The 72089-nt window shown below is 36.5% G+C and overlaps 2 protein-coding genes and 1 pseudogene across 2 annotated transcripts; 1 reads left to right on the top strand and 2 right to left on the bottom strand.

Annotated features, from left to right (window-relative positions):
- Nucleotides 1–29983: 29983 nt before the first annotated feature.
- Nucleotides 29984–35768, top strand: LOC120012475 (annotated as a pseudogene).
- Nucleotides 35769–49246: 13478 nt separating this feature from the next.
- On the bottom strand, nt 49247–51362 carry LOC120012387 (pectinesterase-like). Its single transcript, XM_038863799.1, has 2 exons — nt 50443–51362; nt 49247–50023 (listed from the first exon to the last, which is right to left on the bottom strand). The coding sequence occupies exons 1-2, from the start codon at nt 51338–51340 to the stop codon at nt 49332–49334; spliced, it is 1590 nt and encodes a 529-aa protein (XP_038719727.1). The 5' UTR covers nt 51341–51362; the 3' UTR covers nt 49247–49331.
- An 8536-nt stretch (nt 51363–59898) lies between these two features.
- LOC120013588 (phosphoglucomutase, cytoplasmic) lies at nt 59899–71657 on the bottom strand. The gene is made up of 19 exons (XM_038865441.1): nt 71550–71657; nt 71384–71467; nt 70250–70331; nt 69232–69287; nt 67798–67911; nt 67539–67601; nt 66576–66695; nt 66369–66469; nt 63163–63222; nt 62966–63065; nt 62650–62807; nt 62477–62572; nt 62169–62232; nt 61999–62080; nt 61719–61894; nt 61559–61635; nt 60835–60967; nt 60292–60408; nt 59899–60203 (listed from the first exon to the last, which is right to left on the bottom strand). Exons 2-19 carry the CDS (start codon nt 71462–71464, stop codon nt 60132–60134), a joined length of 1752 nt encoding a protein of 583 aa, XP_038721369.1. The 5' UTR covers nt 71465–71467; nt 71550–71657; the 3' UTR covers nt 59899–60131.
- Between the last annotated feature and the right edge of the window lie 432 nt (nt 71658–72089).

Raw genomic sequence — 72089 nt, 5'->3', positions numbered from 1 at the left:
TTCTTATGCCTTAATTTCTCAAATAGAACCTAGAAACATTGATGATGCTTTGCTTGATGATAAATGGATTATTGCTATGCAAGATGAGTTGAATCAATTCACTAGGAATGAAGTTTGGCATTTAGTTCCAAGACCTAAAGACCAAACCATAATTGGAACTAAATGGGTGTTTAAGAACAAAATGAATGAAAATGGTGAAGTTATTAGAAACAAGGCTAGGTTGGTTGCACAAGGGTACAACCAAGAAGAAGGGATTGACTATGAAGAAACATTTGCCCCCGTAGCTAGGTTAGAAGCTATTAGGTTGCTTATGGCATTTGCATGTTTCAAAGGTTTTAAACTTTATCAAATGGATGTCAAAAGTGCATTTTTGAATGGTTTTATCAATGAGAATGTGTATGTAAAGCAACCACCCGGATTTGAAGATCCTAACTTTCCAAACCATGTTTATAAATTGACAAAAGCCTTGTATGGTTTGAAACAAGCACCTAGGGCATGGTATGATAGACTTTCCTCATTCTTAATTCAAAATGGTTTTAAAAGAGGAAGAATTGATAGCACTTTGTTCTTAAAGGAAAAAGGTCATGACATGCTTATTGTTCAAATATATGTAGATGACATTATATTTGGTGCTACTAATGAGGCTATGTGCAAAGAATTTGAGTTGTGCATGAAAAGTGAATTTGAGATGTCTATGATGGGTGAACTTACCTTCTTTTTAGGACTACAAGTTAAACAAACTAAGGGAGGTATACATATTAGTCAAACTAAATATATTCATGATATGCTTAGAAAGTTTGGTTTTGATTCCTTGAACCCTTCTCCTACTCCTATGAGTGTGTCAACTAAACTTGAAAAAGATGAAGATGGACAACCTTATGATTCTAAAATGTATAGGTCCATGATTGGTTCACTTTTGTATTTGACCTCTAGTAGACCCGACATTATGTTTAGTGTATGCATGTGTGCTAGATTTCAAAGTCAGCCTATGCATTCTCATTTCCTAGCGGTTAAGAGAATATTTAGGTATCTTAGGCATACATCAACTATTGGCTTATGGTATGACAAAAATTCATTGTTTGATTTACATGCATATAGTGATGCCGACTTTGCTGGATGTAAGATAAATAGGAAGAGTACTTCGGGTACATGCCAATTCCTAGGGAGTATGCTTATCTCTTGGTTCTCCAAGAAACAACCTTGTGTTGCCCTATCTACCACCGAAGCCGAATATATGGCTATAGGGAGTTGTTGTGCTCAACTCTTATGGATTAGACAACAACTAAATGATTTTGGACTTAAATTAAAAGATATCCCTATATATTGTGATAATACTAGTGCCATTAGCCTTTCTAAAAATCCGGTGCATCATTCTAAGGCTAAACATATTGAAATTAGGCATCATTTTATTAGAGATCATGTGACTCAAGGGACAATTAAATTAGAGTATGTGGACACAATGAACCAACTTGCGGACATACTAACTAAACCTCTAAACCAAGAGAGATTTGAATTTTTAAGAGGTAATCTAGGCATGAGAATGAGTCCTTGATATGTGTATGAATGTTTATGCATTGCTTATATTGAGCACCTTTTGGATGCATTTACAAAATAAAGGGGGAGAAATATACTTTGAACTTTAAAGTTTGGTATGCATAGGTTAAGGGGGAGGAACTTGAATGTCATATTGTATAGACCTTGCCTATTGATACTTTACTTGTCTTGAATTGCAATTCCCTTGTGTTTATTGAAACATATGCTTATAGGAAGTTTATTTGTGTGAAGCATAATGTGAGGGGGAGAGTTTCTCATGTGAATTAAAGAAAATAGCTCAAAGTTACATAAGTTATTTTGTAATCATCAAAAGGGGGAGAATGTTGAATATATGTTTGAGTGATTACAACGGCATGTTTTGATTGAACTTTAATCTATTGACTGTATTGAGAAACCTAAGTGCATATGCCTACTTGATTAGTTTAGGAATTCAAGACTTATATTAAACTAGTTCAATTGTGCTTATTTGATGATTTGATTATTGAACTAACGTGGACTAATTGCAAGAAACCCTAAAAGGGTTTACATAGCATGTTTTGAGTATGATTTGTGTGTAGGGTGACCAAAACGTAAATTGGTCCTAATGTCATCCTTGACCAACATTAGTGAAGGCTTAATCAGTGTCAAACATGATTAAGAAAGTAAATTTCGTGGTCAACATAAGTCAAGTGTTGCCAAAGATGTCTTGGAGCTTAATTGGGATCAATTGAAGTAAAATTAACTTCCTAGTCAAAGTCAGAATCGACGGACGTGACGTGGCAGCTGACATGGCATTGTTGACATGGCATTGATGACATGGCAAAGAAGACAAGTTAACCATAGTTACATCTTAACTAGAAGACTTGGAGCCAAAAGAGAAGAGAAGGAAAAGTTAATTTGAAAGAAGGAGACAAGAGGTACAACAAGTCTTATGACAAGTTTTTCTCTTCACATGTGTGGGAAGCTTTATTTCAAAACCATTTCTCTTTCCCACCAAGACACTCCACATCCAATGGATCATATTCTCTCTACATCAAAATCACATTTTAATCCAATGGCCAAAGATTCAAGCTTTATTCTTATCTCTCCTACTTTACATCCTATGGCCAAAATTGAATCTTCACTTGATCCAAAGGCCATGATTTACTCCACCTAAGAGACAAACTTTTCTCAAGTCAATGGTTGTATCTTTCAAGATGCCTCTAAAGTCTATATCCATTCAAAAGCCATGATTTACTCCACCTAAAAGACAAACTTTTCTCAAGTCAATTGTTGTATCTTTCAAGGTGGCCTCCAAAGTCTATATCCATCCAAAAGCCATTATTTCTTCCTACCAAAAAAGACTTGTTGTAATCATTTTCACACTTCTCTAAGCCTTCTAACGTCTATAATGATCCAAGGGTCCATATCTTTCATATCAATCCAATGGCCCTCATTTCATGAGCTTACACTCCACAATTTTCTATATAAACTAACTCTTTGTCTATGGTGCATATACTTGGCCGAAAATTACACTCTCTCTCTCTAGTGTTCTTCATCTTCTAAGCTTTCATTCTTTCACTCATTCATTCCTTGATTACATACTTGATTTTGAAGAGAGATCATACACACTAGCCAAGTAAAGCTTTATTGTTACTCTTGAGCCTTTCTTACCAGATTCTTATCATTTCCTCAAGAGCCATTCTACTTGCTTGAGCAATCTGATTTCCAGCACCTATAAGGCTTCATTCTATATCTCCATTTCACCATTCAAGCCTTATCACAACTGATTTTCGTTGGTTGATACACTACTCAAAATTTCACATACCCTAACAACCAAAAAAATCTCAAATCTGAGTTTTGTGCTTACCATTCCCATTCCAGCTTTTCAAGAGCTTCATTTGAGCCTTAGACACTTACAAATCCAGCTACTAAAGAGCCAGCCTTTGAGCCTAAACTTATCTCATACCCGGCTATTCTTAGAGCCATTTTTGAGCTTGTATTTTGTTGATTAAGTTAGTGTGGTGAGCTACAAACCACACGGTGTGTAGAGTTTGGTGTGGTGAGCTATAAACCACACGGTGTGTAAAGTTTGGTGTTTGAGCTACAAAAACACTGGTTGTATGAGTTCCGCTTGACTCGGTTGAACAAGCTATAGTGGAGTGTTTGAAATTCCCAAGTGGGACTTGGGGAGTGGAGTAGGCTTGGGTTAAGCCGAACCACTATAAATCTCTTTGCCCTCTTTACTTTACAACAATTTCATTTTAGCATATCATATTTGCATTGCATACTTGAAATTGGACATCTAGGGTGATAGAATCAAGCTTGTGCATACATTTGTTGAATCTGATTTTGTGCTTCATTACAACTTGTTTTGATTTATGTGATTATCTTTGCATACATTTATATTCAACTTATTTAAATTGCTTCCGCTTAGGGTGAAACTCAATTGAAACAAAAAAGAGGTGACTTAGTCTAAATTTGATTAAGATCACAATTCACCCCCCTCTTGTGGTGCCATCCGATCCAACAAGTGGTATCGGAGCTTGTGTTCCCTTGCATATAGAAGTAATTTTCTTGTGCATTATTAGTGATTTATATGATGGCATCTACTAGTGGTAGACATGATCATGTGTTAGAGGGTCAATCTAGTGGTAGACCTCCATTCTTTAATGGAGAAGACTATGACCATTGGAAGATGAGAATGAAACTTTATTTCATGTCTCTTGATATTGATTTGTGGTATGTCATAGAGGATGGACCTTATGAGCCTACCATCACCACCAAGATCGGTGATGTCGAAAAAGAGATTTCAAAACCTAGGGATAAATGGGATGATAATGATAAGAAAAAGATTTCTTTGAATGCTAAAGCTATGTCTATTTTATTTAATGCATTGAATTCAATTGAAGCTAAACATATTTCTACATGCATTTCGGCTCAAGATATGTGGACTAGGTTAGAGATGAAGCATGAGGGAACTAATCAAGTAAAGGAGTCTAAGATTAACATGCTCATGCATTCATATGAATTGTTCACTATGTTTCCACATGAGTCTATTACCGATATGGATATTAGACTAACCAAAATTCTGAATTCTCTTGAATCTTTAGGGAAGACATTCTCCAATCAAGAAAAGGTGCAAAAGTACTTGAGAAGTCTTCCGGAAGCATGGGATGCCAAAGTGACTGCCATCCAAGAAGCTAAAGATCTCAAAATTTTGAAGTTGGATGAGCTTGTAGGATCACTTCTAGTATATGAGACAAACTTGAAGGCAAGAGAAGCTCAAAAAGAGGACACCAAAAAGAAGAGCATTGCCTTTGCCTCCAAGGTTGATAGTGGAGATGATTTGAGTGATGAGGAAGTAGCCTTAATGACAAGGAGGTTCAAGAGATACTTGATAAACAAGAAGAAGCAAGGTGGTAGACCTTTTGGCCACTCAAAGAGGGACAACTTCAAATCTGGCCGTGGGGATCAAAGCGACTCCAAAGGGAACCATGAAGAGCAAGACAAAGATTTGAGGTGCTTTGAGTGTGGCAAGAAGGGGCACATGAAGTATGAGTGTCCAAAGAAGAAAGATAAGAGCAAGGAGCAATCCAAGAGAGCCTTCAAAGCTACTTGGAGTGATTCGGACTCCGAAAGCTCTTCAAGTGAGGATGAGTTTGCTAGATTTTGCTTGATGACCAAAGGAAACTCATCCGATCCGGATGAGGAGGTAAATTCTTTTGATCATGATGATGATGATGTGTCTATTGATGATTTGCTTTCCTTACTTAATGACATGAATGCTAAGAATAGGAAAATGCATAAGGAAAAGAAACAATTGAAAAATGAGATTGATTGTTTAAATGCTAAGGTAGAAGAGCATGAAAAGACCATTGATGATCTAAATGCTAAATGTGATGAAAAGTGCGATATGCTTGCTGCCATGTGTGCTAATAACATGTCTAAGTGTGATCATGAACCCTTGATTGAAGATTTGCAATTTAAACTTAGTACCTTGCAAGAAGAGTATGATGATTTGAAATTGATTGCTATTGTGCCTAATGAGAACCAAGAGTCACATGATGACTCTATTGTTCAAAATGAATTAGATGCTTTGAAATTAAGATATGAGGATCTAGAGAAATCTTTCTCGAAGTTTAGTGTGGGATCTTCTAGACTTGATTCACTATTATCATGCCTTAGACAATCTTTGGACAAATCGGGTTTAGGTTATGTTGGTGATGATGTAAAATTGAAGAAATGTGATATGCATGATATTTCTACATCTTTTGTATCACGTGGCTATTTGCATTCCTTGAATGACATGAAGGAGGATTGTTTTCCTAAGAAAATGATTTTTTCACCTCCTAACTACAATGCTTTGAATGATATGCATGCTAGTACTTCAAAATCACATCCTGAGCATGTATCATTTGTCCAACCCATGGGACATAGGCCTATTCCCATTAGGGGTGTGCCAAATCAGCCTTGGAAGAAGGATATCAAATCTGGTCCCAAGAGACCCGTAGGGTTTCCTAAGAAATTAGGGCAACCCATAAGGTATTCTAGGGCTCCTAGAGTTCCACAAGGCTCTATGTATGCTAGCACTTCATTTCATTCCTCAAATGATGCATATATGCATAACTTGAATGCCAAAGTTTTTCCAAAGTTTCAATATGTGTTTGGCAAGAAAGTTAAGCAAATGTGGGTTCCAAAGGGAACCAAGATTCTTGATGCTAACCTCCTAGGACCCAAAAGAAATTGGGTACCTAAAGCGAATTGAACTAATGTAGGTGTTCTTGAAAATCAAAAGTTCTAAGGCTTCCAAATGGTACTTGGATAGTGGTTGCTCAAGACACATGACCGGGAACTCAAGTTCTTTTTCTTCTCTCAAGAAGTTCTCTAATGGTGGTCATGTGACTTTTGGTGACAACAAGAAGGGTAGGATCCTTGGTCAAGGATCCATAGGTGATGTATCATCTTTCTCTATCTCTAATGTGCAATTAGTTGATGGATTATCTTTTAACCTTCTTAGTATTTCTCAATTGTGTGATGGTGGCTTGCGCATATGTTTTGATGATTCAAAGTGTGAGTTTTTAAATGCCATGAATGAATGTGTGCTTGTAGGAAAAAGAGATGGTAATGTGTATTCTATTAATTTGAAAGACTTGAATGATTGCAAACTTAAATGCTTGATTTCCAATGTTAGTGATGTGAATATATGGCATAAAAGATTAGGATATATAGGAATTTCTACAATTGAAAAATTGGTTAGAAATAATCTTGTTAGAGGTATACCTTCTTTGAACTTTGACATGTATGATGCTTGTGAGCCATGCATTAGAGGAAAACACACTAGGGAGTCTTTCAAGTCTAAAAACTAGATTTCAACTACTAAGGTTTTAGAACTTTTGCATCTTGATTTGTTTGGTCCAAGTAGAGTTAAAAGTGTAGGTGGTAGATCCTATGCCTTTGTAATTGTTGATGATTATTCTAGATATACTTGGGTGATTTTCCTTGCACATAAACATGAGACCATTCATGAGTTTTCAAAACTAATCAAGAGGCTTCAAAATGAAAAGAACATAAGCATTAGCAAGATTAGGAGTGATCATGGAGGAGAATTTGATAATCATGCATTTATTGATCTATGTGATGAATATGGCATTAGACATGATTTCTCTTCACCTAGGACACCCCAACAAAATGGGGTGGTAGAAAGGAAAAATAGAACTTTACAAGAAATTGCTAGGACTATGCTTTGTGAACATGATTTGCCTAAGTTCTTGTGGGCCGAGGCCATTAATTGTGCATGCTATGTTACAAATAGGTTATCTATTAGAAAGAAGATAAATAAGACACCTTATGAGATTTGGAATGATAGAAAACCTAAGGTTGACTACTTTAGAGTTTTTGGTTGCAAATGTTATGTACTAAACACTAAGGATGACTTAGATAAATTTGATGCAAAATCTACTCCTTGTGTATTTGTTGGCTATGCTTTAAATTCTAGAGCTTATAGAGTTTACAATCCAAAGTCTAGGAGAATAGAAGAGTCCATTCATGTTAAATTTATTGAAACTCTTGCATTTGACCCTTTGCTTGAGAATGATGACATTGAGTTAGGTTTGGAGAAGTTGAGCTTAAAAGATGATAAAGATGACTCTCCTACACCTAAAGATGATGGACCAAGCAAAGAGGGAGGAAATGAGCACGAGGAGACACAAAATAGTGATGCACCCGTGGGCTTGGAAGAAAGTGAGGTTGCACCCGTGGCCTCCAATAGTGAAACTATAGCTCCTACATCATGGCTGCAAGTGAAGGACAAACACAAGCATCCCAAACAACTCATAATTGGCGATTTGCATCAAGGGGTAAGGACTCGTAGATCTCACTTAGCTCCTAATGATAATGATATGCATGCTAATGTGGTAGATAATGTGACTGCAAATTTAATGAATACTGCTTTAATTGTTGATGTGCATGGTTCTTATGCCTTAATTTCTCAAATAGAACCTAGAAACATTGATGATGCTTTGCTTGATGATAAATGGATTATTGCTATGCAAGATGAGTTGAATCAATTCACTAGGAATGAAGTTTGGCATTTAGTTCCAAGACCTAAAGACCAAACCATAATTGGAACTAAATGGGTGTTTAAGAACAAAATGAATGAAAATGGTGAAGTTATTAGAAACAAGGCTAGGTTGGTTGCACAAGGGTACAACCAAGAAGAAGGGATTGACTATGAAGAAACATTTGCCCCCGTAGCTAGGTTAGAAGCTATTAGGTTGCTTATGGCATTTGCATGTTTCAAAGGTTTTAAACTTTATCAAATGGATGTCAAAAGTGCATTTTTGAATGGTTTTATCAATGAGAATGTGTATGTAAAGCAACCACCCGGATTTGAAGATCCTAACTTTCCAAACCATGTTTATAAATTGACAAAAGCCTTGTATGGTTTGAAACAAGCACCTAGGGCATGGTATGATAGACTTTCCTCATTCTTAATTCAAAATGGTTTTAAAAGAGGAAGAATTGATAGCACTTTGTTCTTAAAGGAAAAAGGTCATGACATGCTTATTGTTCAAATATATGTAGATGACATTATATTTGGTGCTACTAATGAGGCTATGTGCAAAGAATTTGAGTTGTGCATGAAAAGTGAATTTGAGATGTCTATGATGGGTGAACTTACCTTCTTTTTAGGACTACAAGTTAAACAAACTAAGGGAGGTATACATATTAGTCAAACTAAATATATTCATGATATGCTTAGAAAGTTTGGTTTTGATTCCTTGAACCCTTCTCCTACTCCTATGAGTGTGTCAACTAAACTTGAAAAAGATGAAGATGGACAACCTTATGATTCTAAAATGTATAGGTCCATGATTGGTTCACTTTTGTATTTGACCTCTAGTAGACCCGACATTATGTTTAGTGTATGCATGTGTGCTAGATTTCAAAGTCAGCCTATGCATTCTCATTTCCTAGCGGTTAAGAGAATATTTAGGTATCTTAGGCATACATCAACTATTGGCTTATGGTATGACAAAAATTCATTGTTTGATTTACATGCATATAGTGATGCCGACTTTGCTGGATGTAAGATAAATAGGAAGAGTACTTCGGGTACATGCCAATTCCTAGGGAGTATGCTTATCTCTTGGTTCTCCAAGAAACAACCTTGTGTTGCCCTATCTACCACCGAAGCCGAATATATGGCTATAGGGAGTTGTTGTGCTCAACTCTTATGGATTAGACAACAACTAAATGATTTTGGACTTAAATTAAAAGATATCCCTATATATTGTGATAATACTAGTGCCATTAGCCTTTCTAAAAATCCGGTGCATCATTCTAAGGCTAAACATATTGAAATTAGGCATCATTTTATTAGAGATCATGTGACTCAAGGGACAATTAAATTAGAGTATGTGGACACAATGAACCAACTTGCGGACATACTAACTAAACCTCTAAACCAAGAGAGATTTGAATTTTTAAGAGGTAATCTAGGCATGAGAATGAGTCCTTGATATGTGTATGAATGTTTATGCATTGCTTATATTGAGCACCTTTTGGATGCATTTACAAAATAAAGGGGGAGAAATATACTTTGAACTTTAAAGTTTGGTATGCATAGGTTAAGGGGGAGGAACTTGAATGTCATATTGTATAGACCTTGCCTATTGATACTTTACTTGTCTTGAATTGCAATTCCCTTGTGTTTATTGAAACATATGCTTATAGGAAGTTTATTTGTGTGAAGCATAATGTGAGGGGGAGAGTTTCTCATGTGAATTAAAGAAAATAGCTCAAAGTTACATAAGTTATTTTGTAATCATCAAAAGGGGGAGAATGTTGAATATATGTTTGAGTGATTACAACGGCATGTTTTGATTGAACTTTAATCTATTGACTGTATTGAGAAACCTAAGTGCATATGCCTACTTGATTAGTTTAGGAATTCAAGACTTATATTAAACTAGTTCAATTGTGCTTATTTGATGATTTGATTATTGAACTAACGTGGACTAATTGCAAGAAACCCTAAAAGGGTTTACATAGCATGTTTTGAGTATGATTTGTGTGTAGGGTGACCAAAACGTAAATTGGTCCTAATGTCATCCTTGACCAACATTAGTGAAGGCTTAATCAGTGTCAAACATGATTAAGAAAGTAAATTTCGTGGTCAACATAAGTCAAGTGTTGCCAAAGATGTCTTGGAGCTTAATTGGGATCAATTGAAGTAAAATTAACTTCCTAGTCAAAGTCAGAATCGACGGACGTGACGTGGCAGCTGACATGGCATTGTTGACATGGCATTGATGACATGGCAAAGAAGACAAGTTAACCATAGTTACATCTTAACTAGAAGACTTGGAGCCAAAAGAGAAGAGAAGGAAAAGTTAATTTGAAAGAAGGAGACAAGAGGTACAACAAGTCTTATGACAAGTTTTTCTCTTCACATGTGTGGGAAGCTTTATTTCAAAACCATTTCTCTTTCCCACCAAGACACTCCACATCCAATGGATCATATTCTCTCTACATCAAAATCACATTTTAATCCAATGGCCAAAGATTCAAGCTTTATTCTTATCTCTCCTACTTTACATCCTATGGCCAAAATTGAATCTTCACTTGATCCAAAGGCCATGATTTACTCCACCTAAGAGACAAACTTTTCTCAAGTCAATGGTTGTATCTTTCAAGATGCCTCTAAAGTCTATATCCATTCAAAAGCCATGATTTACTCCACCTAAAAGACAAACTTTTCTCAAGTCAATTGTTGTATCTTTCAAGGTGGCCTCCAAAGTCTATATCCATCCAAAAGCCATTATTTCTTCCTACCAAAAAAGACTTGTTGTAATCATTTTCACACTTCTCTAAGCCTTCTAACGTCTATAATGATCCAAGGGTCCATATCTTTCATATCAATCCAATGGCCCTCATTTCATGAGCTTACACTCCACAATTTTCTATATAAACTAACTCTTTGTCTATGGTGCATATACTTGGCCGAAAATTACACTCTCTCTCTCTAGTGTTCTTCATCTTCTAAGCTTTCATTCTTTCACTCATTCATTCCTTGATTACATACTTGATTTTGAAGAGAGATCATACACACTAGCCAAGTAAAGCTTTATTGTTACTCTTGAGCCTTTCTTACCAGATTCTTATCATTTCCTCAAGAGCCATTCTACTTGCTTGAGCAATCTGATTTCCAGCACCTATAAGGCTTCATTCTATATCTCCATTTCACCATTCAAGCCTTATCACAACTGATTTTCGTTGGTTGATACACTACTCAAAATTTCACATACCCTAACAACCAAAAAAATCTCAAATCTGAGTTTTGTGCTTACCATTCCCATTCCAGCTTTTCAAGAGCTTCATTTGAGCCTTAGACACTTACAAATCCAGCTACTAAAGAGCCAGCCTTTGAGCCTAAACTTATCTCATACCCGGCTATTCTTAGAGCCATTTTTGAGCTTGTATTTTGTTGATTAAGTTAGTGTGGTGAGCTACAAACCACACGGTGTGTAGAGTTTGGTGTGGTGAGCTATAAACCACACGGTGTGTAAAGTTTGGTGTTTGAGCTACAAAAACACTGGTTGTATGAGTTCCGCTTGACTCGGTTGAACAAGCTATAGTGGAGTGTTTGAAATTCCCAAGTGGGACTTGGGGAGTGGAGTAGGCTTGGGTTAAGCCGAACCACTATAAATCTCTTTGCCCTCTTTACTTTACAACAATTTCATTTTAGCATATCATATTTGCATTGCATACTTGAAATTGGACATCTAGGGTGATAGAATCAAGCTTGTGCATACATTTGTTGAATCTGATTTTGTGCTTCATTACAACTTGTTTTGATTTATGTGATTATCTTTGCATACATTTATATTCAACTTATTTAAATTGCTTCCGCTTAGGGTGAAACTCAATTGAAACAAAAAAGAGGTGACTTAGTCTAAATTTGATTAAGATCACAATTCACCCCCCCTCTTGTGGTGCCATCCGATCCAACAAGTGGTATCGGAGCTTGTGTTCCCTTGCATATAGAAGTAATTTTCTTGTGCATTATTAGTGATTTATATGATGGCATCTACTAGTGGTAGACATGATCATGTGTTAGAGGGTCAATCTAGTGGTAGACCTCCATTCTTTAATGGAGAAGACTATGACCATTGGAAGATGAGAATGAAACTTTATTTCATGTCTCTTGATATTGATTTGTGGTATGTCATAGAGGATGGACCTTATGAGCCTACCATCACCACCAAGATCGGTGATGTCGAAAAAGAGATTTCAAAACCTAGGGATAAATGGGATGATAATGATAAGAAAAAGATTTCTTTGAATGCTAAAGCTATGTCTATTTTATTTAATGCATTGAATTCAATTGAAGCTAAACATATTTCTACATGCATTTCGGCTCAAGATATGTGGACTAGGTTAGAGATGAAGCATGAGGGAACTAATCAAGTAAAGGAGTCTAAGATTAACATGCTCATGCATTAACATGCCCCCATGACCTTCAAGAAAGGCTACAAACACAAGTTTTAATCCACCAAGAGCTTCAACAAGATCTTCATGGTAACCAATAGCTTCAACAATATCCAAGCTTGCAGGACCACCAAGCAGTGGGGCATCTACCACCAGCTCCATCAATCTTCAAGCAGTAACAACATCTTTTTATTGTTTAGACAGAGCAATATTAGTTGCCTTGCATAGTGCTTATCACTTTTTGGTACAATATTTTGTTTTATATTAGATGATGTTCGCCCGTAAGGTGACATACTCTTTTGTGTCACATGCTTTGTTTTGGAACCTGTTATGATGCTCTGTTTTGGGACCTCTATTTATAATGATATTTTGTCTTATTCTATTTAACAAGGTGTTGATTCTATTGCCTTTTTATTTTTTTCTCTTCCACAGGGCAAAACGATGTCGTTTTGCCCTTTTTTTAAAAAAAAAATTCTAAACGACACCGTTTTAGTGTCCATTAGTCTTAATAGTCAAATGGATGGAAGGGCCCAGGATGACACGAAATGAAATTACAGGTGGGTGGACTTTAGTGAAAAGATCAATTGTTTGAGCAGTAGAACTAACAGACAACTGTCGGAGAGTGGCACGAGCGAGATGCTGACATATGAAGTGATAGTCATTATTTATGTGTTTTGTACGCTCATCGAAGACGTCAAAATAAATAACTATGGCAGTCGAATGAAACAAACCCATATTAGAAAAAATTCAGCGAAGTTAGAGTAACTAATATATAGTATCAGCTAGAGCCCGATACTCAGATTTGGTGCTCGAATGAGGCACAATAGACTGCTTCTTGCTACTCCAAGAGATGGGAGAGTCTCCAAGAAAGAAACAATAGGCAGTAATGGAATGATGATCAATAGGATCCCACATCTAGTCAGCATTAGAATAGGAAGACAATGTCAAAGAAGACTGAGTAGAGTAATAAAGGTCATGAAATAGAGTACCCTTGACATAGTGAAGATATGGAGCACAACAGCAAAGTGAGTAGACTGAGGAGCAGACATGAACTGTCTAACATAATGAATAGTATAAGCAATATCAGGACGTGTGATAGTAAGATATATAAGGGCTAACAAACTATTGATAATGGAGTCACTGAGTAGAGTCTCATCTATCAGAGTAAGACGAGTATGTGTTTCAAGCGGAGTGGCAGTGATTTTGTTATCTATTAGGTTGGAAGCATACTTTGCTTAAGAAAATAATAATAGCCATTAGGAGCAACAATGATCTCAAGTCCCAAAAAATAATTGAGGGCACCGAGATTTTTCATCTCAAAGTGTGCATGAAGAGACCTCTTTACTGACTCGATACCTGCAATATCATCATTCCTAAAAATCATATCATATTATCATCGACATAAAGCAGCAGAAAGATAACTCTATTAGAAAAATGACAAATGAATAGGGTAGAGTCATAGGAATTGCCACTAAGCCAAGTTGTTGGATAGTGTGAAAAAACTTCTCAAACCAGGTATAAGAGGCTTGTTTGAAACCATAGAGAGCTCGCCTGAGACGACAAACCTGACCAGAAGTATGAGAGTATCCAGAAGGTAGCTGCATATACACTTCCTCTTGAAGATCACCATGGAGGAAGACATTCTTGATATCCATCTGAAAGGGAGTCCATTTATGGACAACAACAATAGTAATGAGACTACAGAGTATGCATAATTGGGTAACTGGGACAAAGGTTTCCTTATAATCAACACCATATTCTTGAGTGAAGCCTTTTGCAAAAAGAAGTATTTTATAGCGCTCAACCGAGCCATCAGAGTGAGTTTTGAGTAAATCCATTTGCAGCTAATAGTATACTTACTCGACAGGAGGTCAACCAGATCCTAATTCCGAGTCTTTGCTGAAGTCTCAAGTTCTTCTGACGTAGCTTGCTACGAAAGGGGTCAAACCATGCCTCAGGTAGGATTGGGGTTCGTGAAGAGAAAAAATAATAGAAAACAATGAAAATCATATAGGTGAGAAGGAATAGTACCAGAGTGGAACGATGTATAGGATCATCATCAGAAGAGAGAAGGGAAAACTCAATGGTAGGATCTGTAGTAGGAGCAGGACTGAGAGACATAGACATGTCAAGCGTAGGTGCGAGGTCGGACAGTAGGGCAGAGTCGTGTGAGTCAGAGGCAGGTGGGAGGTCTGATAGTGAAGTAGAGGTTGATGGCTCAGGGATAGATGAGGGAGAATGGAGGGACCAGAGTTTGTATCAGATGTGAAAAGATCACATGACGGATTTGTAAGCAGAAGAGGGGGTGGATGAGGTCATATGAAACTTGGAAACGGAGGCAAACATTGTATATTCCCAAAAAATGTCGAGAAACACAAAGATGGTGGGAAATTGGATCCCAACAACGATAATCAAGCACGAGGTTCAAGTTTAGTGTATTCATGGGGTTGGAGTAGAACAAAAGATGCACAAACGAAAACTTTGAAGGAGGAGTAATTGGGAGGAGTACCATAAAAGGTGAAAGTGAGGGTTTCATTTTCAATAACAGGAGATGGAACTTGATTTATGGTGAAGATGGCAATGAGTGTTTCTTCAACCCAAAGAGATTATGAACAGAAGGAAGTAAGAAGCAAGAAGCACGGATCTTGTAGAATTCAAAATATGTTGATATTTGCGTTATGCCCTAGTATTCTATAAGGAGGAGCCATGACAAGAACGCTGAATATTATACCATCATAATGAAATATGTCATATAGGTCAGAATTATGATATTCCATGACATTGTTTGATCGAAAAATTTAATGGTTTTTGAGAATTGAGTTTGAATCATTTTGGCAAAGGTGTGATAAATGGAGGTTAGCTCAAAGCGATTACGAAATGGATAAAACCAAATATATCATGAATAGTCATCAATAAATATGACGACGTATTTAGACCCACCAATTGTAACAGTATGAGATGGACTCCAAATATCAGAGTGAATTAAATAAAAAAGAGTAGTAGCGGTTGAAATGTGAGAACTTTTGTGAAAGGCTAATGCTAGTTGTTTGGCTAGTTGCCATGGAATACAATGGAAATTAGATGGCTTAACTGATTCTACGTTACCCCTACTGAATAAAGGACTAAGAGCAATAACAGAGGCATGCCCTAACCTATGATGCCATAATTATGATGAACAGACGATATGAACAATTGTTGTAGCTGAGGATCTGAGAAATTGGGTAGGAAGATGAAGAGACACAAGTTCGAACATCCAACCACACTTACGACCTATCCCAATTGTATGGCCTGTCTCCGGATCTTGCACAACAACCAAAAGAAGAAAAACTATAAGTCAAAACTCAGATCACACAACTAGCCAACAAAGATAAGATTGAGAGTCAAATTCGGGATTTAATATGTATGGGGAAGGGTGAGGGAAGAGGTAGAGACATGACCAATGTTGCTGACATGTAAATTAGAGCTATCATCAAGTTTAATAACTGTTGACGTGGAAATGGAGCTTAGAGAGGAAAGATCAAATGAATTAGAAGTCATATGATTATGGCAACCCGAATCAAATAAGCAAGTCGATGTAACTGAAGTAGCAAAAAAAATACTAAGAATTATTATCATATATAAGCTGGGAAAGTAGATTACGAAAGTTAGCCAGATACCATAAGGCAGTTGGTGGCCCATCCATGGCATCGACAACCAAAGAAGCATGAGGTCGGTAAGACGGAACATAACACAATCCTACGACGATAAAGACCTTGGTGCTGGCAGTGGTGGCAAAGATCAACGGTGAACGATGACAACAACAAAGTAGAGATGCGATAACTAGAGACAATAGCAGAGACGTTTGCAAAAAATAGCAGTGACGGTCGTAATGTGCAACGACAGCGTGGGTGACCCAAAATAACACCTTCCAATGTATGTTTATGTTTCCCTTATTATTTTATTTTATTTGATTAATTGGAAGTGATATTTACTCACTTTCTCCGAAAAATTGATAAATCACTAATCATCGAAGCCAAATTTAGATCCAACTCGAGAATTATATATAATCTACTTTTAAATTATATACATTCATGAAACATGTTTGTATTATTACTCTCATGCAATCTATTATGCATAGGATGGAAACTTTTGGAGTGTGATTTGTTATGAATTTTGATCTTTAGGCTAGGTTTGAGAGGCGAATTTAAGTGCTTGGGAGCAGGGACGGAGCCAGGATTTCAAATAAAGGGGGAAAATCATGCAATGGATCAGGGTAACGCCCTCAAAAATTTTTGTAGGACTAAGTGTTGTTTTAACAAACTCACAACTCACCCGTAATGGACGAAGGCCGTCACCATCATTTGTAAAGAATTATTTGGATTCAACCATCATTGTTTCGAGTTGCCCACTTGAATTGTATATTTTGTTTGTCACTTTGTTGTATTTGAGATTTGAGTGTTGAGAGTCAAGAGATAGAGAAAGGTATAGAGCAATGGAGCAAAGTTAAGTGGGTTGCGCTTTTGGTTTTTGTGAATTTTACGGAGAGGTCAAAGTGGGTTCTAAGAATAAGTTGAATGGAGCTAATTGTAGAAAAGTTGATTTTTTGGTCACAGTCAAAGTCAACGTTCTGACATGGCGGATGACATGGCACATGAGGTGGATACATGACATGGATTAGTGGAGCCAATAAAAGCTACAAGTCAATAATGGATATCTAAAGTCAAAAAGTAAGATGAGACATGCAATAAATGCCTCACATTTTGAAGACCTCTTTCGCTACAAAAGAGACATAGTTTGCTGGAAAAACACTTTGGAAAGAGACAAAAGAAGATAACTTATTTTGAATGGTCTTTCTCATCCAATGGTCCATATTCCTTCCCTCCAAATATCTTTTTGATCCATTGGTCCAAGTCTAAACCTTTTCACTACAATATTCATCCAATTGCTATTCTTAAACCTTCATCATCTAATGGCCATTAAACTTCCTGCAAAGAGATCGAGCCTTGTTGCAATCATGTTCTCACCTCTTTAAGACCTCTCTAACAACTATATTGATCTAAGGTTTCACATCTAATTGAATGGCTCTCATTTCATGAGCTTACACTCTACAATTTCTATAAAAATAAACTCTTATGGTGCATAGACCTGGTCAAAATTTACATTCTTTCTCTCAAGTGTTCTTTAACTTCTAAGCTTTAATTCTTTATTCATTCATTCTCTGAGTTCATACTTAATCCTTGCGAGCTTTCTTCAATCAAATCAAGCCAAGCTTAATTGTTAACTTGAGTTATACTCTATTCTTTTAATTCTTATCACTCAAGAGTTTATATATCTTAAATTTGTCTAAGAAATTCATACCCGACTATTCAAGAGCCTTATTTGAGCTTATCTACTTACAAATCTAGCTACTTAAAGAGCCATACCTTGAGCCAAAACCTCATCTCATACCCAACTAGTAGAGAGCCAAATCTGAATTGTATTGTTAATTTAAAGTTCTCGGTGAGACCGAGTCGTATTGGTGGTTGAGTTTGTGTGGTATGCTAGAAATCACACCGGTTGTAAAGTTTCAGTGTTGAACTTCAAAACATTGGTTTGTTAATAGTTTTGCTTGACTCGGTTAAACAAGCATAGTGGAGTATTTCAAAATCCCAAGGGTGACTTCTATGGGGAGTGGATGTAGGCTTGAGTTTAACCGCGCTACTATAAATTTCTTTGCCTTTTTTTGCTTTCCAGCAATTTCAATTAGCATATCATATACATATTGAAATTGATCATATAGGATGCTAGAATCAAGCTTGTGCATAGGTTCTTCAAATCTGATTCCTAAGGATTTTACGATCTGTTTTGGTGTGAGATATTCGTACTCGATCATTTGACTTAATGCTTGACATTAAGGTTGCTTTATATGATTTACTTGACTACATTGACATTCAATTTGTTATAAGTTGCTTCCGTTTATGGTGAAACTTTATTGAGACAGAAAAAGTGATGACTTAGTCTAAATTTGATTTAGTCCACAATTCACCTTGAATTTTGCTCTCAAAGCTCACGCTTACACTCTTGTATAGGTGTAAGTATGCAGACAAGAGATATCTAAAAAATAACTTCTTTTATTTCGTTCATTATCAAATAACTTGAAATTCAATTCCATGGATTAATTTTCGACTTGCACATCAACCCATACTAGGTTAATGGGAATTTAGTTAGGTCACTGGGGAAAGGAGTATGTTTGCCTCTAAACCACCCAAATGTTATGTTTGGTTGCTCCATTCTGGCCGGAACTGGAACGGTCAATTTCAGAGACAATGGGAATTCCGTTGTTTGGTATGATTTTTATACGAAAGAACGAAATCATATTCCCTTCCTCTCCGGAACTTATCATTCTTATCTCTACCTAAGGAATTCACAGTTCCGGCTTGAACGGAAACTTGCTAGCAAATGTAATGACAACTTTATCCCTGACTCTACCTAAGCATTTCTTGGCTTTTCTTCTTTCATCAATAATCACACCATAAGCAACATAGATCTTTGCAATTCTTTTGATTTTTCCATATGGATTTGCTTAAATCATGTTGGAGAAATAAGCTATAAGGTTGGTTTGTTCTTGATAGTTGTTGTTGTTATTATATGGCTCTCATTGCACATCAAACAAGACAAAGAAAAGCCAGGTTAGAAAGTTCCCAATTTCAGCTATGGAGGAACCGACTTAACAAGGGTCTTGGAGGAGGAAAGGGAGTAGTATGTTAGACACGTGTGTAGTTAGGGATAAGGACAATAGGTAAACATTATCTTTAATCATGGGAAATTAACAATCTAATAATGAAATATTAAAACTGTTTCAAAACAATAATCAAATATTAAAACAGAACAGGGATAATATAGTCTTTTCTTAAGTAAGGTATACAGTCTTCCTGTTCAAAGCCTTAACCAACCAAATATCGGAATCTATAGAATTCCCATTCATATTCCCATTCCCGTTCCCATTCCCACAACCAATCAAACATATATGCATGGACTAGTTAAACCTCAATTAGTCACTAAAAGGATTTTGCTTCTTTTTTTTTCAAACAATTCTTAAAATCTTTGGAATTTTTTCGTTTGACATTCAACTCGAATGAAAGGAAAAGATAAATTGAATACCGAAAATTATTGTCATCTGAGTTCTATCTTTTCATACATAACCAAAGAATGGAAAGATTCTTCAAGGTTCCCAGAAGTACATTATAAATACCGTCAGTGGCGACATGAGGACGTAAAAAAGAAAAGAGAAGGATGGAGTTTCTCTCAATTTTGGCATCGCGAGCCCTGGCGGGAGGCCCATACGAAGAATATTAGCTCAGTGGTAGAGCGCGCCCCTAATATTTGTGTCATTGTGCCTGAGCTGTGAGGGCTCTCAGCCACATGGATAGTTCTAAGGTTGTTATAGTAACGGTATTTACTAACATACCATACCGTTATCAAACCTTTGTTTACTGAACAAGATATTGCGGGGGTATACCGTTACCAATTCTTCAGTATGATATTTTATGACTATCGAAATATATATATATATATATATATATATATATATATATATAACTTAATATTAGTTTTGTTTAATGATGACTGTTGGATTTATTGATGAATAAATCTACACCATTGATTTTTTTAGGGTTATTGGTCACTCATTCCTCATTCTCATTCTCTCTCTAGTCTCTCATTTTTGCAGTCACTTTTGGGGTGTAAAGAGAACGAGTTGGAAGAGATTGCAAGAGAAAAAAAAACCAAGACACTGAAGATGATATGGACTAACACTCTCTTCTCTTCATACTTTTTTTAGAGCCTCCAGTTGAGGAACGAAAGACCCGCCCATCCAAGAAGACACAGGGAACCCATTGCCACTAACCCCTCAAAGATCGTCGAACCCCACCCCATCAACTCTTTGTCGATTCACCATTTCAAATGGCAATGTTCATTGTGTGGAAGCCAATGTTGAATACACATTATTACATATTTATCATCAATTAGATATGTCAATTCCTTAAAATCGACCAAGTAAAGGAAATGACAATCAACAAACAACCCTTATAATTTGCCAAGTATGGGGTGTCAATCTATGTATAGAAGAGAACTTAATGCTCTCTAATTGGTCTCTTTCATGCCAATACAACCCTTCTTTTTTTAGATCTTGATGACGTGTAAATCTGGCTTGTTTTGCAAACGTCTCAGCTTGATCCAAAGTAGATGGATTCTGGGGTTGCCAATGACGATTCTAGACTAAAAGATGTACAAATGTAAGCTACAGAGTCTCCCCAAGGTGTTTTTCTTGAGAAAGACACTATGATACTTACGTTAATAAGCAAGAAGAGAAAAAGTAATAACTCTAGAGATCATAACTCTTAAGAAAAGTACAAAAATTACGAATTAATATTTTTGGAGATCATTACTCTTAAGAAAAGTACAAAAATTATGAATTAATCTTTTTACCTGACTGGAGTCCCTTTCTATAATACCTGAGAGTTCTAATTCTATTTGGAGTCAGTGATATGTTTCTTGTTCTTATTAGAAGACTTCTGTCCCTACTGTTCTAGTTAATCTAGAAGTATACTTCTTAGGAATTCTCAATATACTTTGGAGATGGTTTTGTCCCAAGCTTACTGAGATGTACTCCTTGGTACCAAGATGGTATCTCAAAACCGAGATACACTTAAAGCTATGGGAATCTTTCCCTTTTATGATCATCAAGTTCCATGCCGAGATGTACCTCAGAACATCTATTCTAAAGACGTCACGTGTAGGTTTTCGATTGGTGGTGAATTTTATATCATTAGATCTAATTGTACAATTGGTGAGATCTCAAATGAAATGGAAAATTTACCAATTTATGGTCAACTATTACCGTCTGATTGGTTTATCGACCAATGGTTTATCGATGCAACCGATAATAGTAATAATTACATTTCTTGAGTTACCGAAGAGATCAATATGGTAATAATTTGCCATTTATGAAAACAGTAACCGTTGCCATAACAGCCCTAGATAGTAAATAGTTCAATGTGCTCATCAACGCCCAACCCTGAGATGTGGATCATCCATATTTTAAAAGATCATATGATTTATAGTAAGGATTATTAACAGGTTTGTAATACCAGGAAATGGTTTTTCAATTAAGTTAAACAACTTATTGATTGGAGGAAACTCCTACAATTACTCTGATAGAGTTATACACACAGTGAATCTCTTCCACTATAAAAGGAGATAAATTGTTACGTATTTTTTCCTTAAGCTCTAATTGTGATTTTATTAGCTGGATTATCTTGAAAGCTAACTTGAGCGTCGGAGTGCCTATGGTCAAACAATGACCGTCGGCCCCACTGACAATTTTTGTTTTCAAGATTCAGGCGACCATATTACAGAGGAGCATTTGTTGAACGTGGTGATCATATTTTATTCATTACATTTTGGCGACCACAGTGGGAGACGATTTGTTTTCCACGGAGACCGAAAGCAATATGGTGACCGTAGAATCTAAGTTAGGTGACGGGGGAAGAGGGTCCCAATCACGAAATAGCCATGAGGAGCCTAGAGATGACGCCCACCAGAATCTTGGCATTGACCCGATTCAAGCTGATCAGGTTGCAAAGGGAACGCTTCCAACTGAGGATCAAGGGCTCGCTGAGGTCAAGCGCAAAGGTAAGCACCCCCATGAGAGTCCACCTAGAGAAGCAGACGAGAAGGCACCCGAGGGAAGAGCTGACTCCCGTTCTAGGCGAGGGCACTCACCACCCCAACATTCATAAACCAAGAGGGAATACGAAAGATGAAGCCCCGAAAAAGTGTCTAAAAGGAGGGAAGAGTACCGGGATGATCGACACTCTCATCATGCTGATAATAGACCCCGTGAGATCAAGCATCAAGATGAAAAGCCATTCAAGTACAGTGACGAGCCAGATGCGATGACGGCTGACCTCATCTATAGTGCCCAGCAGAAAGCAATGAAGGCTCTCGATGAAATGACAACTTCCCCTTTTACAAGGGAGATTAGAAAAAGAGAGGTCCCTAAAAGGCTCGTAATGCCGACGTTTGAACAGTTCAATGGTCGAACAAATCCAGTTGCCCACTTGGACCAATGTACGCGGAAAATGATCTTATGGTAAGGAGATGAGCCAATTTTATGTAAGGTATTCCCATCTTCTTTGGGAACGATGGCATCACGGTGGTTTCACCAATTACCTCCAAACTCGATTTCATCGTGGCGTGAGATGGCCAAACTGTTCATTAACCGTTTTATTGTTGGAAGTCGAGAACCAAAGACCATTAGTACCTTACTTACCATGAAGCCGAACACCGGGGAGGAGATCTCCGACTACTTGTTTAGGTACTTAGAGGTGTGTGCGGAGGTAGAAGGATGTGATGAGCGGATTAGGCTACCAGATGCTTGTAAGCTCAAGGATTCGTTGACCTTATATGAGCCCAACACCATAGCTACCCTACAGGATAGGGTCAGGAGATACGCAAAAGTGGAAGTTCCAAATGCTAAATGGATGTCCTCTCCAAGAAGGGAGGAAAAGGGTTCTAGAAATAGTTGATCTGTGCAAGATGACAAAAAATCCTCGAGCCGAGCCGAACACAGTCGGTTGGGAAAGAGTTCAGCCAACGCAGTTGAATTCAACATGCCAATCCATAAGTTATTCTACGAGATCAGGGATTAACCATTTATAGTCCGTCCTCCAAAAATGTCAGGGGATCCAGATCGAAGGGATAAAAAGAGGTATTGTCCATTCCCTAGGGATGTTGGGCACATGACAGGAGAGTGTAACAATTTACGTGAACACCTAGAGGAGCTAGCCAGACAAGGGAAGCTAGCAAAGTATTTGAAGAACAAGGCAAAAGATAACAATAAGACTCAGGATAATGTAGGGAGATCTGCTACAGGCAGGGGGTAAGATGATAATGATGAACCAAAGAGCACAGCCAATGTGATTACATTGGAAAGGCAGGGACACGTGGTCTCTGTGAATAACACGATTGCTCAAACGAAGATGGCCGAGGGCCAAGAGGCAAAGAAAATAAGAAGAACCAGAGTAGACAGTACCTTCTCAGACAGGAACGTAGCTGGGTTGAACCTAGCGCATAATGATTCTCTTAAGATCACGATAAGGGTATGTGGTTATGATGTTAAGTGAGTTCTTATTGATCAAGGAAGTGATGTCAATATCATGTACTACCCGATGTGAAAAGTTGGGACTGAGTCAGGGCGATCTCGTTCCAGAAACGGCATGCTTGGTTGGATTTAATGGTAGCCAAGTTTATCCTTTGGGAAGAATTCGAACAAGGGTTCGTTTGGGACCAAAGACTTTGGACACGGAGTTCTTGGTGGTACAGGGGAGAATGGCTAATAATGCCATTCTAAGAAGACCTTGGCTTCATGCCATGGAAGCCGTGCCATCAACTTATCACCAAACTCTCTGGTTTCATTATAATGGTGATATGTATGATGTGAAGGGAGATCGGCCAGAGTGAAATAATGAAGCAGCTAGTCCTCGAGTAGTAAATGAGACTCATCAGATAGACACCCTTGTGGAAGAGACATTAGTCGAGACTGAGCCATGAATGGATCCAGAAAAGAAGTCTACTGAGCAACTTGAAAAATTCCAGATTGACGGGTCCAATATTGACAAGTATTTTCTCATTGGCAAGGATTTACCAACAGTAGAAAGAGAGTCCCTTCTCGGATTGTTAATGAGAAATATCAGAGTCTTTGCTTGGACTCCTCAGGAAATGCTGGGAGTCTATCGAAAGGTTGCGAGCCACAGATTGAACATCCGACCAGACTCGAAGCCGATCATCCAGAAGGCAAGGAGATCGGCCTTGGCCCATGCCGAAGCTGTGGTAAAGGAAGTGGAGAAATTGACTGAAGCAGGAGCCATACGGGAAGTGGATTACCTAGAGTGGTTGTCGAATACAGTCGTGGCTAAGAAAAAGAATGGAACATGGCGAGTTTGTGTAGACTTCACGGATCTTAACAAGTCTTGTCCAAAAGATCTGTTTCTATTACCCAAAATTGATCAGTTGGTGGACTTGGTGTCAAGAAGTCAAAGGATGAGTTTTCTTGATGCCTATAGAGGTTACCATCAAATTCCCATGAATGAAGAAGATGAAGAGAAGATTGCGTTTATTACTCTGAGAGGCACTTACTGCTATAAGGTAATGTCGTTCGGACTAAAAAACGTGGGGGCAACTTATCAACGTTTAGTTACGAAGATGTTTGGAGGAATGATTGGGCACACAGTCGAAGTTTACATTGATGACATGGTTGTCAAATCAGCTAGAGAGGACGACCATCTCTTAGATCTCCAATCTATATTCGATGTCCTGGAAGTATACAAACTTAAGCGTAATGCTTCAGAGTGTGCTTTTGGTGTTAGTTTCGGAAAGTTTCTTGGACACCTAGTGACGCGAAGGGGAATCGAAGCCGATCCAGACCAAATCAAGGCCATCAGAAACTTAAGGAGGCCAAGCTCAGTCAAAGAAGTGCAAAAGTTAACCGGAATGGCAGCTGCCCTTAATAGATTCATTAGCAAGTCTTCTGACAGATGCCATCATTTTTTCAGAAGTCTTCGGGGTGCAAAGAAGTTTGAATGGGATACGGAGTGTGAAATGGCACTGGCCGAACTGAAGGATAACTTATAGTCGGTCCCGCTTCTGGCCACTCCTGTTTTGGGAGAGAAGCTAAGGTTGTATTTGGCGGTGTCAGAAATTGCTGTGAGCGTCATTCTTTTAAGAGTAGAAGGGAAGATTGAGCAGCCAATTTATTATGTTACCAAAACACTTCTAGACGCTGAGACGAGGTATACACCATTGGAGAAGTTGTTGTACTGTTTGGTGATAGCTTCTAGGAAACTCAATCATTATTTCCATTATCACTCCATTGAAGTTGCTACTGCCTACCCTCTAAGAATCGTATTGAGTCGGGCCGACCTCTCTGGAAGAATTGCTAAATGGGCAGTAGAGCTCGGCCAACATGATATACACTTTGTCCCTAGAACGGCTATCAAGGGCCAAGTCATAGCTGACTTCATAGCAGAATTTTCCAGTCCGCTAGAACAGCCAGTTAAGGAGGTTTGGACGTTGGAGATTAATCCTGGAAGTACTTGGAAACTTATGGTTGATGGCTCATCAACCAGAAAGGGGAGCAGAGTTGGGGTAGTTCTAACCTCCCCAGAAGGCCTCACCATTGAGCAAGCTATCAGGCTGGGGTTCGACGCAACCAATAATGAGTCTGAGTATGAAGCACTATTATGTGGCTTACGTAGTGCACTCAAGTTGGAAGCAAAGAGAGTAAAGATTTCTTCAGACTCACAGTTGATAGTCAGTCATCTCACTAGAGAATATGCAGCAAAGACTAAGGTGATGATTGCCTACCTGATAGAAGCAAAGAAACTGACTGAGAAGCTAGAAGACTTTGAAAATCAGCAGGTCCTAAGAGGGCAAAATAGTCACGCAGACGCCTTGGCAACCTTAGCCTCAGCCGATCAGGAGAAAGTAAGAAGAATTATCATAATTGATATACAGGAGAAACCAAGTGTACCGGCCGAGCAGGTCGAGGTGTCTCAAGCTGAGCTCCGCCCAAGTTGGATGGATCCCCTTGTTTTTTTTTTGAAAGATGGTTCCCTTCCGAAAGACAAAAAAGAAGCTAAGAAGGTCACCATGAAGTCATCATATTTTTTGCTGTCTCTTGAATATAAATTATACAGGAGGTTGTTTACTGGCCCGCATTTGCTCTATGTCCATCCATAGAAGAAAGATCAGTTAAAGCATATGCCCGAAGCTGTGAGAAGTGTCAGAAGTTCTCAAACATACCTCGACAGCCAACAACAGAGCTAAGCCCCCTGACGAGTCCATAACCGTTCTCCCAATGGGGACTCGACTTAGTAGCCCCCTACCCAGAGCAATTGGGGATAGAAGATGGCTTATAACGGCTACAGATTATGTTACCAAGTGGATAGAGGCCAAGCCACTTGCCAAAATCACAGATTTTGAGACAAAGAAGTTTGTATGGGAGTCAATTATCACAAGGTTTGGTATTCCCTATGTTCTGGTGTCAGATAATGGTACTCAGTTTGATAGCAAAGCTTTCAGAGACTTTTGTAATGGTTACGGTATTTGAAACAAGTATTCAACCCTGACGTACCCACAGAGAAATGGACAGGCTGAGGCATCAAATAAGAGAGTTCTTGATGGATTGAAAAAGCGTCTAGATTCGGCCAAAGGTAGGTGGGTGGAAGAACTCCCAAGTGTATTGTGGACACAACGAACTACCCCTCGGAGGTCGACTGGGCAAACTCCTTTCTCCTTCACTTATGGGACGGAAGTTGTCATTCTCTTAGAGATCGGCCTACCGACCATCAGGACATTGGCACTTGAGCGAGGTAAGAATGGCAATGCCTTGGTTGTCGACTTGGATCTCCTAGAAGAAAAAAGAGAGCAAGCGGCGTTGAAATTGGCTTCATACCAACATGAGTTGGCAAAGGTACATGATAGAAAGGTGAAGGCAAGAAATTTTCATCCGGAAGATCTTGTCCTCAGGAAAGTGTTGGGCAACACCAACAATCCCCAGGATGGAAAATTGGGGGCAAATTGGGAAGGCTTGTACAAGATAGTTTCCATTAATGGACCTGGAGCATACAAGATTGAAGATTTTGCAGGCAAGACAATCCAGAGGCCTTGGAATGCTGCAAACCTTAGGAAATTTTATGCGTAGAGTTTTTCAATTCTTGCTGTAATAAATAGAGGTGCCCATTCGACATATCTATCCTCTTTTAATTAGACTATCATGAGTATAAAAGCAAAAGTTTAGATCCATAATTGTGTAATCAGAATGGCCAACAGTAAAAAAAAAGTCCATGAGACTTCCCAAGTAACTTGGGTTTGATAAAAAACCCAAGGGGTTCCTTACCGAGGTTTGAACAGAATGGCCAAGGCCACCAGTCCAAAAAAGTCCATGGGACTTCCCAAGTAACTTGGGTTTGATAAAAAATCCAAGGGGTTCCTCACCAAGGTTTGGACAGAACGGCCAAGTCCAACAGTCCAAAAAAGTCCATGGGACTTCCCAAGTAACTTGGGTTTGATAAAAAACCCACGGGGTTCCTCACCGAGGTTTGGACAGAACGACCAAGGCCAACAGTCCAAAAAAGTCCATAGGACGATCCACAGTCTCGCCGAGCCTCAGGAGTCGGTCTAGTGAAAAGTGAAGTCAAAGGCCTGGGCATGTCTTCTAATGGCACCGGAGGAAAATCTGTCAAGAGGAAAAAAGTAAGAATTAGCCTAAAGGCGAATATTAAAGAGTACAACGCTTTATCAAACAGCTGAAGAACATACTATCGTAATTCAAAGTAAAATCATAATCAGGAAGACTGACATTGCCAGACTCAACATCCAGATTATCTAAGTCCAAGATAGAACTCCCCAGTCCAATTGAACCAAGTGACTGGTCTGGTTCGTTTGAGGAGTCTGAGACAATATGGATTAGCCTATCATCAGGATTAAACATTCTAAAAAATTCTATTATTGCCGCGTTAGAAGTCTTTGGAGGACTAGTGGAATCTGACGACACGGTCGGTCTATACCCGAGTACATATGGTGCGGAACGGCCGGATGGGGTAATCCCAGTAGGTCCAAGATGCCTACAAAACTCATCAAAGGCCAAACAGTCTCCCCGACCCCTAATATCTCGAAAGGTAGGGGTGGGACCTGAAATAAAAACCCTTTGTTCGTTTATAAAAAATAATAATAAATAAATAGAGTCATTTACAAAAAATATATACATATAGCTTGAAGTGAGAATTAAGTGACCTGACAAGCCACTGACTCGAGAAATCGTATTTGGACCGCTCTCAACATTAATACCAAATTCCCAGCTGGGTCCTCTAATCAAGAAGAACTCATCCTCACTATGCTTAGCAGTGGAAGGAAGACAGTGGATAAGGTGTTGGTCATTGTCCCTAGGAAAAAGATGAAATTTGTCTTGTCATCCGCTACAGCGTTTTATAATGTATGCTCTTTCAAGATCAGCCGGTCTCACACCAAATCCATAAACTCTATTAAGAATATCCACACCGTTGACGATTCTATAAAAATTGGAATTAAGTTGATGGGGAGCAAGGCCATAAAGGGATAAAGTTTCCCGAAAGAACTCCCAAAGCGAAAATCGAAGGCCGCCTTCGACTACGGCGACTATGGGAAACTTAACCCATCCAGGAGGAGGATTGCCCTCAGGGGCAATTCCGAGTTCACAATCAACAGGAAAACCGTAACTACTTGCCCATCTATGGAGCTCCACTAAGTTTCCAACAAAACTAGTGTATTTACCCATAGGATGCCAAACCTAACAACCAGAAGTTCAAAGCAAATACCAGACAAAATCCACAAAGATGGTGAAATCAGAATCGAACCTCACAATTTAAAGAGATCTCGCGTGAAAATCGGAGCGAGCGAAAGTTTGAATGAAGTCCAGATTAATTAATGGCCACGGTCGGATTGTCTGTGCACGGTTGCACCCACGGGAGGCCGACCTGGCTCGTTCGGGTGCTCGGTCTAGCCGATATAGGTGCTGGCCGAGCTGACTAGTGTGGGTGCATGTTGATCTGGGTTCTGGCCGAGCTGGCTGGTGTGGGTGCAAGCCGATGTGGGTGCTGGCCGAGCTGGCTGATTTGGGTTCAGGCCGAGATGGGTGCTGGCCGATTTGAGTGCTCAAATGGTCTGGGTGCACAGCCGGTCTAGGTGCGTACCCGAGTTGGAGAATTTGGTCGAACTATGTGGCTATGCTGCCGGGTTGGAGTGTTTGGCAGGTCTGGATGCTCGACCGGCCTGACTTTTTGGCCATTCTAGTTGTCCGACCGAGCTGAAGTTATTGATAAAGACAATAGGATTGATAAAGACAAATTGTAAAAGAGTGGGACACACTAGTAAATGAATTTATAGTAAAAAATGGAAGGCATGGTTAATGCCCAGAGGGTAAATCAAACTCACAAGTATGGAAAACACTTATCCCAAGTCAATTGAGAAATTCTCAGCAAAGCCCAGTTCAGATATCTCCGAACAGTCTTTTGGGGGGCAAATGTGAGGAATATTCCGACAGAACACGTGGCATAATTCTATTAATTTTTCTCGGTGATAAATCAGGTTATTATTAACAGGTTTGTAATATCAGGAAATGATTTTTCAATTAAGTTAAACAACTTATTGATTGGAGGACTCCTACAATTTCTCTGATAGAGTTATACACAAAGTGAATCTCTTCCACTATAAAAGGAGGTAAATTGTTACGTATTTTTTCCTTAAGCTCTAATTGTGATTTTATTAGCTGGATTATCTTGGAAGCTAACTTGAGCGTCGGAGTGCCTACGGTCAAACAACGACCGTCGGGCCCACTGACAATCTTTGTTTTCAGGATTCAGGCGACCATATCACAGAGGAGCATTCGTTGAACGTGGTGATCATTTTATTCGCTACAAGAATGATGCATGGAACGAGATACTGGAGAAAGAATACCGTTTCAACCACCACCATCATGGCAAGTTTCAGGTGGTGGTTCACGGATCATGTATGTGTTCATGGAAAGTTTCAAACACAACATGATGTGATGAGATGGAAGCTGAAAGGTAATGGCTAATTGCTTATAAAAAAAGAAAGGTAATGGCTTATTAGGTTTTCCGAAACCCACCACCATACTAATTTCAGGTGATTGCTCGGTTATCCCTAATTTACGATGGAACTACATTTTCTTTGAATCAAGAGTAGACAAGAGTTTTGACTGCTTCTAGTGCCTATTTTTGTGGTCTATTATATTTTTTTTCTTCCTTTTTCTCTTTTGGAAATCTCTCTACTTTCTCTCTAAGATCCCCTTTTCTAAATAGTTTCCTTGTTGTGTCCGAACAGTGTATTGGAAGTCCAATCCGAAGATTAAAAAAAAATTCAAGATCCTCTCTATTGTGGGAGACTCTTGTGTTTATGTATTCTTCTTGTGTATGACCTGTCGCTGTCTTCTTTTGATTTTCTTGGACATGCATTTCTATTTTAATTCTTTTGGTAAGTTGATTTTCTAACATCAACTTTCTCTTAGTGCCACAGACACCATATCTGCTCTCCACATAGTAGGCTACTGATCCTGAATGGTTGCCACCCGTACCTTGAGAGATTTGGTCACCTAATCGAGAGGTTTTTTCAAAAGAGCGAGAGCTTTTGATGGGCTTCCTTGAGAATGGATTAATTGGGCTTCTATTCAAGTCTTGAGCCGTATTAGGGCTCAGGTCTTTTATAGGCAAAGTGCATGGTCTTCGATGAGTTGGGCTCATACGCAGGTTGGACCAAAATGGATTACTACACATACCTACACTGATGCACTAAATTCCATCAAACCCCACAATTAAACAAGTTTAGACAATAATAGTATTAGGATGGGTGATCTTCTGTGAATTCATATTATTAAACCCCTCCCACATTTCTCTCTTTTTTTCTTTCATTCTCATCTTATTCTTCTCCAACTTAAGTTTTGTCCGTTGCTCTCCTCGAACTTACGTGCTTCTATCATTGTATAGTTTGTAAGCGTATAACTTTCGAAAAATACACATGAAATAAAAAACTAAAATGAGAGAACCAAAAAAAAAAAAAACAGACTACATAGCACTTCGACTAAAATACGTGGCCCAAAATGGATCTTTTTTTGAGATACAACCTAAGTAGATATAACGCAATACTACAACACACTATAATGCCTTTGAAGGCGGTGAACCGGTGGTTATCGTGGTCGTCTGACTCACCCCCCTGACCTCACTAGCTAGTTCTCCTACATCAGATAAAAAGACACAATACTGGTGATATTGACCAATTGTTAACTAGTGCTCTTGGACTATTTTATTATTTTGCTTTGTCATCACAGCCGTTGATGACTTTCTTTTACTTTCCTCACAATATATAAATCTCGAAATCTTACTTGAATGACTATTTTTTGGGGTTATGATTGGGAATGCACTTCACACTTGTCCAAGAAATTAGTGGAGCTATCCTTGAACACTCTTTTAAAAATTAAACTAAAAAAATCAGAAACTGTTGCATTTTTATATAATATAAAGAAAATATCAAAACTTATGCACAGATTCTAGGTTCTGGGGTCTGCTGTCAAAAAATTGATTTAACAATTGAACAAAATTAAAAAAATAAATAAATCATGAATGTGTTTTTATTGTGTTTACGAATCCAATTGAGTTTATATTCACCGATTTATAATTTTCATTTTTTTTTTACAACCAATTTGATTTTCATTTGAAACAAAAAATATCATTGAACTTGTAAACACTATCAAATTACATTTCATGATTTTTTTTTAAAAAAAAAAGTTATTTACAACAGACCCCTCACCCCTTTTACATATATTTCAACTTTTTGACGGTTCGTCACATGGAAATGACGAAATGTAACCCAAAAAACATGGTCCAGGATGTTGACTTTAAGGACAAAATCATTGCGTTGTTCTTTAATTACCTTACCTGTCCGTGGTTAAAGTCGCAGTTTAGTGCGTAATTAGTGGGATTCATCTCCCAAAAACACCATATTTAAACTCTGAACATATTTTCTGTTAATCCTTTTTTTTAATAGAGGAAGCGGATGGGGAACGTTCGAACTCGAGACCTCTATGAGATACCATACATATGAGTGTCGTCTAAGTTACTCAAGGTTCTCGTTTTCTGTTAATCCATTTGATTACTCATACTATGACAATATTAGTCTATTTACCTTGTACTGTTCTACACATTGACCGAACGTTTGGTATGTAAGAGGACAAAAAATACACGTATACATAGATAGATAGATATATGTGTCTATGTCGATTATGCAAGTTCTAAATTGCAACTTGGGAGATACAACCATATTGATTCATAATTTTGTACAAAGTAAATTGGTTGGTATACGTATACCCTACGCAACACGCTTCCCTGTGATATCATCGGATATTTATTATTATCTTATATATTCATTTATATTCAAAACCCAAATGTTTTTGGTACAAAAGATTTGATAGTGATGAAAATAGTTAGTTTGTGAGTTATTTGACAATCGTGGATCAAACTTTACATCATCTCATTAACACACTACATTGATGATTAATTGACCGCGTGTTATCCCACATCTACCGATGTGGGATTAATGTCTTATTTATAAGAACAAACACACTCCCTGACCACTAACAAGGTATTTTCTTACACTTGAGTGAGTTGGGCATAGTCCACTTGTTTGGGCCTAAGAAGAAACAAAGTCGTGCGGGCCCGATATATCTACAGGAACCGGATAACCCAAAGCGGACAATATTGTTGGTGTGTATGGGGGTGTGGATTTATAACATAGTATTGGAGCAATTTGGTTGAGTTGGACATGACCTCTACTCCACTTGTTGGGTCTAAGATAACCCAGCCCACAAGTGTGAGGGGGATGTTATCCCACATCGATAAGATGTGGGACTAGTGCCTTATTTATAAGGTTAAGCCCACTCCCTAACCACTAACAAAGCATTTTTTTTAAGTTTGAGTGAGTTGGGTTTAGCCAACTTATTTATTTTTCTAAGTTTGAGTGAGTTGGGTTTAGCTAACTTGTTTGGGCCTAAGGAGAAACAAAGTCGTGTGGGCCCAATGTATCCACAGGAACCGGATAACCCAAAGTAGACCTAAGCCAACAAGTGTGAGAGGAGTGTTATCCCACATCGATAAGATGTGGGACTAATGCCATATTTATAAGGTTAAGCCCACTCCCTAACCACTAACAAGGCATTTTTCTAAGTTTGTGTGAGTTGGGTCTAGCCAACTTGTTTGGGCCTAAGGAAAAACAAAGTCGTGTGGGCCCGCGATTTCTTATGTCAAAATAAATTGACTGCAAATAATTATTTGTAGCTTGGGAACCAAACTAGAGATGGCAATTTGTCCCCGACTCGCAAGGATTTTCCCTGCCCCGAGGCTTGTGAGGGGACGGGGATGGGGACGGGTATGCCTCCCAACCCACCCCGATCCCCCGCACCCCGCTCCGCTATAGATGTTTATATATATATATATAACATAATATAGAAAAATATTTATTTGTTTAAACATTTATTAATTTGATATTATTATTAAAATCAAAGTAACACCTAAACCCCAAGACCCTAAACATAATATTATCATGTTATTAATTAGATTGAATAAATATTGATAAAAACTTACCCTAAACCCTAAGTTAAATATGACTCTCTGGTCTCTATTCCTAAGTCAATTGAATTGATCTTGATAAAAACATAGGACCCCCTAAACCTTAAGTTAAATATGACCATATACTCCTAAATCCTAATATCCAAAAACCCTAAAGGCCCTAAACCCCAAAACCCTAAAGACCCTAGACCCTAAAGGCCCTAAACCCTAAAGCCATAATATGACATTGTACTCATAAATGTTGATAAAATCTTAAAACCCTAAGATTTTATAAAATAAAGTATAAAATTAAATAATTTAAAACTATAGAAATATATAATATAAGATTTAAAATCAATACCCATTAAGTAAAACTAAAATTATTTAATGGTGTTAAAAATAAAATAGGTGGTATTTAAAGATAATATTTTAAATAGCTGACAAGTGTAACATAAAAATAGCTTTGGTTTGTTGATTAGTTCATTACTTTACCATCTAGAAATCTCAAGTTTTTATCAATTTTCAAGAATGTTGAATAGGCACATGTTTATATAATGATTATTATATAAAAAGAAAAACCCATACTATCAACTTATGACCTTTGCTCAACCTATTTATGCTATTTTTGAACCCATTATAGCTTAAGCTTTCGCACTTATGACCTTTGCTCAACCTATTTATGCTATTTTTGAACCCATTATAGCTTAAGCTTTCGCCATACTTAGAGGAGTTTGTAAAGCTGCAGAGATTGTGGTTTCCAAAATATAGAGGTGAAGACAGATTGTCTGTTCTGGTTACAGTCTTGACATCTACAATTCACCATTAGTCTGCGTTTTTACATATCATTGAATCAATCAACGAGCCTATGCCTTCTTTAGGGATGGTGAATTTTCATTATGCGTCATCGAATTGTGATTAAGTTGCACATATTAAATTATAGAAACAATATCTAATTTTATATGTATTTGTATATGTATAAACTGTAGTATAGGGACGAACTTTTTTTCATATGGCAATGGAATTTTGTTTGATACAATGATTGTTCTGTTCAAGAAATATTGCTCTAATACCACTATTAAAATAATAAAACAAACCTATTTACAATGGCAAACATGTTATTTCACAGAAGATAATGAGCACAAATGTAATTTCGATTCAAAACCACGAGCCTACTTAAGCCCTTCCCTAACAGAATAGTCATAAACAACACGATCTTCGAGACAACCACCACGACTAACCCACGCCTTCCACTACTCTTCACCCTTTTGTTACTGCTTAACCTCCACTCAATCGCAGCCGTCGGTTCTGCTGACCCCCACAGAATCAAGCGGCTCAGAGCACATCCGCACGAGCTGCGGCTCTACATTGTACCCTGAGGTCTGCTACACCTCCCTCTCACGCTACGCCAGCTCCGTCCAAACCGACCTGGCCAGGCTCGCCCGTGTCGCCATCGCCGTCAGCCTCTCACGTGCTCGCCGAACGGCCTCCTACGTCTCCAACCTCACTCGCGAAGAGGATTTTGGAACCAACACTCGCGCCGCCTCCGCCCTCCACGACTGCTTCTCGAACCTCGGCGACGCCGTGGACGAGATTCGGGGGTCGTTGAAGCAGATGAAGCAAATCGGGGTGACGGGAGCGTCAGGGTTTATGTTACAGATGAGCAACGTGCAAACGTGGATGAGCGCCGCATTGACGAACGAGGAGACGTGTACGGACGGTTTGAGGATGTTCCAGAAGGAAATAAGACGAAGAAGGAGGTGTGTGACAGAGTGAGTGGAAGAAGTTGACGAGTAATGCACTTGCTTTGGTTAACAATTACGCTACCAAGGGCACGCCGTGAAGTGTCTCTCTGTTCAACAACCGTGATTGTTTATTATCTTTCTTTCTTTAGAAACAAACAAAATTCTCAAGGTTTGCTTTTCTCTAGGTTTTTTTTTTTTAAAAATTGTTGGTTTATTTATTTTACTGTCGATTGGCCAAAAGCATGTATTATAATGGTGTCATTTTGATTTTTTTAGGAGTTAGTGAGCATTCGAGGTCTAAATGAAAAAAAAATTCCAAATTTTTTGTCCAATTTGTATTATAATATATCGTATGAACTCAAAAGATTTCAAGTTCAATTCCAATTAATAACAATATTTTTGTGGCTATGTGTTTGGTTTTGACCAAACTTTTCATATTATTAAATTGAAAATATTCGTGCACACGAACATGACAACCTGAGTCAAGACCCATAAAAGATGTTGAAAGAGTGAACTTTTATGATATTCTTCGTGATTAGAAAAAAGAAGAAAGTAACTGCTTTAAAATTTGATCCTAATTCTTACTGCAATCGAAGAACTTAAAAATTTAATGAAAGAAATTGACTATCTATTGCAGAAAGCTACAGTTGATGGATTATGAATAAATCCAAATAATATATAATATGGAAAATAATTATTTAATTGTCGTGATGCTTTTTTGACTCATCACATTTGTGCTCATTGACGAGTATTTCCTTATTGTAAAGAGCGTGTGTTGTTATTAGTGTCTTGCTCTTTTTTGCATCTCTACTTGTATCAGCAATAGCAAATTTTATAACACAGAATCAATCGTAATTAATGATGGTAATTAAAATTAATTAATCCATAGAATATCGATTGAATAAATATGATTTTTGATTTTTTTAAAGTATTTTTATGTAATACGTGTAACATTACATCCATGTGAATATTAAGTTTTGATAAAATTATAATTTTCAGTGTTTGCTTAAAGGTTTTTTTCTGTATGTATTTTCAAAAAGCATAAGTTGGAAAACTAATTATTTTGCTAAAACACAGTTTGGATTCAAAAATGAAGAGTTAAGCAGAGTTAAGAAAGGGAGAGTTAAGTAAGGGAGGGGACTACCTTTACTCACTCTTACTTGAATAGAGGAGGTAGAGTTAATGAGAGTTAAGCAGAATTGAGAGATATCAGTTACAAAAATATTTTTATTAAAGTTGAAATAAGTGAAAAACTTTTATTGAAGATTTAGGAAATAAGAAACAATTTTTTTCTCACCTCACAAACCCTCAAATTGAGGGCTTACAAAATATTGAGTTAGAGAGTTTAGTGATGAGGGTTAAGGAGGGAGTAATAACTTTCCTCTCCATCTATTTTGGATATGTTATGATCTGTTATCTGGTTCAGAACTTCAAACATATAACATTTCATTAAAGACAGATAACATTTTAACAACACATATAACTTTAGTAAGACAAATAACATTATGACAGATACCAAATTATTTGAAACAAATAACATATCACATGTAGTCTGCAGATCCCAAATCGGAATAAAAAAATCACGAAAATCACCACATAAATTATCTAAAATGATGATGTTATGATAGATCGAAGGAAAACAACAAGTGAGTTTGAGTATATCTAGTTCGAATACAACAAAAATTGGGATGAAAAATCACTAAAAATGTCATAAAACTCTCCAATAAGTCATAAGGGGCGGAGGCAAAGCTGTTGATGGCAGGTTGAGATGAATCACGTGTTGGAGGAGCTATTTCATGTTTGAGGATGAATATGAAGGTATTTTAGACAATAAAACCATATAATTTAATTTTTTGTCTTTTATGGTATAGTGTTTTAAACTTGATGCATCATATGGAACTAAACTTATTGAAGTGTCCTTATTAGAACAAAACTTTTAATGGATGGACTTACCTCTAATTTTTCCAAAAATTAATTAGTAAAATTAAGGCCAGGACCTACAATAAAACAAAAGACGTGGTAATTAAACCTAATATGTCAAATTCAAATGTGAATTATTGGCTTGCGTATGTCATATTCTATATATTAATTAAGTAATCAAATGAAGGTTAGGTTATGAAAGGGAGATTGAATCATTGATTGATATCCGGCACTTAATTATCTTAATTAAAATGAGAAATAGCTTGAAATTCATGTGTTTTGTATTCGTGTGCCTAATCGTATGAAATAATAATTAACCCCTTTATTATATGATAAATACTTTGCACAATGTGCACCCAACAAAGATAGACTTTCTTTTAGTTAACAAGCCTCCATCATTGGAATATAAAAACAATTAGTAAGAGACGGCATTGATGCCTGTTATGATTTCTTTCAAGAAGTTTAGTTATAAATTATATTAGTTTACACACACTCACACAAAATCGTAACATTTTACAAAAATTTAAAAAATAAATAAAAATAATGCAATAAATTATTTCTGTACAAATAAGTAACATAATACAATATTGTATACATAATAAAAAATTAAATATAATTATTTGTTTTTCTAAGACTTGCAAAAAGTTATGAAAACAAGATACAAAATCTAAACTGCTTTAGTTATGTTGCAAGTTGAAACTTATATTTTATACTTCCAATTATATAGGATGGAAGATAAAAATATCATTTGCATATGTTCCCACGTCCACACCAATGACACAATTTACATCAAGAATGTCTTCATTTTCAGCATTATCTTTTTCATTATTTCCATCAGTGTCTTTATTAACATAGTGATTAAAATCAATATCTTCAAAAAAATAGTCACTAAAATCTAAATTTTTTGAGTAGTAGGATGCTCTCCAATATCCACCACCACTATCCTTAACACTACCTATAGTAGTTTTATTCTCTTCTCCTCCAAATCTCAAAATCATCACCACATATATGGAAAAACATACATAAAAACACATTTTGTAAAATCGGTAAGATCGGACACTAAAATTGTACGATCTTACCAAAAGATAATTTCTGAAACGATTCGGATCATTTTGTATATCTAGGATCGTAAGATCGTTGAATGTAGTTTGACGTATCTTATGAATGTAATTTTGGTTATAAATTGTTGGCTAAAGATTGTCGGATGAAGAGGGCGGACTTAAACTATAATGTTTGTGCAAGCTTAGAGATTTCCAGTGTGGAGTGGAGTTTATCCACAAGATTTATAAGATTACGGACACTGTAGGCCATTTCTTGCAAAAGAGCTTCGCTATCGATTGGTAACTTTCATATGTTTATGATACGAGAACGTGCCTCCAGAGATGTCTTTTTCTGCTTTGTATTTTAGGTAAATGATGATGCTTTTGATCTTTTCAATGGAGCAATTGTTGATAAGGTAATTGTTATCACACTATTCTTTTGTTATTTTCTATCATCCATTTTGGTTGTCCAAGCCATGAATTGCTTTGTCATGTGTATAGTTGATATGATTCCTTTCTAATTTTGTTGTACTGTTGCACACATAGCTTCATCCTGGTATTATTTTTGGTTCTTGGCTTATGAACAATTACTTGATGTCTTCATTTTATCATCCTAGACCTGGCCCTACAATTTCTTTTTGAGTCGGCAGGTATACTGCTATCTGTAATGATTATTGAGAAAAGATGTTCAATTGTTGGAAGAACAACTAGGTTCATGATTCTGCAGGGATATCTCTTGACTTCACTTTGCCAGTCACTTTATTTTTGTCACTATCACTTTCAAGCTGACTTAGGTTACTTTTCTCCTTGATGAGTTTATTGTGGTGGTATTAATAATCATGTGACTGTAGTGTGGTGTTGGTTTTTGTCTTCTTGCTTGGACATATGTTATTTATGTATAGGAGAAGGATGGACAACACAACAAGGCGACAAATTTCATGATTCATGAACCAAGGTAAAATAGTTCTCAGTGCATGAACGAAATGATCTTTGTTGGATGTTTTTGTAGGTGTTAGGCGAGGTTTTGGTTAAGTGCAATCGGAGTATGTGTGCCTCTATTTTTCTTATCTATTATGATTCACCTGAGTTGTTTCTGATTATCTGATTTCGACCACACTTGAATTGATTTTGCCAAGCTATGCATCTTCGATTTCGCTTAGGATTTCATTTCTCCTCTTTCAATAACTGTTTGGCGTGATTCATATCTTGTACCTGAATTCTACGATTTGCGATGGGTGTTTGGCATGGTTTCCTTGGCTTGCGACTTTTGTTTTGCTTCTTGCATACTCTTTGTGACTGGGGTTTTTGCTGGGTTTTCTTGTCTTGTCTTGATTGGGTTCATTTTTATGCTTTTCGTTTGTGCCCTTTTTTTCTCTAAATGGGCACTCTAATTTTTTTTCCAGGACGCATGAAGATCATGATCTCTAGGAGATTGTTGGTGGAAGTGACATTACACCACCTTCCAAGGACAATGCAGAAGCTCCTAGAAAGTGGAGGGTCAAGGCAGAAAATGCCATGTTCGCAATAAAAACAACAATTGAAGAAGAAGAGATGTTGGAGCACATGAGGTTTGCGGAGACACCTAAGAATGCATGCCACACATTTGCAGTATTATTTTTGAAAAAGATCGATGTGCATTTATAGCTTCTATAAAGTGAGCTAATGACAGTTTCGCAACGAGACATGTCAATCAGGCAATATTTTATAAATGTGAAATTTCTTTTGTCGCGAAATCTCTAAATAAGACACTTTTTAGTAGCAAAGGTCAGCATGTAGACAAACGTGATTCAGTATCAGGAAGAAATGATAAGTCAAGGAGACAATATTGGAGGAGTTCGCGGCAAGGGAGAGCACGACAGAAAGATTGGCATGAGAATCGAGATGAAAGAAATTTTCATCAAAAGAAAGCATGCCAAGAAGAAAGTGATGATGATGATGTCAATAATGAAAAGAAGTACGAGGGTTATAGATGGAAAAATAACTTATGTTATAATTGTGGAAAGAAAGATCATCTTACTACAGATTGTTGGTCCAAGAGGAATGTGGCTTAAGGTAATGCAGCAATATCTCAAAGCTGTCAAGAAGAAGAGTAATGGGATATGGAGGCGTTATCTGCAATAATAGAGCGAGATGAGTTTGCGCTAAGTTGTATTATTGAAGAAGAAGAAGATTGAGATCTTCAAGCATCCTTTATACATGATAAAACATTATTTTTTGAAGAGCTACTTGAAACGGAAGGTTTAGAAGAATTTGAGAGCTCTTGTGTTGTAGAGCCTGATAATCACTTGGAAGAAGTCAATGTGACTTCGGAGATAGCATAATTGTCTATTGAAATATTTGATGGAGATATTGGATCGGAGAAGATCAAGATATTTGATGAAAGAAAGGATGATGTTGCAAACATGGAGGATAAATTGGTGGTTGAGGATGTCCCTACGCATGTTACTTTTGATCAGTCAAGGTAGCGGCTACCAAAGGAGCCAGGTGAAATTTTTTCTCCAGTAAAACAAGAGTTGAATGTTAATGATAATAACAAGCAAGAAATGATTATTTTTGATGAAGGTATGTTGCATGATTTCTCAAATGAAATATTTGAAGAAATTGGGGACAAGAAAGGTATGAAGATTAGTCATTTCCACTTGACTAAATTTCGTGATAGATTAACAAACCTAAAAGAAAGTAAAGATCAAGGATCCAAATTATGATGTTCGCAAAGAGAGACAAGACGAGATATTTTTAATGCATGAAAAATGACATGATGAATGAGGAAGCGTCATTGAGTATTGCCAACAACAGAATGAATAAAATTGATGCTGAGGGGGAATGTTAAAATAAATGCAACATCAATCTAAAAAATTCTAAGAAGTGTCTTTAGGTGGCATCAATTACAAAAATTTCTAGTGAGTGTCTTTGCATAAAATATGTAAGAGATATTCTAGAATTCTCTTTAAAAGTCTCATAAAATATCTAAATTCGTTATAGTGTCATAATAAGTAGTAGAAATTTGTAAGCCCTCTATAAATAGGGGCAGATGGGTAGTGTCCTCTAAGTGAGATTGGAGAGTCTTCCAAGAGACTCCAAAGAGTTGTCTTGTATATTTGTGAGTTATTAATATAATCTCATTTATTGGTGTATTCTTTTAGGCCTCAAACTCAATAGTGTGTTGTTGTTCTTGTTTTTCAACAACTGGGTATTCCCAATCTGTATCCTTCGGTGGTGTATTGTTCCAAATGAGATTTTATTTCATTCGGGGAGTGTTCTCCGATTGGATGATTTAATATTCGTTTATTATCTCTCTATCCTCTACTTTTGAGAGTCACCATGTCTTTTGATTTGGAATCTCTAAACATTCTTAGCAGTAAGGACACCGGGAAGTTGATTTCCAATTAACCACTTGTTCTTGTGTTGAATATGACAACAAAGTTTTCCTTGATTACACCTGAGAAACTCGACAGGACCAACTATGTAAAGTGGGCTTTAAATGTCTAGAATAATATCAAAGGCCAAAACATTAGGGGTATATTTTCGGTACAAAGGTGGCCCCAAAGGATGTTAATTCTGTCAACTTTGGGACCTGGGATGAGGAAACTTATTTGGCGAAATCTTGCCTTTTGGATTCCATAACTTGAAAGGGTGGGCGGCCGATTTTTTACGTTTGGTCACTGCTAATGAGATTTGGGATAGGGTTGAGCAGGATGCATCAAGGGCATATCAACTTCACTGTGATGTAATCTCTATTCGACAAAATGGTGGTTCTATTGTGGCTTATTTTGGGAAATTACAAAAATTATGACAAGACATTGATGCGATCGAACTATGTGATATGGTGTGCACTCACAATATTGAGCATTACACTACTATTTTGAACTATCATTGACTCTACGTCTTTCTAGCTGGGTTAGATGCCTATTTGGATAGTGTTCATGGATGAGTCCTTCATATTAGTCATCTCCCTACCTTACCTGTTGTTGATGCCATGGTGTGTCAAGAAGCCAATCGACATGAAGCAATGCTTGGTCTCTCCCAAGCTGAGGCCTTTGTTACACTTCATAAGCCACCTCCTCGTAAGGGTAAACCTATGAATCTAGAGGCTGAAAATGTACTCATTTTCATGGTGATCATTGGGTGGAGACTTGCTTCAAACTACATGGTTTTCCATCATGGAATCCTCGTGGGAAAAAAAACTCCACTACGAAATCCAAGGTCGCTGCCTCCATATTGATCATTGAACTTGTCGGACTTATAATGATTTAATTTCTAGTCCTTGGTGCATTATTGATCATTGAACTTGTTGTATTTCTTTGATTAGGTTGTTAGAGGTGATTGGGAAATCTTGTGATTCTTGAACTCTTTCTTATAATTGTGTCCCTTGCGTTTCCCTTGAAATTGTTGATCTCCCGGTCATTTGTCGATTCTTGACTTATTCTATAGGAAACGGTAGTGCATGCATTCTTGGGTTTTGAAGTTTTTTTAAGGTTTTCCAAAATCCATGAGTTTAATGAAATTATGATTTTATTTATAAGTATGTTTTAAATAGTATTAAATAAATTATGAAATATTTTGCTTATGGTTGCACGAGTGTAACCGGTATCTCACGAGACGGGTAGATGAGCAAGAAAGAACTATTTAAAATGATTTTATTGGTTTGATTACCCGATATGTTTATTATGCGTAGTTTGAACAATGATTTTGTATAAATATATTCTATGTAGTTCAAAATGCAAATTGGACTTGGTTTTGCGTTAAATTACATGGTTTAGAAAAATGGGAGGATAAAAGAATGTTATTTTGAAAATAGTTTAAACTCTTTTAAAAGAGGCATGCATCATAGATTTAATGGAGTTTTGTATTAGAAAGAAATGTGGTTGGATAAATGTCTCGTATAGGTGGTGAAATTTTACAAACCTATGATAGATTCTTTAGTCAAAGTAGTAGGTTATTGGAACTATACACTCCAATACCTAAGGAAAGCCTCTGGATGCTCGGTAGGTGTACTTATAACCTCGTTAAGCATAACTAATGATAGATTTTCGGTAAAAATTCAATACAGGATTATAGATTGACTAATAGAATGGTTGAACAATTGAGATTATTATTATTCTCGATGACTGATGGTTTTGTTGGAAATATATTTCTTTTATTGAAGTAATTATATTGGACTGGAGCATGCATTTGATGGATTATTACATCATGTTGTTGCATGAGCATCACTCTTGGATCTGTTGGAAAATAATGATATTAAATATCATTACGTGAAGTTGAATGAAATATACTTCATTCCAAGACATGTTTACCACTCATGCATAAATCTCATATATATTGGTGTATAATATGACCAATTCAAAGTTAGTTAAAGTCCTTCCACAAAGAATGTGGGTTGTTTATGGTCAATGATTGGTTGAGATAGTATATTTGGTCAATAATGAGTCCTGAAAATCAGTCCACATTGCTGATTTTGTGGACCATTTTGTTGCAATGCTTTACTATAAATAGAGAGCTTAGTTGTAGAGTTGAAACACACCAAAAACATTCTTCTCTCCTTCCTTTGTTCACAAATCTGAGAGTACATTCATTTTCTTGATTCGAAAGAGCTGTGGTATTGAAGTGTCACTTACCTACAGAAAAAAAGCGTTGTATCTTGGGAGGTGCTTGCTCGAAAAGTGTTGACACCAAGTGACTGGGGTAAATTCATCTTAAGGAGATTCGCATTCACATACCTCGCTCTCGTCTTCATGTGTTCGGTAACATTATAGTTTGGTTTGTTAATTTTGATGGATCGTACTTAACACAAGAGGGGGGGGTGAATTGTGTCCCCAAAATCCTATAGGAATCTCTTTTTATAATTTAAAAGGAAATCAATGTCAATTAACAATTAGCACACAAATTTGGACTCTAATGATTATCTTAATCAATATTCATTTCAATGCAAGATGTGATACAATATGGTGAATGATCAATTATCAAATAATCAAGGAATTGCAAAAACAGATTTTTTAAACAACACACTGCGCACAGATTTTACAACTCAAATTTCACCTAGCAAATCAAGTCAGAATTCAATGAAATTTGGTATGCAGTATCACAACACCCTAATGAATACTATATCAAAAATTCAGATTAAAATTCAAAGTTTAGCTATGTGAACAGTGCACGGACAGACTAGTGGTTCAGAAAATTCTGCAATCAAAACACTTAATCAATCAACAAGCAATCAATGCAATCAAGAAAATCCACACAGAAATTTATAGTAGTTCGGAGACTCTTCTCCTACATCTACTACCTAGGTTCACCAACCTAGGATTTTCCAACCTCCACTAAGGATGTGGTTTTCTCAAGAGCTCCACAAAACTCGCAAGGGTTTTTAGGTCACCCTTAAAACTGAAGATTTCAAGATAATCTTCAAACTTTACAACCAAGGGTTTCAAGCACTCCCTTAAACTCAACCTCAACAAGGTTTTTGCCCAATGAAGGGACTTTTACAAGTGTTCGGTATAAATGGTTCACTCAAGGTTTGCACTAAGCAAATGGGGTTGAGGAACACTCAAGAATCACAATATCACCTCACGGGTTGGATAGAAAATGAAGAATAATGAGGATTTTCGAATCTGAAAATAAGAAGCCAAATGAGAAGCACTCCCTCTTTGCAAAAGAAAAATAGTGAGCAAGCCTTTAGAGTGGCTTGGGTAGAAGCTTGGATTCAATGGCACAAACTAGCTTGAAAGTTTTGAGAGCAAGAATTTCTTCAATGTAATTTTGGCTTCTCCAAGTTGGAATGAGGAAGAACCCCTCTTTATAATTTACCAAGCTCTTGTGATTTCCACCATTGGATCTTTTTCCGTCTTCAAATCTCGACCTTCAATTACATGTACAAATCTTGGCCATTGAATGAATAGATCATTAAATCTTGACCTTACAATATGTAGCCGTTGCACTTGCATTATTTTCCAAGTCTAGCTTTGCAAGATTTGAGTTGTCATGTGCACTTGCAGCCATCTTTGACCATTTGATCAAACTTGCACCAAATCTTGGCCTTGGTATCTCCAACAATTTTGTCATCTTTGACCATTTGATCAAACTTACACCAAATCTTGGCCTTGGTATCTCCAACGATTTCCTACAAAATGTGTAGCAACTTGCAGCCATCTTTGACTCCAAAAATCAAGTAAGATCTTCTTTTAAGTCAAAAATTGCAAGCAAGAATATGGTCTTATGCACAACCATTGGATTCACCTTTTAAATGGTCATCTTAACCCTTCAAGTCTTGTTGTAATCTGATCCATTCATAATTCAAAATAATTCAATCTCGGCCATAGATTAGTGTACCGTTGGAGCTTGTAGTCTTCAAGAATATCTTCATAATCTAAGTCTTGTCTACTTGCAAAATATACTTTCTCATCTCTTACAAATTTCAACCATTGCATTTGTCCTTTAGCTTCATCAATTTTCTTCTCACAAAAATCTGATCATTGACCTCAATCAAGGAAGCATGTGCAAGATCTTGTTTGATGAAGACAAGAGATCCTTCACGTGACCAAACATGTCCCTCCAATCTTGACTTCAAACTTTGAATTTGGCAGCACCAATATATCCATATTATACAGCCCTAAGGCTAGTTCCAATCATCAATCAAAATGCCTTAGTGGAAGGTTGATGAACATAGGTTTTTCTTGGTTTTCTAGAGATCCAAGCTCATACTCGAAAACCGGACTTCAATTCACTTGAGCATACTGAATTCTGAGTCATATGAGACCACAATGATGATTAACCTACAAGGAAATAGGAGGTAGAACTCCCCAATTGCATGTAAGCTCAAAGAGCTTCATATGTAGCGCATAGGTTAATTACATTAGAAAAACAACCCAGAAAATTCATATTACTGCATGATAAATCATTTTATATGTATTAGAATGTCCAGGTAAAATTTCATAACAATCGGAAATCGTTTGGTCACTCAACCAAGCAATTAGGTCACTAATAGTGAAACCGATAAATTCTAAGTGTAAATTCAAAGTCATTTTGCAAACTCAGTGTAAATGACCTTTTCTCTTGAACTTTACTAAATCAAATATGTTCATAGTGATGAAACTAAGATGCACACGAAATTTCATTTAAATCGGAGTTCATTTGGTTCACCACGTTCACAAAGAACACATATGCACAAAATTAGGTAAAACCTAGTTTTGGCGGAATTTAAGCATATGACCAAATATATATGTGATACACTTAATTTCTCATGATTATAGTCCTAGAACATATATTAAACCTTCATGTGCATGTGGTTCAAGTTTCAAGTAATTTGGACCTAAGTTGGTTAAGATAAGTTATGATCATTAGAAGATTAATGCCCTAACTTAGTCCATGTATGTTTGTTTTCAAAACTTAATTTCCAGCACTATCTCAAAAATATATAGATATCAAATTCACATAGAGATATGGATAAGCCTTCATTTAAGTGTATATGCACAATTAAGATATTAAACAATTAACCAAATAACCATTTAAGCATGTTTTCTAGCATTTTAGGATATGTTCAAGTCAAGCATGCTCACACACATTTTAGTATACAATCATACACAATCATCAAAAACACAATGTTGACCTAGACAGTAAGTCTTGGTCCAACACTTCCTTCATATTCCATTCGTATAAATATTCAAAAGTAAGAATCAGCAGAAACCAATATCTTCCTCAAGAAATCTTCAAGGATGGATACTCCTAACTCTCCACCTGCAAAAAGGTCTAGAACTGATGAAGGTTCTACTTCTAAACAAGATGAAGGTGGAAATGATCCCAGATTCAACCTCTCCCCTATAAGGGAAGACGTATACGAGGACGATCCCCAGAAAACCATCGAATCTCTACAAGAAGCTTTGAGGGAAACCAAAAGGAGACTTAAAAAAGCAACCGACAAAGTTCAAGACTACAAAAGGCAACTTATGGTTTCAATGTATGTCATACAAGGTGTTCGATATATGTCATGGGGCAGACAAGCAAGTACTCATGACCCAGATAAATTGCACGAAGCAATCACTGAGATCACAGTACAACTTGGATCTGTTGCAGATGGAATAGACAATGTTCTTTATACCCTAGAATAAAATTCCTGTCCAACAAATTTTACACTCAATTGTTACTTAATATTGTTAGTAAGTTTGATGCATGTGCTATATTGAGTTTTTGTTGATAATCATATATATTGTTTAATATATTAAATGTTTTTGCTATCCACTATAGGTCATACTCATTTAATTTACAACAGGATCATCATATCCGATACATCCGCATTGTCTTTGCATTCTATATTTGTTTCATTTCCAACACATGTCAGTAGCTTTCTATACCCTATTGGACATTTGGCTCATTCTTTCTCTTTTCTTGTTTTTACTTTATCTTAACTCTTAGGTGAGCTGTTTGACGAGCAACTACGAGGCGCATGACTGGGGAAAGTCCACTACTCTTTCACACTTTAATTTACTAATAGTTGTTATTTCCTACTAGGCTGTTAAATATTTCTATTGTAGTACATATTTTGATATATGTGTGGTTTTATAGATATGTCATTTGGATAATATGTCATTTGTCATTTGGGTGCTCAGGCATCGGTTGGGATGTTCCTATTTCTTAGATATCCGGTTTGCATGAATTGTATTATTTATGCATGTTTCATTGTTTGCATATTTTACTATGCTTTTAAGAAGTTTTGTAGGCCATTTTTAGTCACGTTTTGATGTCCTCTCTAGGATTTTATGTTTTAGGGATTGGTTGGACAAGTTGTCACCATTTTTTTGATAAATCTGAGCTATTTTATTTATGAGAACAAAGAGATACAAAAAAAATAAACAAAATTAAAGACACCCAAACCAACAAAAAAGAGGAGACCAGTATCCCTACACTGACTTGACGAGCACAGAAATAGAGAAAACCCAAAGATCATGGATGGCCCCCTAAATAGGAAGCACCAAACTAGGAAAAATGGATTGTCCTTAGACATTCAAAGAGACCAATTGAACTAAATGGCAGAGAACCAACACCAAAAATGCAAACACTCAACCTTAGATAGGGAAATGATCAGCTGAGGTTGGCACCATTACTCTAAAATGTTACGCCACGTCCGTCCCTTTTATGGTGGAAATTGGGGCCTGACAATTTTTGGGAGGAAGTTGCATTGTTTTGTAATAGTCATGAAGTAGTTCCGATGATGGAAGAATTATATCTAGTTGTAGGTCGATCAAGGTGTAAAAACGAAATTACGAACTTGCGTTATTATTGAGTTCTGTTATTCCACGTTGCAATTGATATGTAACTTCAATAGCTAAATGAGGGTTTCAATGAAGCAACTACTGATTTACTAGTTTGTGTTGCATGTTTGAATCTAATTGGATCATTTTTTGCTTTCGATAAACATAAGCTAATTCGTCTTTCTTGAACTTAATGGATATATATATATGTTTGCGTAGCAATAATGAATTTTCAAGATTAAGAAGTCTCGATGAGTTGACTCAGAATTTGGTGTAGTATATCCTTCTGTTTATCTACTTCTAAAACTTGCATTACTTGAAATGGTTCCCACAATTATTGTGGAGAGGGCATTTTCAATTATGAAGATCAAAAAGAATGATATCAACTTTCAAAAGATTCTTTGGTTGAGTATATCTACACAAAAAGAATTTAGTAATGAAATTACTATTGAACGTTTTCAGAAAATGAAAATATGTGATGAGCAGTTATAAGATGTAGTGTAATGAACTATCAATCAAATTATAGACCTTTATTATAACTTTTTCTAAATTACTATTTTATATTAGGACCCCCCACGACTCAAAACCTGGCTCCGCTCTATCCATGGTAATCTATTCATGGGTAATTATTAATAAGCGACATCATTAATTCAATTTGATTGTACACCAACTGCATTACATTACAGTTTCACTTTAACTTTGATGATTATTCCATTATAAACCAGAATCAAAAGGTACTCTTGTGGCCGGAATCCAAGACTCACCGGCCAAGAAATTCCCAACAGTGAACTTCCCGGCCTCTGTTGCACTTGTTATCAAATGAAATCCATGCCACTTCACTCTCCCTTCCGTGTTCGCGCCGCTCCCGGTATTCATATACTCGCCATAATACAACGTACTCAAACCAAAATCCCCACTCCATGGAAGCCAACCTTGTGGATCTATTAATCCATCAAGAAAACTCCTTACAAACACTGTCCTCGAATACTTTTTCCATGGTCGACCCAAATAAGTTTTGAATGAACCTTGTACGGCTCTCAGGTCCGGTGCTGCCATAATTCGTGAATTATGGATTACTATGCCTGTATTCTCATTTTGGTCAGATCTTCCTTGCGCGGTGACGGTGTTCCTCTGGTTGTCCATTGGTTTACGAACATAAATGTTACAGTTTTGAAACATGGCAGCTGCATCGCCAAATATAAAATCAATGGTTCCATAGATATCACAGTCGCGATAGAATTGGCGTTGAGAGTAGACGTACAGAGTGTCTTGGTAACCCTTGAAACTGCATCGATAGAAGGCTGAGAAGTCAGAGCGTGAACGAAGGGCTACTGCTTGGTGCTTTTGTGGCCCCGCAGTGTTCTCGAAGGCTATGTCCCGTGCAATGAAGCCTTCAGCTGATATAGCTGACAAAATAATATGATAATAATTATAATAAAATCCTCAAGCATGTGGAGTTAGGTGATAGTTTAGGTAAACTTTACCATGTAAAGGCATGCAACGAGGAGATAGTAGAGGCATTATAAGATGTATAGAGAGCCTTAAAATCACTAAAAGTATAGCCAACTAAAGTTGACAAGTTGCATAATAAAGGTACAAATAAATGCATTATGCATGCAGTAATGATAGGGATCCCATAAGCTAGTATCATAGTAATCTTAGTTGTTGAGTTGTATTCACAGGATTTCATGTATATCATGTGGAGCTCACGAATTCATTTGGATTCTATGCATCCAACACAGCAGTTGTAAAACTATGATACCAAATACTGTGATTTTTATCATTTTCGTTATGTATATTCACAAATAAATATGTATAAACTCACCAAAAGTTGCGGAGCGAAAAGTTGTGGAGCCATCTTGAGCATTTTTACTACCAGTGACAATTGTAGCATCAATTCCATCTCCAATAATCATTAAGTTCTTGGCAGCTTTCTTGATCTCTACATTTTCTCTATAAACACCGGCTTTCACATGTATGACATATCTTGTACTCCCTTTTCTCGACTTGGCGACTGCTTCCACAGCTTCAGAAATGGTCTTGTAATTGCCAGAGCCATCTTGGGCTACCACCACGTCGTACTTTGGTCCTTCAAGGCCTGGCCTTGATTGGAGGAGCTTTCGATCAGCCGCGGAAACCCATGTTGGGAAGCCATTGACAAGTAATCTCCGCCGTCCGTTGGTTTCTGGAGCTACAACGTTCGCCTTGTTTATTGCCAATGAATTGCTAAGTAACTCTTGGAAATCACTAAGCATGAATGGAAGTGAGTTTAAATGATAAGCCGATGAATTGAAATAATGCTCAATAAACCCGTTTTGGCAAGTTTGGTGATTGGCAATGGCTGCACTTAGCCATGTTTGGGAATCAAAAGGGCTGTTTGTGCTAACGGAGCGATTTATAAGATCAACACTATCCTCAAAGAGCTCCAAGCAATCAAGCCAGGCTAATTTGGCTCTTTGATCAAACAATGTCAAGTCCATGGAAGAGACAAGATGGTGAGCTTCTATGGCTTTATTCATGGTAACCCTAAGGGATTGGTCACGAAAAGTGAATAAATTTTGTTCCGGGGTTGACATGGGGTTGGTTTGAATCATGAAGTGGTTACATGTTTTGGGGTATGGGGTTTGGTTGCATGATTTTATTGTGCCAATTCCATGCACAAGAGTGAATGAGAAGGTGAGCAAATGTGCAATAATCAAGAGAGGTTGAGCAAGAATCTCCATGGAAAACCCCTACGTTTTTGAAATTCTCTCGTTGTTTTGAAGGTGATTCAAAATACGAGGAAAATGGTCGTATTTATAGACTCAATTTGACAAAGTGTAATGATTTATCTACTGCCACCTCATCTATCATGCTTAAAACCTTTTGAGTTAATTAGTTTCATTTTTCTTTTGTCCCTAATCTTATCATAAATAAATAATTAATGAGTTTACTATGACTTATATATATCAAACATGTATGTATTAAGCTGACTTTGAAGAGTTATAACTTTCGTTATAGTGGAATCATTAAGATAAAAAGAGTCCAGACAAATGAGTTTATGCTTATCAAAAACTAAAAGAGAATAACTAGGATTTAGGCATGGCACACAAATAAGCAAATCGGTATAGTCGTCTAAGTGAAAAATCATTGAGACTTTTAAGTTGCCTATCTAAAACAATTTAGAATAATTCAATACGATAATGATGTAAATTGGATAAATCGACATAAACGGTTTCGCATGGACTCGCGTTCCAATATCTAGTGTTTAGTTCAATTAAAACTCTTGATTTTGAGTTGGGTCACAAGTTCACAATTTTTGAGTTGGGTTAGAAAACTCATATATATACATAGCTTTGTCTTGATTGTTGACTATTTATGAAATAAAAAGTCTCAACATCAAAATAGATTAATTCCCAATATGACACGAAAAGACTCGTGAAGTTTGGCCAATATAGATAACGATAGTATTTTTCCTTTTCATTGATATTTTCCTATGATCATATCCTTTTCTTGAATTTAGGTGAACAACTAATTAGTTGTGCAATATATCTGGTTGTTGGTTATTTATATATGTTGTATATCATTTCCCATTTTTGCCACGTGTCCTTTCTCTTTATATTGTTAGACCCCAAAATTGGTCTACTTGTACACACGTCACTAAGTTAGCCATATAATGCCTCAACACTTTTTGTTACCTACAAAATTTTATTTAATGCCACTTTTAATAGTCATTTTTCAGAAGTGATAGGGATCTCGTACTTACATCAATCAACGATCAAGATTGATTATTGTGATGTTTGGGATCCTAACATTTTTTGTTGTTTTTATGCCTTTAATGAATCCTTAAGCTACTCAATATTTCCTTCAAAACAGGTAACTAAATGTTGTTTATACCCTCTTCTTTGATTGTTCCCAACTAGGGTTGGCCTTGATAGCCATATATATATATTTATATTTTTTTTTGAGAAGATTGATAGCCATATATATATAGTTAGGCAAATATCAAAACATTAATTAAATGTTTGTGAACTAATTAGCATAATGGTGATATGTCCAGACTGGCATATTTAGATTAGGACAAGACCCATAACAAAGTATTATATCTCTTTTGTTAAAGCTAGCGTTGGACCTGAATTCCAACATATATATAGCTAGACAAAATCAAGAACTTTAAGTTGCATATTTCAACTAATCCCATGATGAAACTCTCAGCTGGCATGCATACATATTTGTTAACTTCTTCTACAGGGGCGCAAGGGAGTGAGAAAAGAAGGGGAGGTATGGATTTTTACAGTCCACTAGAGTCGATATTCTATTTTGCATTTTCTATATTTTTATACTCCTACTCCAACTAAAATTACCATAAAAAAGCATATATGGGGTAACATTTAAGATAATTAGTTTTATGGTAAATGTCAAATTCAATTTCACCAATCAATTTCAATCTCCATCAAGCCTCATGCCAACTATTTTGAGACACAAATTTTGTTTCCTCTTTATTTCTCCTACACATTTTGGGCTTGTCATCCACAAACTGAACTATATGTCATTAAAAAAAGTGGAATAGACTAATCACCATTCTGATTGGTGAAATTGGGTTTAGAAAAGTCAAAGAAGGTGGAGAATGGAGACAGATGGAAACTACTTGAGCAGGGAGATAAGTGTAATTAGAATGACTGAATAGGTGTGTATATACATAGGATTTCTCATATAAGGGTCTAATATAACAGTGTATATAGAATAATTCTCACACAAGGGTCTAATGTAAGGATGTAAAATAAGGGTCTAAGTTTACACCATTGACTTGAAACATGTGAGACCCAAAGCAGTGAATCCTAGTTGTCATCTCATTCATCCACACCATTCAAAAATCACCATTCTTTTACACCCTTATAATAGACCCTTATGTGAGAGTGTATATATATATATATATATACACGTTTCTTAAACAGACGCATACTGAGCGTCCTGTCATTTTTTTTTTTCTGTTAATGTATACAATAAAATACAGATTGCAATCGCAACTTTATAGGTGCTTTTGATTTTAAAGGAAATCAAACCCCTTCACGGTTTTAACCCGACGACTTGGTGGACCTTACATATTTTCTTTTCAAAAATAACATTAAAAAGTGGCTATGAATCCTATATCATATATATAACCGATATTGAGTAACGTGACTGCGCCTCCTTTGCTATTATTTACTACTAAATTTGTGACAAATGTTATTTGGGAAATTTAGCGAGAGATCTCATTAAGTTCAAGAAACGACAAATATGTCCTTATATATAACATAACCCTAATACACTTTATATCATCTCCTACCTCAAACTTTTCTCATTTTTCTCCCTAAACTCACGTTCTCTCTTCTCTCTTCTCTCTACCTCACGGATCTCTCTCTTACTCTCCAAGATTCGACTCTCTTACCTCTCTTCAATCTCTCTTTATTTTGGAATCATGAATCTCTCTCTTCTTCTTTTTTTGCTTTGAAGTTTTCATTTTTTTTCTAGATCTACACTTTTTAGACGAATATGAATATATTATAGAAGGTTTGAATGTGTTATTGATGTGTGAAGGTGTCTGTCGAAGAAAAAATGAAATTTTTTATGAAATCTCGGTCGATCTTTGTCTGATTGGAAGGGAAACAAATCGTATAGGCTCAAGACAGTTAAGCTCTCACCATATGGTGAGATTCTTATAAAAAATAAAAAAATATTATGAAATCGATATATTATGAGAAAAAATCGAAGATACTAACAGAAAATTCTAAAAAACTGTATAATTAGACAAATAGTAAAATTTCATAGTTCTGAAAACAATGAAATTTTTTTGTTTTAGTGGTCATATGTACTCCGTTTACTATAAAAATTCATATAAACATTCTTAAATACTTAATATGATTTATCATGATTGAAATTAAAAGATATTTTATTGTTATGATTGAAAATCCAGTGATATAAGGAAATTTCAATGTACATTACTTGTTTTGATGATCATATGTACTCCGGTTGAGATAAAAAAAAATAGAGTGAGAGGAGAACTTTGAGAGGTCAATCTTGAGTGAACAAGAGTGATATTTCTTGTGAGATTCTTAAGAGTTGTAATCAAGGCTTGATCAAGCAAACTTGGAGGTTGTCCAAGAGGCTTGAGTTTTATCATATAGTAAAGTACTAGTACAACCCCACGAACGTAGGCTTGGCATATAGCCGAATCACGTAAATCTAGGTGTCTTTTTTTGCTCTCTTACTTGATTTACTTCCTTGTGTGCTTCTGGTTATTACTTGTGGTGGTCGAATCTTTCTTCGATTATTTTAATCCTATATAATGTTTCAAAAAAACTGGTATTATGCTTGTATAATGTAATTCTTATACAATACATTGTTTGATTTGTTGTTACACAAAATAATGGTATAAGATATGTGATAATATGTCTGAACTACCCCCAACTAAAATAATTAATATTTTTTTAATCATTTTGACTCTTATAAGCTTTCTATGGAAATTTAAAGATAAAAAAAATCGTTAGATTTTTGTGGCTAGAGTTTTTCTAGAGTACAGAGAGTATATAAAGTGCCAAGTTGCTAGGATTTCTTTTTAAAGAGGTTATTTTTTATCATTTGACGTGTTACCTCTTATCCTTAGCACTCCAAATAAAATTAAAACGTGTTAGAGGTGTTTTAATATTATACATTCTGCACCGTATAAGTGTCTCATTTTGTTTAAAGTTATACTAGCCTGAGTTTTTTTAAAAATAACGAAACGCCTGATAGTTTCATTAAATTATAATTTTATACTATATAGAGTCTTATCCTCTACTCCAAACGGACCCTAAGTGTTTAAGAATTGCACGGTAGTGTAATTTTTTTACTTTAAAAAACTCTATTATATAAAGGCACCAACAATATGTTTATTTTCATGTCATTTGAGGTAATTCTAAATTCTTAAAAATTTATCTTCATGTTTATGTTTATGATTTTGGTACTTTCATTTATTTTAGGGAGAAGTTTTGATGTGACCCTTGAACTTTAGTGAAAGAATCAATTTACCCCCTGAACTTCATTTAGGATCATTTTATCCCCTAAACTTCTAAGATTGTAGTCCGTTAGCCCCTGCAACAAATTTCCATCTATTTTAGTTGATGTGACATTTTTTTCTTACATGGCATCAAAATTAATTTATTCACAAATGATGTGTAAAAAAATACATGGGCTAATTTGATATGTTATAACAATTTATAGATGCTTGAATTAACGAGTTTCGTAACTTCAAGGGGTGAATTGACCCCGAAAATAACTACAATTTATTATGTCATGTAACTAACGGAAAAAATGCCACATCAAGTAAAATAGACGGAAATTTGACGAAAGCGCTAACGGACTATAGCCTTGGAAGTTGAGAGGCTAAATTGATCCTAAATGAAGTTCAAGGGGTAAATTGATCCTTTCACTAAAGTTCAGAGGCCATTTCAAAACTTATATCATATCCCTTTATTTTAATTGATAAGTTCCTTAATTTTATTTCAATTTCTTATATATTTTAGGTGTTTTTTTACTCTTTTTTTGGAAACTGGGAGTTTGGGGAGGGGATAGGATTCGAATCCACGGTCTAATGGATGGGTGATCCTTTATATGTAGAAAGGTATTTTTCTAGTTTATTTTAGATATTTTTGATTGGTGGTTAATAATTGCCATATTGGTAGTTCTCCCGTATTCTTAAATGTGGGAAGATTTCTTCTTCCTTACAGTGCGGGCGAATGTGGTTCTAATCTCTGATTGGTGTCTAGTTGCTAGAGACGTGTATGAGATATTTTAGGAACGTGTAGGTTACAAATTTTGAAATCTCCTGAACTTCCTCTACACTTATCCAGCTATAATCTCAGTTTCCAACTAACAAACTGTTTTAAATAAGGATAAAACAATTATGACAACAAGTTCCTTGATTGTACCCTTTCGAACATGGTTCTTCAGACATTCTTGATTTTCAACAATTATCTCCTTAATTTTAGCTCATATAACATCATATTTCTTGCAAAATGAACAACAAAAGTGATAGGGATCCCAATAAATAGGATCCCAGTCATCCTAGTAACCAATCATGTCCCTTGATTGATATGTAACAAGTTTTGTGAGTCCTTACACTTACATCAATCAATAGCCAAGATTGATTACTGGGATGATTGAAATCTCATTCACTAGGATCCCTAACATTTTTGAATGGACAAACGTTAATTTAAAAATCCCCTTACCCTTGCCACGTGTCCATCAATGATTGATTGACCATTGCCCATTGCCAATTGAGGGTCCCATGCTGCCACGTGTCCATCAATGATTGATTGACCATTGCCCATTGCCAATTGAGGGTCCCATGCTGCCACGTGTCCATTGGTGACGGGAGGTCACTTTTGGTATAAAAAGTAGTTTATCTTTGTGAAGTTTACCTTTTTATGAGTATATATTTTTTATTTTGTGTTAAAATATTTTTTAATGATTATGCTAAAAATTTTAACCCACAAACATATATATAGATGATATTTTTCTAAATATATAATATGAGAAATCGGTTCGCCTAATCACCCTAGTTTAGACATGAAAAAGCTAATTACGTATGTGGTTATAATGAAATTCCAAAAAACAGGCCAAAATCAATGATGGAATGCTCTAAATCAATGCAAAGTGTGTTGATCATTACCTCTTTGGGCTTGACCTTGTGTATTCGCCGCCTGCTTCAGTTCATAACCATTTTGGACCACAGCCATCATCAAACCAATTTGACTTCCAAGACCCGATGAGACCAATTTGCAAGTTTGGCACGCGGAGAAGTACTATGTGATATTAGTCCAGAGTAAAGGTTTTCAACATATCCCATCTCCTGAACCTTTAATTTCTTCCTTTCAATCTGGTTTTCGATTGTAGTGCATATGATATTGTAAGCGTCGTTAAGAAAGAATGAATTTAAAACTACAACAGCTGCTACTAAATCAATCCACTCCACGGATTGAATAAAGTAGAATTAGAGAAGAATTTCTGATTTTATTAAAATTTGACAAGAGTTGTTGTTTGTCTAATGAGAATTTACAAAAGTAAAAGGAAACCCTAATTGGATTCAAGTAAAAAAAGAAAAGAAGTAAACATTGAATAGGAAATTCTCAGATATACTGAAAATAATAAAAACATATAGAAAAATGACAAGATTGGGCCAAAAACCCATCAAAACGATTACTTTTTAGGTCAAAAAGTGTGCCTAGGGCCGGCCCGGCCCGGGCTCGGGCTGGGCTCCCACTGCCCGTCACTATTCATCCTCTTTGAAAATTATAAAATTAAGTTGTTCAACATAGATTCGAACTTGAGACTTTTAAATAGGAGAGTAATGAACTAACCACCAAGCCAAAGGTACTTTCATGTCAACTAATTAAATTATTATCCTTACATACCACCTGTTATATTTTTAACATAATTAAATAATTTTAGTTTTACTTAATGAGTATTGATTTTAAATTTTATAATATACACATCTATAGTTTTAAATAGTTTAATTTTATACTTATTTTATTAAATCTTAGGGTCTTAAGATTTTATCAACATTTATGAGTAAATGATCATATTATGGCTTTAGGGTTAGTGCTTAGGTTTAGGGTTTAGGTCCTTTAGGATTTAAGATCTTTAGGTTTAGGGCATTTAGGGTTTAGGGTCTTTAGGGTTAAGGGTTTAGGGTTTAGGGTTTAGGACCTTTAGGGTTTAGGGGTTTAGGGTTTTGGGGTTTAGAGTTTAGGGCCTTTAGGGTTTTGGAGATTAAATCCGCACAGGTCGGATCGGATCGGATCGGGGACAAATTGTCATCCCTGCTTACAATTGATTAATGTCATAATTATGCTTTAATTTTTATACAATTGAACAATATTTTATAGAGGGTGAAATATATACGTATTATGTGTATATATATATACACATACATTACAATAATATATATATATACACATATATATTATATATTATATATATAATATATATATATATATGTATGTATACATACAAAAATTCTCCTATGTGGACCAAAAGTGTGGACCAAGTTTGTGGACTTGTTTTTCAACCATAGATGTGGTGGGCCCCATAATAAATGTGTGGCCCCCCACTTATGTTGTGATTGATTACAACCATTGGATTTTGGTCCACAAACTTGGTCCACACTTTTGGTCCACATAGGAGAATTCCTGTGTATGTATATATATATGTATGTATATATATATATATGTAAATATATACATATAAAAATAAATAATGTCGGGCTCGGGCTCGGGCCGGGCCAAAATTGACCCGAGGTGTCGGGCTTCGGGCCGGTCCCGACCCAAAAAATGGAGCCCAGGCCCGCCCAAAGGGTCGGGCCGGGCTACCTAGGCTAGGTCTACTTTCGGGCCGGGCCGGGCTCAGGCTCGGGCCGGGCCTAAGCCCGCGGGTCAAATGGTGAGCCCTAAGTGTGCCTAAAGACATCGCCTGTCAACACCAAGTTTCGATTTGATGTATCATAGACAACCGATTCCAAAGAGTTGACAAGTTTCGATTTGATATATGATAGACAACCAGATATGGCCATTTTAATGACGGGCACAGGCCAATTCAAACATAAAACTGATTAGCGACCACACAAAGACCCTCCAAATAATTGCATTTTGATTTTTAAAAAAATCAACAGCTTTCAATGTTCTGGACCAGCCAACCCAAGAGCTCAACCATTACTTTGTCAAGCAACAAAACTAAGAGGCCAAAAAGAATTTCGAGGGATTCAAAGTCCGTAGTTTGAGCCCTTAAAAATCTTAAAAACACACAGAATACTATAAACAGGAGCTGATGAAACTAAAATCCTGCATCACACCTGAAGTCGATATAAAGCCCTGCACTCTCTCTTCCGCACCCCGATTTTGTGGGGCGCCCGGGGTCTTCTGTAAAAATTTTACAGCAACCCATACTTTAGTTTCGACCAACGATCAGATGTAAACTAATTCAATCTGATGGCTGACATTTTAAAGGTCAAAAATATCCTATTTTATTCTCTCACTAAACCCACACAGAAACCAAAGAAAGAACTTAAGAAAGAGTAAAAACAAAGAGTGAAAGAGGAGAGAGATGTTTTATTTAAAATTTCTAGGTTCTTAAAATCCTAGCCATTTGATTTGATCTCAGATCAAATCCGTCCAACCAATGCAATTCCAGTGTGGGCTGCTGTAAAATTTTTACAGCAGACCCCGGGCACCCGTTTTTGTGGGTGGCGGTTTATGTGAATGAGTACAAATTTCTAATCAAAGTTACCTTTTTCAAGAAGTGTCAAAATATTATATTGGTAATAAATTACGAGAAAACTTCAATTTTTTTTTGAGTAACAAAAGTTAAAGATCCGCTTATACTTTGAGTAAACAATACTCATTTATAGTATACTCGCCTCTGTGAAGGCTGCAGTGGCAGATGCTTAGGAAGCCTAGATGGATCTTATTAGTTGTTTTAGAAGACCTTTTGATATTTATACTCCCAGCTGGCAGTATAAATTTATGTAATGACGGTTGGAGCAGATCGTCCGGTGAATTCCTGCAACTTTGCGAGCTTGAGGGCAACCTCCACCTGTAATTCAATCTCGTAGTGTCAGCCACAAAATTTACTCAGAATTTTGGAAAATCGACAGGGTAGATAAAGGTGACGGGTGTCTCACAAGAGGAGCAAGTGCTTCTTGAGATTCCCTCCCAGTTTTCAATGGATCCTTTTCATACTGCTCGATGTATAGACGGATGGTTGCACCTTCTGAGCCAGTCCCTGAGAGGCGGAAGACCTGCAATGTTCAATGGGGACAAAATATATAGCCTGAGTGCTATGAGAAAATTTTAATGATTTTGATAATTGTTCCCAAGGAGAAAGACATGCAACGATGTGTACATGAGAATCCAACCAAAATATAAGGTATGGTTCAAGTAGCATATTACCCAGTTACCCTTGAGGGCAAAGAATTTTGAAATTTTTTTCCAGAAAACCAAGTCGACTTAAGTGTGGTCAATGAACACCAGTTAAAAGAAAAAATTTTAAAATCAACTAACCATTTAGGATGCTAATTTATTTCAGCTTTAAGAAGCACTTTGCATTGCTCTCCCAAATACAATCCCCCTAATTCCAAATGGTGACCCAAATACAATCCCCTAATTCCAAATGGTGTTGTTTCCACTCAACTATAACAATGAGAGAGTAAAGTGAGTAAACTAACCAATCGAGAACCATCCTCAAACAAATAACGAATACCCTGGTGCCTTGAGATAGAACCATCAACAGGATCCTTGTACTCGAACTCATCCGCATGGACAACCTTTGCCACGTCAGAACGTATCCCCTTCACAATACTGCAGAAAATAACATTTATAAGTTATTCCCAAAGAAATCAGAGCATGAGCATCGTGTCTAAAACATTACTGCCTAATTAAACGGTTTTACAGGAGAAAAAACATTAGATCACCTGCCACACTAGGTGGCTCTGAGCTACTGATTATTGGTTTCTGGGTGACTTTCTTTTTGATCTCATTCACATGAATTGCAACAAGTGGCTCTAGCTTCCTGATAAAAATTTTAAATTGGATGACAGAAATTCAAACCACCATTTTATAAAGAAAACGTCTTAAGTTTCAAGAATTCCTTTGGGTGGTAACAATTCAAATTTGAACACCATTCTAAAGTAACTCCTAGTGGTGCCTCTACCTGTGGTCTAAAAGATGCTTACAAGATGGAAAAACTACCAATACGAAACTCAGAATATCAAAATATTAGAAAAGCTAACAACAACCAGGAAATAATAGGTTTATTTCATTATCTATTTATTTATTGTTACAATTTGTTGTTGCCAGCCAAGACAGCAACGGCATGCCCTTTGATTTAAAGTAAAGATTGAATAAAATTGCTGATACCAAAAGGCAGTACTAGTAGCAAATTATACATACTCGTTAACTTCCGAAAGAGAAGACTGCAGTTTGACCAAATGTGCCATTAATTCCTTTGCAGCCCCTGCATCCACATTCTTCAAGAAACAACTTCAACCAATTACGAGACAATCCAAGATTTTTAAAAAATATAAATAAAAACATTAAGAGTATAGCATACCTCATAGTCATATCGAGTATAGTAGTGGCGACCATATGTAGCCCAATGCTGGCGAACTATATCTTCAACACTGACAAGTTTATCTCCATCAAGCTTCCCCTTATTTTTGTGGGCAAGTATGGATAGCCAAGCCAGAACTGCCCAAATTCCATCTTTCTCACGTATATGGTCTGAGCCTGTCAAGAGATGAAATCATTAGAGACAGCTCTGTACACATTTCTTGAAAATCATGACGTAAATTGGTTCATTTTCACTTTATAATCTGAAATGGCACACCAACCAGTTCCAAAACTTTCTTCTCCACATACTGAACATAATCCAGCATCCATCAAATTACCAAAAAACTTCCAACCAGTGGGCACCTGTCATTGAATTGCAAATAATTAGATTATCCCGCAAATAGCAGTTTCATGAGAAAACAATTATGGGAGATCTTGCAAAGCAGAATACCTCAAAAAATTTCAAATTCAGATGTTTAGCCACAACATCAAGAGCTGCTGATGTTGGCATGCTCCTACAAGTAGTAAAAACAATAAATTATAATAAGATTTCAGGAAAAAGAAATTAAAAAAATAGCACTTGAAAACTGTGAAATGCATCGCCTAATAAATTGCTACCCATAGCTCCATGATTCATGAAACTTTTTGAAAGAGATGGAATGAGGATTAAAATAGTTATCAAATGTAAGCACCCTAGCATATTAAGAAATACAGCAAAAAGGATCAAAGAAGAACAAAGAACTGAGGGTAGTATGGAACCTGGCAACCCCCTTCAGACCAGCAGAGAAATATGGTATCGCTTCAACTGCATTTGCTGCAATGATGGCAACAGAGTCGGATGGAGTAACAAAAAACCTAAAGCAAGAGTTAAACAAAGATGTTTTAGATGTGAGTAATTATAATCAGGAAATAGTTTTTAAAAAACACTCTACCTTTTACCAAGGATCATATTACGATCTGCATCACCATCAGCTGCAGCACCAAACTCTGGAGGTTCACTTTCAGAATCTAATTTTCCCAATCCCATCCGGGCAACCAACTCCTTGGCATAAGTCAGATTAGGATCTGGATGTCCTCCCCCAAAGTCCTCCTGTTTGCACATGTCATGCACATAAAAGGATAATATAAACATTCACGCACAAACTAGAGCTGATAAGACATTTGTGCATAAGATAAACATGAAAGTACAGGGAGTAAAGTGAGCTCATTCATCATCAAGGACAAAAAATTATTATCACACAATAAAACCTTGGGAGTGCAGTTCAACAATGAGCGCTCTTGTGCACCGAGCTCTTCTACGAAAATTGGTTTTGCATAAGCTCCACCGACTCCATGCAGTGCATCATAACTTCAACAAGATAATTGGTAGCCATATCATTAAACGAAACAAGCAATATGTTGCCAAAAAAAAACAAAAAATGAAAATAAGAACATAGCTGCATTACCAGAAGGTGAATTTTGGAGATGTAAGTAGCTTCCGGATGGATTCAAAGTCAAAGATTGACCTGCACAAATGTAAAAATATAATTGATGATTTTTTGGAACAAAAAAGAAAAATGCCCCAGAAAGGCCCTGTAATTTTCAGTAACGAAATAGAACAACGGCAATCAAAGGGAAAAACATGACTTCTCTTTCAATATTTCTATTTGAAAACCTAAAACTATACCAACTTCTACAAAATTATTTTTCAACAGAATATTTCCCTTAGTATTTCCATGACAAAACCAATTTCTTCAAAAGAATAAATTCTACTCAGAACAATATAATCGAGAAAAACAAATTTTTTTTTACCTCAAAGTTCTTTGGGGGGAATGTGTATAGGTAATTAAATATATTTCAATTGTAAGAAAGTGCGTTGTATTAAATATATTTCAATTGCAACCGGTCCTAAACCCGGATAAAGAAAGAGGGTTGCAGTGGGTCAACAGCCAGCATAAAACTTTGTCAAACCTATGAACATGAGTCGAAATGAGAAATCGTTGGGACATTCCCTGGACGCAATGCTTTGCATTGGAACCCGAATGCCGCAATAAAATGAGCAAGGGCTGGCACGGGTCTAGCAACGCGCTGCATCGGACCCCGGGTGTAGTGATAAACGAGTAAGGGCATGCTAGGGTGTCCCCACAAGCGACACGCTACATCGGCGCCTGGATGAGGTGAGACATAGGCAAGAGTTCCCCGTTATGGATGGATGGGGACTAAAAAAGCTATCCATGATTATAGGTGACAGAGAAATATATTATATTTTGAGGGTAGATTAGGATAAACACTTGGAACATGGGGTCACTTGTAAGCAAATTAACTGACCTAGTTAACACTGTGATTGGACGTAGGGTTAACATAATGTGTTTATAGGAGAATAAATGGGTTGGTGAAAAATATAGCGAGATTAAAAACACAGGTTATAAATTATGGTACACTAGAATGGATAGAAATAGAAATGACGTAGGTATAATAATAGATAGCGAACTGAAAGAAAATGTTGTATAGAAAAAAAAATTAAAGGCGATATGATCTTAATAGCTAAATTGGTGCTAGGGAAAAAGATAATTAATGTCATAAGTTATTACACCTTACAAATAGGATTAGATGAAAATACCAAGAAAGAATTTTGGGAGAACCTCAATGAGATTGTTTATGGCATTCCAAGTAGGTGGAAAATATTTTTAGTAGGTGATCTAAATGGAGAGAGAGTGAAAACTTTGAAAGTGTACTTGGAGGGTAGGTTTGGGGATAGAAATAAGATAAGAAGCTATTTTAGAGTTTGCGGTATCATAGTACTTGTGTCTAGTAAATACCTGATTTAATAAGAGAGAATCACATTTAATTGCCTTTAGGAGTAGGCATAACTCTACCCAGATGATTTCATTCTTATGCGAACGATAGATAGCAGACTTTGTAAGTACTATAAAGTGATTCCGCGGGAGAGTCTAACTACATAACATAAAAATGGTAGTGGTGGACATATGTTTTACGAAATGACCTAGAAGAAAGTATAGTAGCATGATAGTATAAAATTAGGGCATGGGATCTAAAAGGAGAGAACTACAACTTTCAGGGAAAATTTACTTAAGAATGCAAATTGGGGTTTAGTTGGAGAAACAAACTTCTTGTGGGGAGAGATGGCGGCTTGTATCTAACAAATAGCAAAAGAGATATTTGGTGAGTCGAAAGGCCCTACACCTAAAGGCAAAGAAATTGGTGGTGGAATGAGAATGTTAAAAAAACAATTAGGACTAAGAGAGAATGTTATAAGAAGTTACATAGTGGTAGAGATGATGATAGTTATGAAACGTACAAAGTAGCCACGAAAGAAACTAAGAAGATTACAGGGGAGAAACGTCATAAAAAAATGTATTGAGTTACATAACAAGTTAGATACAAGAGATGGAGAAAAAAATATTTGTAAGCTAGCTCCAGCACGAGAAAGAAAAGCTAGGGACCTAAATCATGTAAAATGCATCAAAGATATCGATGATAGAGTCTTTGTGAAAGACGTGTAAATTAACAAGAGGAGGAGAAATTACTTCAATGAGCTGCTTAATGGCGGCCACGAAGGGAACATTGAAGATCTCCATATATCTCTAGTGAATAGGGATTTTTGGTATATAAGACGTATTAGGGTGACTGAAGTGAAGGAAGCCTTAAAGAGAATGCAAGAGGGGTAAAGCTATGGGACCGGATGGAATTCCAATTGAAGTGCAGAAATGCGTAGGAGACGTGCATCTATTTATCACTAACTAAACTATTTAATCAAATTATTAAGACTCGTAGGATGTCTAATGAATGGAGAATAATCGCTATACTACCTATATACAAGAACAAATGAGATCTAAAATTGTGATAATTATAGGGGCATCAAGCTTATGAGCCACATATTGAAACTTTGGGAAAGAGTTGTAGAACGGATATTGAAATCAATATCTACAATCTCTGCAAACCAATTTGATTTTCTGCCAGAACGATTCACAATGGAGGCAATAATTTATTGAGTCTTGTAGAAAAATATAGACAAAAGAAAAAGACCCTCATTTAGTATTTATAAACTTGGAGAATGCATATGATAGGGTGCATAAGGAAGTAATGTGATGGATTTTAGAGAAGAGAAGTGTCTCCATTAAGCATATTATTATGATCAAGGATTTGTATGAATGAGTCATAAATAATGTTTGGACTAATGAAGGAGTTACATAGGAGTTTCTCATCACAAGAGGTTTGCACTAGGGGTCGAAAACGAATACACGTAGTGAATTCCCATTGATTTTATCAGACTCATGCAGTCGACCCCAAATTTTTGGTCTAAAGGCTCGATGATAATTATGATGTAAGAAAGTGCGTTGTACGGAATTTGTATGGATTATATTTGGATGATAAAGTCTCCAAAAGAAAAAAGAAAGTAGCTGTGGAGATAAATGAACACTACAACATCATCTCCGGCATGACTAAGATTGCAAACACACAAGCACTCATTGATATGTTGATAACAATATAGAAAGATGTCAGAGGAGTAAATAAGTCAGAAACTAAATTGACTTTCAATAACTATTAACTCTAATGCAAGATAGGGAGAGAGAAGCATTCCTCGAGACATGCTTCACATACAATAGAAAGAAGAGAACAAGCAGGTTTTGAAGGGGGAAAAAGGGCCTACTTCATCAACTTCACATAGTCACTTGCTGAATCAAAAACATCAACATCAAACTGTCCCTCAGGCCCGCTAAAGCTGGTGACACCGGTTGTGCTGATATCTACCTGGAACATTTAAAATTTGTAGAGAAGAATATAACTTAAAAACGTTACGTGTACACTTGAAATTTAAAGAGGAATAAACGAAAGGCACTTAGGTATGAAGAGATACATCAGAAAGATCTTCTGCAATTAAGTACTCCTTGATAGTTTTAGTGTTCTCATATATCTTATCCGTGATTCCCTCAGGAGCAGGTCCACCATTTTCCATGTTATATTTTATTCCAAAGTCCTGCAATATTGAAACAGAAACAAGGTTGTGGAATTGAAATCCCAAGCCATAGTGTTGAGAAATATATCCAAATAAACCGAAAACCAGACATCCTTACTATTTAACAGAAAATGACAAAATTACTCATTACTAATTAAAATACACCATATGCAGCCATACTTCCCAATTATCTGGCCTTCAATAAATCTATTATGTGGATGTAAGTTTTACGAGATACATAATTTCTACAACGGTACAACCTTATAAATTTCAATAAATCAACTGCAAATAGCAGCTTCATTTATTTGCTCTGGGAATGAAATCTTGCAGAGGCAGAATTATTTAACCATTACATTATTGGGACAAACTTAACAAATTTCATCCAGTAAAATGTAAATGATGTAACATTAAGAAGTCAAAAGAGGCAAAATCACGTAAACAGAGGAATGAGCCCTGTTTATAACAAATTAACCGCAAGGATTACACTCATCAACTCAACCCGTATGCCTCTGATATTGAAACCATGTGGGCCTATAATATAATGACTCCTTTTATATTCTATCAGTCCATTATGCCCACACATCTAAATATAAAAATTGAATTTCACAGAATAATTCCCATTTAATGCAGGAAGAAATCTTTTAAAAAACCACTAAGTTAGGCATTCAAAGATAAATTATTTACCAAGTCTACATAAATATTGATAACACATAAGCATATTATATCAAGACCTTTGGGTGAAATTGCATTGCCTTCCCTATCACCAAGAAATTAAGATTGTGAAAAATGGGGTGCTAAATGTTAAATATAACAAGCTACACAAGGAATTGTGAATAAACACAACTCACAATGGCACGTATCTACCTCATGAGGACCACCCGGATTGTGACTTGCAGTCAATATAAATGCTCCTGTCGCCCTGGATCCCTGATATTAAAGTTCACAAAACCAGTATCACTGTCTAATCAGTCAGCCATTAGCAATATAATGAGATCAGGCAAGGCAGTCAAGAACACACAGCAAGACATACAGAGAGACTAACATCAGGAACTGGAATTAAAAACAAAACCAGAAGTGGAAACTCAGTGCCAAAGAACTTACAACTCGATGCAAAAGAACTTACATCTACACCAACTCTTTCTCGAATCACAGCTGATACGGCTGGAGTTGAAAGCAGTCCATTTTGACCAATCCAAACACGTCTTACACCATTTGCAGCTGCCATCTTAGTTATGATCTGCAAATTTCAGCGAAATTTTTTTGACCAAGGCATGACAGGTTTGACAGGCAAGATGAATAAAGAATATGTAGGATAAGATTCATAAGAATCAAGAATTTCCTATCGCCCACAGGCACACAATGGAAAAGAGAGAAGAAAAAGTGATGCAAAAACAATATTTTTCTACTTTAAGGCAAGCATAGCATTTTTTTGGAGTGGGTGTGTGAGGGGGAAGGAGGGGATTCATCAGCTCAACTCCAAAGCACAAGCATGAAAGGAGCCAAATCTAGTCATGCAGAACTCCATGGTTATGTGAATTTTAGATCAAAGAGCTCCATTTTGAGACACGAAGCTCGCACTCATCAGTCATGACCTTATAAGCCGAGGACGGTTGCTAAATACTCCTATAACATCCCACACAATTGTATGAAGTGTACCAGGTTTATGTCTCAACCTCCAATCCAACTTATAAAATGGAAAAAGGTTCAGCCCTAAAAGCCAAACCATGCGCCAAAAAGTCAATAAAGCTCACCACCAAATGAACAACCACAAAGTATGGGTCATAAATAAAACCACATTCAATATCTAGGAATACATATATAAAATGGCGTTCAATCTTCCAAAGACTATAACAACATGGACAGTAATTTTGGGCAAAAAAGGAGCAAATACAATTTCCATATTTACCAAATTTTGATAAGTTTACCAAGTATCCAAGTTCTCAAATATTAGGGTGGTTAACATAAAAACTTTTCACTTTTCATCAGACCGTTGATATATAACATACTGTAATTGGCACGTTAGAATATTTATTGAATAAAAAGAAATCCATGCTCATCATTCTTGAGCTCTACCATAATTCTCTCCTTTCTTATATACAAGAAATACCCAATGTTATATATTTAAAAAGTTGAAAAGGTTGAAATTGTTATTGGAGACAAAGAAACTCAGAGCTTGAAGAAGTTGCAAGTTTGTTTTCTAGCCAGAAAATCCATAAAAAAATAAAAAATAAAAAAACATATCCCAGAGTTTATAGGGAAAACCATAAAAATATACTTTCTTACAGGAAAAGGCATATGAATAATGGGAATAACATCTTGAGGCACACAATCCATAAAACTTGGGAATGCATAATGAATGGAACATATCAGATTGATAACCCTGAATATGAATCTCCAACTCTTTAGCTCCCCATTTATCAACAAGAGTTTGGTGGTCCAATTATATGTAGATAAGAAACTAAAAAAAAAAAAAATTACGGGGGGACACTAACGAGCCATCAAGTGTTGCAGACAGTTCATACAATCCAGCATTACATAAAATAGTACAAAACAATACCTGAATGGCATCCTTCGAGAAATAGCGGCCATCACCAGAAACAACGAGAGTTGCACCTGGACAAATGAGCAATGAATGGCATAATCACTCCAACAAAGAAAAGAGAGCGAAGGAAAGTACAGAATAAAAAATTTAGAAGAAGTATAAGTTTAACGCTAATGAGTGGGCATCCCTTAAGCATTCAACAGGAGGAAGAAGCAAAAACAATTCACTAAGATTACTTAAAGTCTTAAATAGAGCACAATCACTGAGATAATAGACATCAAATATTAGTAAAAGATCAAAGAAGTATGTCTCAGTATTGGTAGATCTGAATCACAAAATATTGTAATAAGGGGTTAAATAAGCTGATGGAATCTTTCTGACCATTTATTTTCACTATTCAGAGGTGGGTTGTGTTACATACAATTTGTCTATACAACGTGGAAGTTGGAACAATCTTCACAAGCTCTTTTTTGCAACTCTCCCTCTTGCACATTCAAAAAAAAAAAGTCGGAACACAGTCTTCATTGTGCAAGGTAGATGAAATGGTGGACAAAAGTCAAAAGTGGTGATGAGGGAATGGCAACACTCAATGAAACTAATAACAATTGGTTAAAAGCATATTTTTGGGGTGGATACTTTTATCAACAGGCCCAGGTTGGGCCATGCGTGAATCACATAACCCAAAATGACATAGCCAAAGCCAGATCTATACCTTTTTGTTTAAATGAGAAAAAAACTGAACTAAAATTACGAGAATAATTTTCGCCTCAAAATGGCAAGGCAAGGCAGTCATAAGCAAATCAACATCCTCCATAAAGGAGGCCTGATCTCATGTTAGTTGAGCCTCAAGGCTGTGCTTAAACATGCACCCTCCTGGCATCAACCCAAACAAAGGCTCAATTCAAAATGTATGCCTCAAAAGCCTGAAGTTCCCCACAATAAATTCAACAGGTCATGCAAGAGAAGATAGGTAAACATTAACACAACCATCTTGAATTGTTCAAGTATCCTACATTAAAATGGCAAATCCTACCTCTGACTTTTTCTGCTGAAAGGGCATTGAATGTCGACTGAACAAAGTTTTGCAAGTAGTGCGGTTGGATGAAAACTTTCACCTGAAAGAGGTGCAGCCACCATAGCAATATATAATGTGAGAAGAAGACCCTAACCATTATGATCAAACCAATGAACCATAGGGCCATAGGCCATGGTGGCTTTATTAAAAAAGGTAAACAACTCATGTCCCATGAACAAGGCTCCTACAGTGGATAAGGAGGATGTAGGCATCGCGCAACCCCTACATAATATGTGGAGAGACTTGTTTCCAGAAGTTGAACCTATGACCTTTATGTTTGCTTGTATGGTGGCTTTATAGGAATATTAAATATAATAACGTGGTCAATAGCTCAAGAGCATATAATTGCTACATTTATGTGTCAAAGGCAACAAATTAAATGTCGTACAGACAAAAATGCAGTGAAAAAGAATCTGCAATGCAGAAACATAATAACATATGTGACATCAATGACTTCATGGTTCAAATTCATAGGTCTTAATTTGGAAAAGTAATAAGCATGTATGATCTACAAGTAACTATGCGTTATACAACTTTCCTCAGTAATTGAATGCTACAACACCATCAGCTTGAAGTCCAAATCCATGACTACAAAAGCATTATTCACATTTAAAACTCAATCTAAAATTTCGTTATTACAATAGTCATCAGGAAAATCCGGACAACAAAAAAAAGATATTTACATCTAATCGTTAATTGATGACAAGAAAATCGGGTAATAGACTCACAACCTTCATTATGTTACCCAAATAAAGTGTAGATCAGTATAAATCTCATAAAAGCAAGAAAATTTCGGTTTAAGTGACAACAAGCGTTTATGATCCAAACAACTCACAGTACCCATTTCAGTGAGCATTAACGAGATCAAATTCAATAAATTATTAAATCGAACAAATTCATACCCCGATGCAATTCGCAACAATGGATCAAATGTACATCTATACACTTCGATTTGGAATAGCAGTGCAAAATGATTGAACATGACCGATCCGAGCTGAACTAATGCGCAGAGAAAAGCAAATCTCGAAAAACAGCAACCGGATTGAACTGAACCAGATGATCATATTTCAAAAACAGAAAAACAAAGCAGACCTTCTTACGGAGACCAGAAGTGCCAGGCTTTTGGCCATCGTACGGCGTCGTCTCCACACGAGAAACCTTGAACATCACCATTTTCTGATACGAAAGCTGAAAAAGATCAGAATAAGCACGGGGAGACAGAAGAGAGAGAGGTGCTCGATGAAATGAAAGTGCTCACAATGCGTTTCGTATATAAGGAAAGCAAAAGCTGGCGAGGTGGCGACGAGTGATGTGTGTGCGTGTTTTAAGTGAGTGATTGGTTTTCCTTTTCCAGTCATGCAAATGAAATTTTGCCGGTTTTGTAGAAGCCAAAAAAAAAAAAAAGGATATTAGGATAATAAAGGGCAAAAAGATACTTTTCGTCCCTCAACTATGGGGCAAGTTTCATTTTTGTCCCTAAGCTTTTTTTTCTCCCATTTATGTCCCTCAACTATTGAAAAGTATCATTTTCGTCCTTTCAAGTAATATTGAGGTTGAAAAAAACCTGATCTGACGAATAACATGATGCCACGTAGGATTTTTCAATGGCCAGATTTATTCGAGGGATAAACATGGTACTTTCCCATAGTTGGGGGACGAAAAAGGGAAGAAAAAAAGCTAAGGGACGAAAATGAAACCCGACCAATAGTTGAGGGATGAAAAGTACTCTTTTGCCGATAATAAAGCCATAAAGGTAAAGGAGATTATTCGAATTCCCGTTTGAACGCTTCCAAGTTCC

This window comes from Tripterygium wilfordii, chromosome 13 (genome assembly GCF_013401445.1).
Source record: "Tripterygium wilfordii isolate XIE 37 chromosome 13, ASM1340144v1, whole genome shotgun sequence".
NCBI lineage: Eukaryota > Viridiplantae > Streptophyta > Magnoliopsida > Celastrales > Celastraceae > Tripterygium > Tripterygium wilfordii.
The sequence above is the reverse complement of the archived record's forward strand: the minus strand, read 5'-3'. Positions and strand labels throughout refer to the sequence as shown.

Excerpts from the sequence above, each read along its gene's own strand:
- LOC120012387 (XM_038863799.1), bottom strand. The coding sequence starts at position 51,340 with ATGGAGATTCTTGCTCAACCTCTCTTGATTATTGCACATTTGCTCACC. Across the intron at positions 50,024-50,442 it reads TTTTCGCTCCGCAACTTTTG|CTATATCAGCTGAAGGCTTC; the intron begins GTGAGTTTATAC and ends TTATTTTGTCAG.
- LOC120013588 (XM_038865441.1), bottom strand. The coding sequence starts at position 71,464 with ATGGTGATGTTCAAGGTTTCTCGTGTGGAGACGACGCCGTACGATGGC. Across the intron at positions 69,288-70,249 it reads TTCAGCAGAAAAAGTCAGAG|GTGCAACTCTCGTTGTTTCT; the intron begins GTAGGATTTGCC and ends TCATTTGTCCAG. Across the intron at positions 61,895-61,998 it reads AGAAGAAAGTTTTGGAACTG|GCTCAGACCATATACGTGAG; the intron begins GTTGGTGTGCCA and ends ATCTCTTGACAG.